A 72,089-nucleotide genomic window follows, 5' to 3' on the forward strand; every position below is an offset into this window, starting at 1 on the left:
TGTGAGACCTGCATCCAGCAGTTATGAACCAGGATTAATTACGCAGTTTGGGTCCTTGAGCATGTGCTTGGAAACACCAAGTCCACAATCTGGACTTAGTGTGCAATGGTGACATACCCTCAGATCTTGTCAGGCGGTGCTCATTTTTTGTTTCTTGGCTGACTTTAGAACTCAGATTACCGGGGAGTGTGCTCCCAGCCACAAAGTAGAATGAGTAGCATAAAAAATAATTTATCTTTGGTTCCACTACTGATAGACTTTGACTGAGTTTGTCCTCTTGTTAATACCTTTTGAGAGATTTGATCAGGCAGAAAGAAGCTCTATGTTTGTGTTGATTTGCAGGAAGGTGACCTTTAGAATCAAGAACAGGGATCTTTGGACATGAATATGTAACTCGTTGATCAGTGTGTGTTATGAATTCCTCTCTGGCCACAGAGGATGTGAGACTGTTACAATCTCAGTTACAGACCTGACTCTTTAGCCCAAATGGTAGACTTATGGTCTCAGTTTTGGAGATCCCTTGCTCACTCCCAGGGCTGCTGACAGGTGGGAGGGGAGCAACTGCCCTGGGGCCTAGCAATAGAAAAGAGCCCTGAGCCTTTGGCCCTTTAAATGGCCACCAGAGCTCCAAGTGGCACTCTCCAGATGGTGTTAAGGGCTGCCTTGTTCCACCCCACCCTTTGATTCTGAGGCACCGCACCATCCAGAGCTTCAGAAAAGATCCCCTCCTCTCCCCTCCCCACCTTGCCCAGGTACCCAACAAGGCTGTTGGCACTGCAGTTCACTGCTTGGTCTTAATCCCAATGGAAGGCATCATATACAGACCTGCCACTGCTATCATATATATGGATGAGATTACTATTTCCAGTAATTTCCTGGGAAGATCTTTTGTGTATTTCAGATTCAATGGCACTAATATTAAAGAAGATATTGATAAGATTTACCTCCAATAAAAAAATTGTGTCTGGTGGTATTGATAACAACTCCAGCTGTATGGCAGATGATGTATGCCATGTCATACTAATCATAGCTAGATATTAACATTTTAAATGTAGATTTTTTTTCTCAGAGAATGAGCTATGTTCCTTTTGTCTAGAATAAATCCAACAGGTATAGTGCAGTTTTGATTCTTCTGAACAATGGTAACCCAAATTCCTTTGCTAACCACTTTTTCATTATAACTCCTTGTGTTGGACAAACTGAAGCACCTCTTTCATAGGGCTTGCCTTCAGGGCTCAGTACTGAATAGCTTCAAAGCAGGACTTCTTCTGTGAGTTTACCTTCAGTCCTGAGGAGCTTATGAATCAGGTTTAGCACAATATTCTGTAAGCTTTTTACTAGAGTTGTTTGTCATCACACTGCCAAAACCAAGCAGCTGTTTCTCAAAGACACCATCTATAGCCATGTTTATTTTTTAACAACCAGGAAGGCACAAAATTAATAGTAAGTGCTTCTCAAGTCTAATTTTTTATATATAGCTTATCAATCACAGGGGGAGGGGCACAAGTGAATTAGATATTTTTTCCTAGAAATATCTAGATTTATTGCAAATGAGCCAGGCACTAAGAATTATGGAAAGGAAAAAAATGGAAATATAGAATAAAGACAAAGATTACTGATTGAAGGGATATTGGTTCAGATGATCTTTTCCTTTTTTTGTAACGTATTGTTGAAAAAGAGTTAATAGCATAAAAGCAAAGCAAAGTGTAATACTTCTATATTAATTGTGAAAGTGAAACTCTAGAAAATGGTCTATGTTAACAGCCATATTTTACAAATTATCTGTAATGATTAATAGTTAATAAATTGAAACATAGTTTTAAAGGTAATTTCTATTCAACAATGTAGGTAATTACATTGGGAAATGACTGATAACATCAGTTGATATTAAATATTATACTACTAATCTCCACGCAATCTTGCATGCAGTTATTCATTAGTTATTTCTTTAATATGAACAGCTGACAATTTACACGGAACATTTTAGTTATACGAATTATCATATCTTTATTCCAAAAGTAAATCCTACACTTCATTAGGCCGGCTTCTTACACATTGCTTTTCCTTCATTTTCCAACAGCAAAGGATTGTGATTTAATCTTTTTATAGTTCTAGTCAGACAAAAGGTTAAGTTCACCTTTGTTGAGTGATACAGGTACAAGACAAAGTTAGATCTGAAATAAGCAAAGTCACATTGTTATACGCTGTTGTGACAATAATAAACATCTGATTATGGTCTCCTCGAGAACTTTTTGCTTTCTTGTCAAATGCTGAAAAATGATGACATGCCCTCAAATATGTTTTTAATGTTGGCTGACAGCTAGAGTGACTGTAGATGTCATTTACTGTAAACTGCTTCACATTTTCATTCAGGGTAGATCATAATGCTTTAATACTTGGACCCATATATGATTCAGATACTAAAATTTGTTGAGTCATGTAAAAAATAGTTTAAAATAAAATTGAGTCAATTGATTTCACTAATGAGAGTGAAATATGGTAGGGAAGACCAATTCAGTATATTCCCTATGAAATATAGAACCATCTGCTATACGGAGTCTAACTAAGGGATGATGTAGTGATACACTAACTATTAAACTTGTGTTTCAATATCTTGTTCTAATGTCTTGGTAAAAATGAATGTATATGTGCATGTATACATATAACTAGCCAGAAGAGGAGACAGGACCGTTAGCAGGGCTGGATTAAGACCTTTAGCGGCCCTAAACACTGAAAAGATTACAGTGCGTCCTCTCCCCCATACGTAATTCAAAATAAAAACAATACTATACCGTAAAATCTCTCTCTTTTTTTTTTTTTTTTGTGCCCCTGCGTTGCTGGTTCCCTAAACACTGCTTAGTCTGCCGATTGGGTAATCCAGCCCTGACCGTTAGCTACTATAGATTATTTGCTGCCCTAAAAAGAAAAGCTAATCAAGAGCTTCCACAGCCCACAGCTCTCTATACAGGCTAGCATTTGTAATAATGCACCATAGAATCATAGAATCATAGAATAATAGGACTGGAAGGGACCTCGAGAGGTCATCGAGTCCAGCCCCCCGCCCTCAAGGCAGGACCAAGCTCCATCTATACCATCCCTGACAGATGTCTATCTAACCTGTTCTTAAATATCTCCAGAGAGGGAGATTCCACCACCTCCCTTGGCAATTTATTCCAATATTTGACCACCCTGACAGTTAGGAATTTTTTCCTAATGTCCACATAAAGCTGAGCAAAGATCGTCTGTTTAGATCTAGAGTTGCCAAGTTCAGTCCTTGCTAATAACTCATCTGGCAGCATTATTATGAAGGTCAGGGAGACTCACAGACTTTCCCCAGTCCCTGCTTCAGGCCCTTACATATGGCAGGGTCTTGGGCAAAAGGGACAGGGCTGGGGCTAGCCTCCCTCAGTCAGCCCTTGAGCACCATCTGGTATGCACTGCCTGGGGCTCTAGCAGCAATGTGAAGGTCCTGTGGCTCCTCCACTGCTGTTGCCTGGGCAGCGGTGTCTGGGAGCTCCAGCTCCTTTTAAATCACCAAGCCTAAGGGCAGCTGAATCATCCCCACCCCATATCTGTCCCCAGCCCCGATGGAGCTGTACTAATGTACAGCAGTTGAAGATGTGATAGTGTTTGCATAATAAAAGCTAAAGTTCTATATTTACTGAGGCAGAGAAACATATGCATAGGCCTCATCCCACAAACTCAAATTTAAGTTATATTTTAGGGCTATTTTGTCATTTAATTAGGGACATAATCATTTATTTCAGCAGCCTAGTCTTGGGGGGAAAAATTGTGTATGAATAAGTGAACCTATTCATTTGTATGTAGGCGGCAATTTAAAACAAGAATTGGCTTTTGGCAGTCTCAGGCAAGTCTCTTTGAAAGGGAAATGTAGAATATTCTATCCATTTTTAATGTTTAAAGTTTGCATGGCTGAGAAAAAAAACAATCCATATGAGAAAGTCTTTAGTCTTTGGCATAAAGAGTAGTTAAGTAGGAAATATCTTAGAAGCCGTTCAAGGGCTGAAGAAGATTGTTTTTATTTTTTTTTAAATCATTAAACGTTTCAAAGACATGCTATCGGACACAATTTTTTTTAACTGATAGCCTGAAATGTACCTTTAAAACATCTTTTCTGAAGTCATGCCAAGGATGAAAACACATGAACTACTGAATCTCCTGAGACTTTGGAAAGGCAACTGTGTCCCAAGACATATGCTATTTCTCTACTATTCTAATTCACTCCCCTCTCATGGGCATGAAATGTATTTAAAACAAAGATGTGGGAGTGAGTAGAAAAACAGCTTTCCTCACAAATAAAAGGAGATAATGGTATATTCCCCATTCCTGAAATTCCTATGGGTATGTCTACACTACAAGTTAATACGAACTAACAGCCGTTAGTTCGAATTAACTTTGACAGGCGCTACACACGTGAACCACTAGTTCGAACTTAATTCGAACTAGCGGAGCGCTTAATTCGAACTAGGTAAACCTCATTCCACGAGGACTAATGCCTAGTTCGAATTAACTAGTTCGAATTAAGGGCTGTGTAGCCACTTAATTCAAACTAGTGGGAGTCTAGCTCTTCCCAGCTTGCCCTGGTGGCCACTCTGGGCACCACCAGGGAAACTCTTCTGCCCCCCTCCCAGCCCCAGAGCCCTTAAAGGGCCACGGTCTGGCTACAGTGTTTGTGCCAGTTGCAAGTCTGCCAGCACCCAGCCAGCAGACCCTGCACCTGCCACCTGATGAACCAGCCACCCGCTGCCCCCCAGCCCTCCCCCTCTTCCCGGGACCAGGCTGGCGGCTCACAGGAGCCTGCCCGGGGCCGCAAGAGGCAGGCACCCGGTTGGTCAAGTGCAGAGATCGTGGACCTCATCGAGGCTTGGGAGAAAGCCTCCAATGTCCATGATCTCCGCACTAGCCACAGGAACGCGGCCGTGTACAGCTGCATGGCTGACAGCCTGGCTGCCAGAGGCCACTAGCAGAGCTGGAATCAGGTCCGCTGTAAAATTAAGGACCTGTGGCAGTCCTACTCCCGGGTCTGCCAGCCAGGGGCCAACCCACTTTGAGGCCCTGGACTATATCCTGGGGGCTCACGCTGTCCATGCCCCCCGGGTGGTGATTGACCCCGGGGCAGAGGGACCCATCCCGGACACGGAAGAGGAGGAGGAGCAGGAGGATGCTGAGAGCCAGGAGCCTGCCGGGAGCCTGCCCAGGACCCAGGACCCCCGAGGCACCCCACAAAGCACAACGCCTGTGTCGTACAAGGCCGGGGAGGCCTCCACATGTAAGTACCATCATGCTCCCCTTATGTGTATGGCGGGTTGTGGGGGGAGAGGGAGCCCAGGGACCGTGCACCTGGGCCTTGCCCATCATGGAGCAGCAGCTGGGTGTCATGCAGGGGCCCTGGCCTTGCAGAGGGGTGCTGGGTTTCACTCACCTTGTCCCTAGGGAGAATTGACCACTGCTCTTGTTTCACCACAGCCGCAGCACCTGGGACTGCAGGGCGCACCACCCCACCTGCAACAGCCACCCGCACCCGGGCCAGCAGGCGTGCCAGGAATGAGGAGGAGTACCAGCGGCGGCACCTGCAGTTCCTGGATCACCAGCTCCGCACCCAGGACCACTGGGTCCGGGAGGACCTTCGGCTGCGCCAGCGGAGCTTGGAGGCGCTGGAGGAGCAGGGCCGTGCCCTCAGAGGCCACCTCCAGACCCTGGTGGACAGTTTCCTGCCTCCTCCTGCTCCGGCTCCTGCGGCTGCTCCAGCTCTCGCTCCTCCTCCCTCTCCTGCTCCTGCTGCGCTGCTCCTCCTGCCCCTGCTTCCCCTCCCACTTCCTTTGCACCCCCCACCCTCTTGCCCCACCCTCCACACCCATTCCCCCCGACACCCCTGCACCCTCAGTGCTGTGAGACAGGAGAGCCAGCCGGACCCCCAAGCCTGAGCTTTCCCTTACCTTCCTCCCTTTCCTCCCCTTCCAGCTCCCTCCTCCCAGGTTTCCCTCTCCCCTCTCCCACCCTCATTCCCCCCACCCCCACCTCCACCCCAGACAGTTATATAAAATAAAAAGAGAATTTTGTTGGCAAAAAAGGTGTCTTTATTTGACATTAGGAAGGGGGGCTAGGGAGGGGAAAAGCGGAGGGTGGAAGAAGGCTCCAGTGGGGCATGCAGGGAGAGTTCAGTCCTCCTCCTCCACATGGAAGCTCTCCCGCAGGGCTTCCCGGATCCGGACGGCCCCCCGCTGGGCTTCCCGGATGGCGGTGGTGCGGGGCTGAGTGTAGTGTCCAGCCATGCGCTCAGCCTCAGCCATCCAGGCTGGCAGGAAAGCCTCCCCCTTCCTTTCGCACAAATTGTGCAGCACACAACATGTTGCCACCACGGGAGAGATATTGTGCTCTGCGAGGTCGAGACAGGTGAGGAGGCATCTAAATCGGGCTTTCAGTCGCCTGAAGGCCCCCTCAATGATGATGCGGGCCCTGGTCAGCCTGGCATTGAAGGCCTGGAGGGATGGATTGAGGTGCCCCGTGTAGGGCTTCATGAGCCAGGGCTGTAGGGGGTAGGCCGCATCTCCCACCAGGCACACGGGCATGTCCACGTCCCTGACCCTGATGTGGCAGTCGGGGAAGAAAGTCCCGGCCTGCAGCCTCTGGCACACGGAGGAGTTCCAGTACTCTCTGGCATCGTGTGCCTTGCCAGACCAGCCCACATTAATGTCCGTGAACTGTCCCCAGTGGTCACACACGGCCTGCAGGAGCATGGAGAAGTACCCCTTGCGGTTCACGTACTGGGAGGCCTGGTGTTCCGGGGCACGGATGGGGATGTGCGTCCCGTCGATGCCACCCCGCCGCAGTTGGGGAAGCCGAGGGCGCAGAACCCCCGGATGATGGCGTCCAGGCCGGCGAGGCAGACCACCCTGTGGAGCAGCACCCGGTTGATGGCCTTGACCACCTGCAAAGAGACACAGCAAAGCGCAAATCACTGGGGCGCCTGGGTGGCTGGGAGTGTTCGTGCCCTGGCAGTGCCCCGCGCCCCACTCCCGGAAGCAACCTCCCCGGGCGGCATGTAGTACGGCCAGGACAGACCGACCCCTCCAGTGCGGGGCACTTTCGCCTCCTCCTCCCCATTCCCCCCTTTTTCCCTGGGGTGGCCCATCCCCTCCTTGCAACCCCCCTCCCTCCCGGCCCAGTGGCCGGCGAGTGCCGTACCTGCATTAGCACTGCTCCGACAGTAGATCTCCCCACGCCGAACTGGTTCCCGATGGATTGGTATCTGTCCGGCATGGAGAGCTTCCAGAGGGTGATGGCCACACACTTCTGGAGGGGGATGGCGGGCCTCATGCGGGTGTCCCTTCTCCACAGAGCAGGGGTGAGCCACTTGCAGAGCTCCAGGAAGGTATCCCTCTTCATCCTGAAGTTCTGGGTCCACTGCCTGTCTCCCCAGCTCTCCAGGACAATGTGGTCCCACCAGTCGGTGCTGGTGTCCAGACGTCAAATGCGACAGCGCACGCCGGCATCCTGGTGCCGCTGTAGCTCCTCCACAGCCCCCAGGGAGGCCAGGTGGAGAGGCAGGGGGCTGATGTGCACCAGGTGGTGCCAGGCAGCCTCCAGCCATTGCTGGCAGGCTTGCATCAGCAAGTCCACAAACTGCACCAGAAACTGCAGGGTGAGCTCTGGCTCCATGTTGCCACCTGCGGTGGCGTCCCCAAAGGGAACCTCTGACACAGATGGGCGCAGAGAAAAACGCTTTTCTGTCCCTTGGCGAGGTAGGCAAGCAAGCGGAAAAGCTGAGAACCGGCTGTCCAGGGGGTTCCCTTTAAGCACGAGCCTCAGATAGCCTCAGACAGCAGCCCTGCCAGAACCGGTTTCAGCTGCCCTTAAGTGTGCCCCAGTGTCCAATCAGTGTGGACGCACTAGTTCGAATTAGCAAAACTCTAATTCAAACTAGTTTTTAAGTCTAGCTGCGCTAATTCGAATTAGCTTAGTTCGAATTAACTAATTAACTAAGTTAGTTTGAATTAGCGCTGTAATGTAGACATACCCTATTTTACTTTTGAATCTGGTTCTTGCTAAACTATTAGGTAATATTGTGTGTCTGTGAGCTTCACCAGGTGTTGTGTATAAAAATAATTTTATTTTATAAAGGACAAGAAATGTAAAACTATTCATTGTTAAATAATTGTGCCCAAAGGTATTTCTAAAGCACTGCATTGCATGATTGAGACCCGCAGCAAGTTCTGACCAAAGTAGGTCTAAAAAATACTTCCAAAGTCTTTATCCTTCTCTTGATCTAGTTATGGGTTGCTATCTTTGGAATATTATTCCACAAGAATATTTTGGGTGCCTCTTTCATTTTCACTTTGAAGATCTTTGTGAAGAAATATATGCGGGAACATTCTCTCAAATGTGACAAGATTGAGCACATACTGGTCTCCACAATTTAGCATCTTCAGCCAGGAGGGCTGTTGATATTCTGACTCTGGGTTATTATCTGACTGCTAATTTAAGGTTTCATGGCAATGCATGGAGGGACAAATGTTTTGTTCCTGAGATAGCAGAGGACAACTCATTACTTTGAAATGACTGCATTCATTAATGGTAATGCATGCATGTTGTGGATTAACCATCTCAGGTCTGTTTCACATTAGGAATTGGGGAGGCACATGGCAGATGAGCTATATTACCTTCAGACTTAGAGTTAATGAATTTTAATAGCCTGGCTCGGAGATGACAAATATGTGAATCATGGAGAAGTCTTTTTTCTATAAGGGGTATGCCTACACTATAGGACAAGGTTGAATTAAAATATGCAACTTCAGCTATGTTAATTGCGTAGCTGAAGTAGCTTAACTAGACTTTTGGCACTATCCACACTGCAGGAAGTTGAAGGCAGAACACTCTTCCTTCAATTTCCCTCACTCCTTGTGTAATCAGGACTACCAGCATCGACTGGAGTAATGCTCTCCATTTGAATTAGCGTGTTTTAACTAGACCTCTATTCAAACCCTGGAAAGTCGACAGTGGCATCTTCAATCTTCTCTGCAGTGTAGATGTATCCCAAGGTAAAAACAAATGTTTCTTGCTGTTTGAAGATGGAAGGACAAGGGTGTGTTTTTTTCTTTTGGATGTTGCTATTTCACTGAATATAGATTGCATGCTAAATGATGCCATACATGGTTCTTGACTGTTTTACCATGCCAAGTGAATGGCGTATACTTGCTGACAATTTACAGATGTTGGATGTCATTTTACATGCCAATGCTCGTGATTCTTATTCAGTGCTTAATTTGTAATGTAAGAGGTGCTGGGGTTCAAACAGTTAGGTGCTGGCATTGTTTGTTTGTTTTCTTTCACAACTGGTGTGGAAAGCTCAGAAGTGGCAGGACTATAAAGTTCAAAGTCTAGAGGTGTCAGGGCTCAACTCTGCCAAGCCCTGGCACAAATTAAACACTGTGCTTGCTACTTTTGGTGCTTCTATTTGAAACAGCCTTCTTAATTCAATATAATTTACTTATTAAAATTCTTTTACATTTCTCAAAAAATGTCAGCCATTTCCACAGCTGAATTAAAGTTAATTGCTGCACAAAAACATGAGGGCCTGAAATACTTACTGTGCATTCCCACAGAACTTGCTGCTGTTGCCCACCTTTGTTACAGATAAAATATATTTTGGCCAAACTATGCTCTCACATAACTGGCTGGATTCTCAGCTGATGTATATTGGCTTTGTTCATGGCTGAATACATGCAGTGAATCTCTATGTTGTCTTAATACTGAGCATATGTGTTGATCTACCATAAGAATATTGTCATGGTTGAGTCATTGGTCACCAGAGCTAGTAATTGCAGCCAGAGTTTGCAGACAGGAGGCAGGAATAAAAAATTAGCCAGGTCTAAAAACCAGGAATTCAGAAGCAGGAAACTAATTAGAAGCCAGGAACTACAAGTCAAATGCTAAGAGTCAAGTAGGGTTAGGATGCCAGGAAGCCAAGCAACAGAGATGGGGGCAGAAAGCAGGTGTGCCATCCGGAGTAGGATAGAGACCCATTGTTTGTATAGCTTCCTGTTCTTGCTACTGGTGTAAGCAACACCAGTGGACCAATCAGCCACTCTGGAACACCCCCTATCAGAGCTCAAGGGTGGAGCATCACACTGGGACTGAGATTTGTGGATTCCAGGTAAGCCATTGTCAGCAGGCTGACAGGTGCACAATTGGAGTGCCGCTGCTCTCATGAGCCTGTGGACCTGGCTTCAAGATCCCTGGGTCATGACATCACCCCTTTGACTAGGGGCACCCTCTGGCTGATGTGTGTTTGGTTTCTCAGGGTGGCCCCTGTGGAAAGTCCAAACCAAGACAGAAGCATTAATTGTTTTTAGCTGTATCCAAAGTGTATTTCTCCGGGCCATAACCTTCTCAGTCAATAAGACTCCATAATATGCCTTTCTTGAACTGAGGATTTTACAAAGAATATATTCCTCCTGTACTTGCATTGGTGATAAGTTGGTTCTATGGGAAAATGTGAACCTATGTATTGTTTTAGAAATTAGATAAAAAAAGGCAGAGTAGATTCTAAAGGATCAAGGGAGCTGAAGCTCAAATGTGATGGAGTTCATTTGTCATTGACTCCACTAGTGACCAAGGAAACAGTAGTTTAGTTTCTGATAGGCTCTGTCTGTGCTGAGATGTTCTGTAGAAATGCATATCTTTTCTCCCATGGAGTATGAGGTGCCCTGTCATTTATGCTTGTACTCTTGCTTTTTGTACTACAGTGACTTTTGAAGGTGTGCCTTTACCTCATCTTGGAAGTGGTGGATGTGTTATCCTATAACTTTGCTTCATGGTTTGAGGTAGGTAGTCGTCAGTTAAATGGGAGTGAAAGACACAGATCACAAAGAAGAGGTTGGGACCTATGGATATGTGATGAGAGCTCAGCATAGTGTAACAGTGAAAACAAGTTCATCGTGGACATGGTTGATGTAGCATCGTAAACACTGTTTGAGGATTTGGCTGATTTTTTTTCATTTGGTGGTTTGGAGGCAAGGAATGTTAGTATGGGCACATTCAGGGCCAATGAACATGGGGAAGCAACAAAGGCCTATATCATGGTGTGACAGATCATCGGGGCCCGGCACTTCCCCGTCACCACCGCCATTGTGCGGAGGAAGGGCGGCGGCGTGGCAGCACCCCAACTGCACATGTGCCAGCGTGCTGAGTCACCGCAGTGGGTCCACGTAGCCCACGCACAGGGGAGGGTGAGAGAAGGAAGAGTGGTGTGCTGCAGGGCATGCTGGGCATCTGGCATGGCGTTGTAGTGCCTCCTTTGAAAAGGACGTGCCACAGACTGTAAGGGAGGAGGGAGAGGCAAGCGTGGTGAGACTGGCCAGAAATGCGCGTCTTGATCTCATGGCGGGTGCGTGGAGACTTGGGATGACTTGGGTGATTGTCCGCAGTATACTTGATCTGTAAGGGGGCCAGTGACCCTAGGGCAGTGGTCTCCAACCTTTTTACACCCAAGATCACTTTTTAAGTCTCAGAACAGGCGAAGATCTACTGCCCCGCCCCTTCCTTGAAGCCCCGCCTACATTACATGAGGAAATCTAATGTAAATGTACTGCGCAGGTGCGCAGTTCAAAGAGGGCTCAAGAGCTACTCTTAGAGCCCCTGAGATCTACCGGTAGATTGTGATCTACTGGTTGGTGACCACGGCCCTAGGGACTAATGGTGTAAGTAGGGGTATGATGAGCCCTCGCAAGATAGGAAGTGCCCCAGGGTAGGGTTCCTGAAGACCCGTGGGTCGACGTGTTACGAGCGGCATCTCCGTCCACCATAAAGAGGTGGAGAGACTGTGATCTCTTACCTCTTAGGTCCCTGTGCTGGGACCTGGTGGAGAGGGCGGGCCTGGATCCCCCTACCTTCCCCTACCCTCCATTGCTGAGAAGCAGAAGGGGAAAGCAATTGGTGCATTGACCAGAGAATTGTGTACCATATTAAAGACTCAGTTTGCTTTCCCCAATGGGATTGTGGATTTTGTTAAAAAGACAACAGGGTGCACAAGGGGATGGGCAAGAGGGTGAACCCAACAGGTGGCTGGGGAAGGAGGCTGAGGAGGTCTGCATCAGGATCTGGTGACACTGTGAGCCTAAATAGGCAACTCCATAGTACTCTAGCGATCCCCCACACACACATACACATACACTTGGGCACATTCAGGGCCAATGAAAAATTTGGGACATTAAGCATTGGGTTTTATATTCTCCAAAGTGTCCTGGTAGGGTGGAGTCATGACACAGTGGCAAACTCTCTTCTCCACATGTCCTGGGGAACACAGATTCCATATGTATGGGATCCCCGCTGGATGTTGTGTGGTTCTTGATTGATACTGTCCAACTCATAGAGTGGAATTCCAGATGCAAAATGGATTAGCATGAGAAGGCCCTGGCAATGAGTCACATTGAGGAAATTATAGGACCTGAGAATATGGGCTGGTTTCAGACTGGAGCTATCTTGTTTTTTTAATCAAAGAAGGAATGGGATACTGGCTGGTGAAGTCACTTCATTATTAGCCCCTGAATTTGGTTCTCTTGAAGACATTCTTGTAACATAGCTAGTTCAGGTTCTGACACTGTGTATATCTGTTTAAATGGAATTTCACTGCTGGCTGAAACTCTTTGGTGAAGTCATAGTCCCAATGTGGGTGGAGGCTTTCTCTGTTCTTCTTCTCAAAGACATGAATGTAGTCACAGTATCTGGAGGGGAGTAGGTGTTTTAATGTGGGCAACTACACGTATCTAAACGTTATTTTGTCTGTCCGCAACATTTACAGTTCCCTGGATATGCCACTGGCAGAATTCTGATAGGAAATGACCTTCTGTTTTGCCGGTGAATGAAGGGATCATGAAGGATTAGCCAGGAACTGCCAAAGTTGAAGAGAAAATGAAGAGAATGGATCATGCAAAATTGTATTATTTCTCTGTGTCCTGGAGTAATGGTCTCCAGAGGGAGAGTGTCCTCCATAACTGGTCCTGAAGATGGCAGGAAATTGTCAGTAGTTTCACTCATGTGAGGCCTGGCTATGTGGAGGGCCTCAGTTGGTCCTGAGCTGCAGTGATGCCCATAAAACTGCCTGCTGCTTCTGAATCAATGAGGCCCTGTTGGAGAGGAATCTTTAAGGGATCCCCCAGGATGTGCAGCTGGATAGATACCTTCAAATGGGAAGTCCTTGGAAGGGGCACAGCGTACATCTCCATGTGGACTAAAATACTGGGAAATTCTCTTCTCTCAAAACCCAGGCTGGTTCCCACTGTTATGTCTGCACAGACTGATTTTCCTGAGCTCCTTGGTGTTCACAATGGGCAGACTGAGAGATGTGACCAAGCATATTGCTGTAGAAACAAAGGTACTTGTTATAATACCTTTTCTTTGGGTGTGAGTCATTGACAAGCTAGATCAATTTGCATCAGTGGGTGATACAAAAGGTACATGGGAAGGGAGACTGCAGAATTTCTCTTCGCCCTTCATTTTCACAGGCCAATGGCAGATGGTAGGATCCACAAGGGTGTAGGCATCTCAGTGGAGGACAATTTGTCTTTGAATTGTTTCTGAAGACCCCACTGAAATTAGCACAGCTTTACTGCTTCATTCCACTCTGTGTGGGCTGTGAGATGGCAGAAATGTCATGCATGGGAGATTTTTATGTCATGCTGCTGCCAGAGTCTCGGCAGAGCATCGCCATTGTTCAAGTTTGATGTGGACCATTCAAGATGGTCAATATGGACTGGAGATAGGTATCCCAGTCCCACAGCACCTACTTATGGCTTTCTAGAAATGATAAAGCTCAGTCCAACACATCTCCTGTCAGTATGCTGATTATCAAAGCCTTGGGCTGATCAGAGACAGACTTTATGGGAAGAATCAGAAACAGGTTGGTATTGGTGCGCAGAGCCCCAGAACTGCCAACAATTGTTGTTAAACTATTCAGGCAAGAGAATCCCAGGCCTCTGTTTGGGGCAAGCATAGTATTCTCAGCGCTGAGCAGCCTCACATGCTCCTGCAGCCACTTGTTGCTCAAGGTCAGCTGAGCATCTTGGACTTACAGTGCTGAATTATCCACCTGGAGGTGGCAGGCCCACTTTGGCAAGTTCAACACTGCAGGTGGCTGTGGTGATAAGGCTGAGTCCCTCCTTCATGCAGTGGGCTCAACCAATAAAATTATTGTGGTCCAAAAAAGATGTCATGGCTGGGTTGTGGGCAGCCAGACCTAATTGTTGGAGGAAGGGTCCACAGTCATGAGAGCGCAATCATAAGAATGACCACAATAGGTCAGACCAATGGTCCACTTAGCCCAACATCCTGTGTTCCTGCTGCACGGTTCAAAGGGAAGTAATAGAACAGGTATCCATCCTAATGCCCATTCCGAGCTGCTGGAAAAATGAGGCTAGGGACAGTTTAGAGCATAGTTTTGCATCCTTAACCATCATGGCAAATAGCCATTGATGGACTTAACTAGTTCTTTTTTTAATCCTGTTATAGTCTTGTCCTTCACAACATCCTCTGGCACAGAGTTCCACAGGTTGACTCTGTGTTGTGTAAAAAACCACTTCCTTTTGTTTGTTTTAAAACTGCTGCCTATTAAATTCATTTGGAGACCCCTACTTCTTGTGTTATGATGAGTAAATAACACTTCCTTAATTACTTGCTCCACACCAGTCAAGATGTTACATACCTCTGTTATATCCCGTCATTCATCTCTTTTCCAAGCTTAAAAGTCCCAGTCAATATCTCTTCATACAGAAGTTGTTCCATACACTTAATCATTTTTGTTGTCCTTTTCTGTATCTTTTCTAATTCCAATATATCTTTCTTAGATGGGATGACCACATCTGCAAGCAGTAATTAAAACATGGGTGCACCCTGGATTTATGATATAATGTGTCTTATTTCTTTCCTAATGTTTCCCAACATTCCATTACATTTTTTAAAACATTGAACAGATGTTTTTCGAGAACTATCTACAATGGCTTGAAGATCTCTTTCTTGACTGGTAAAAGCTAATTTAAATCCCATTATCTGATGTGTATATCTGGGAAGTTTTCCAATGTACAATTTGCATTTATCAACATTACATTTAATCTGCCATTGTGTTGCCTCATCACCCAGTTTTGTGACATCCCCTTTTTAACTTTTCACAATCTGCTTTGAACTAAATTATCTTGAGTTTTTTGTATCATCTGCAAATTTTGCCATTTCACTGTTTGCCCCTTTTTCCTGATCATTTATGAATATGTTGAACAATACTGATCTCAATACAAACCTCTGGGGGAATACCATTGTTCACCTATCTCCATTCAAAAAACTAACTATTTATTCCTACCCTTTGTGTACATCTACACTGCAGCATTTTTCCAGAATAACAAATTTTATTCTGGAAAAACAATACTAGCATCCACACTGCAATTGTGTTATTTCGACAGAAAGTCGAAATAATGAATGGCTTTTTCCAACGGCAGTAAACCTCATTCCACGAGGAATAAGTCTTTTTCCGAAAATCTTTTTTAAGAAAAAAGGGTGTGTGGACATTGAAGAGGGAGTTATTTCGAAAAAAGAAGCCTCCAAGAAACAACTCAGGTGCCCTGCTAGCCACTCCATTCACACTCATCACAACTCTATAGTTTCTTTCTCCCAGGAGCTCTTAAAACTGCAGACACAGACAGGGCTTGTAGCAGGAAGCAGGCCCTGGAAGCTTCCAGAGCCAGTGCAGCAGCCAGTGCCTGATGTGTGGGCAACAATGTCACAGCCACAAGCCTCCACAAGCCCCCAGTTTTGCAGCCACTAGCCCTCCCAGGAAGCATGCACAGGGCTCCCAGGAACCTTCCAGGGGCTAGAAAAGGTGTGCGCCATCCTGGTCTGGGGTAGAGATCCTGGCCCTCCTGGAGGTATGGGGCGACAAGGAGAACCTCCATGATCTCTGCTCCAGATGCCTGACAGCCTAGACACAAGGGTCCAAACCAAGACTCTGGAGCAGTTTCAGAGCATGGATAATGAGCTCCGGCAGGCCTATGTCCGGGTAAGGAAGCACAACTCACGCTCTGGGGCAGGACCCCACTCCTGCCCCTACTATGATGAACTCCACTGCATCCTGGGGGCAGTGCAGCCCCTTCCCCATCTCTGGAAATGCCCATTGTCACCTGCCTGGGGGTCCCAGCCCAGGAGGAGGCGGAGGAAATGGCCAGCATGGTGACCTCCATCACCCTGGAGCTAGTAACCCAGGGCATGAATGTCTCCCAGGCATCCTCTGAGGCTGGAGATGGATCATTAGGTGAGTGCTCTTAGTTTTTCATACACACAGGGTGGAGGCGGTGGGCACTGAGGTGCTGTAGTGTGATCGTAGCTCGGCGTTCATGGCCTGGCCATCACTCTGTAGTCTGTGCACCTGGATGCATGTGCAGCACCAGTCTGCTCCACACAGCCTCAGGAGGCAGCCCCAGCACCCCTGAGCTCCTGATTACAGGCTCTGGGGAGGCCAGACACACTTCTAACCCCCATGAGGGGGCCACCCTCCCACCTCTCACCTCCTACCACCAGTCACTGATGGAAGGAGGCATACAGACTCTGGAGTGCTGCACAGGGCACACGGCATGCCTGCATGCTTGAGGCACCACCTGCCCCCAGGCAGAGCGCTGCCAGGCATAGGTGTGTGTGTGGCACCAATGGAAGCCAAGGCAGCTCAAGGCCCCTCACTCAGCCATTGGATCCCAGTGTGGTTGGACACTTCATTTGTCTACTTGTCTGTGGGATGGGGGAGGGGTGCAGGAAGCATGGTCCCTTGGGAACCTTGGGACCCATGTGAGGTGGGGCCCGCTGTCCAGGCCACACATGGCCTTTCTCCAGGGACATAACCTTCCTCTGCCCCGAGAACTGTTGCTCTCAGCTCACTGATGAGGTCAAGGCCTCAGGGACAGTGTCTGCATGGATGACTGACCTCCTCTCCCTCTTTATTCTCCACAGATGGACCAGCCATGACTGTGGGGCAATCAACACCACCTGAGCTAGCTGGCCAGCCCTGGAAGAACCACAGCTGTTGGAGGATCCAGAAGGATCTGATAAGGGAGCACATGTCCATCCTCCAAGACATGCAGCAGATGCTGGCCCAGAAGATCCAGGATGATGCACAGTGTTGGGCCCAGATATGGACCAAACTGCTGCAGCAGGGCCGCAACATGTGTGTTACTGTCAATATGCACCAGTCCCAGTCCCTGCTATAGTCTCTGCTACAGTACCCACCCTCCCTCCCATGCCATCACCTACCCCTCCATGCCAGCCCCGCTCCCTTCCCATGCATGACCCCACTTCAGCCCCCCTCCTGCCTATCCCCCTGTTCTCCCAGGACCCCCTCCTCCCCACTTCTGAAGTTGCTGAGTTCCCTGGACATGAGGTGGAACAAGCACCCGAACCATGTGCCATTCTCAGCCCCAGCTCTGAGTCTCTCCTCCCACCTCCGAGGTTCTCACCTCCCTCCTCCCCAGTTACTTTTATCCCAAAGGGTACGTTTACACTTGCACCCTAGTACGAACTAGGGATGCAAATGTAGGCGATTGAAATGGCTAATGAAGCGGGCATTTAAATATCCCACGCTTCATTAGCATGATCTCGCTGGCATGTTACTCCACTGAACAGCTGTTTCGAAAGTGAAAGTGCACACCGGGACGCGTTAGTTTGAACCAAACCCCTTGTTTCAAACTAACGTTACTCCTCATTTTTTGCAGCATAGCAGTGTGGGGCCATTGTATGCCCAGAAGCAGCTCCAGCTCCATGGCAAGGAATGCTGTAGTATCCAAAGGCAGGGCAACTACGGCACGAGTGGAAATGCTTTGCTGTCCCTCGGAGAGGTAGGCAAGCAAGCAGAAGAAGCTGAGAAATGGCTGTCTGGAGGGGTCCCTTTAAGCATGTGTCTCAGTTAGCCTTAGGCAGCAGCACCCAGAAGCAACTGCTTACTTACTGCCCTGCCTCAACTGGTTCTATGTGGCCTTAAATGTGAGATAGCATCCAATCAGTGTGGACACTGTCTTTTTAAATAGCACATCGCTATTTCGTGGCGCTTTTTGTGTGTAGACACTCTATTTCAAAATAACTTTTTCCAAAAAATATCTTCCGGAAAAGTTTATTCTGAAAGAAGCTTTCAGTGTAGACATACTCTTAATTTCCTATCTTTACCTCTTATCCCATAACAGCTTACTTAGCCTAAGAACTAGGGTGAGGAACCCTAGCAAGAATCAGCTGGATCAGGATACTGGGAAGTCAAAAGCCAGAGACAAACTGGAGATCATAGAATCATAGAATCATAGGACTGGAAGGGACCTCGAGAGGTCATCAAGTCCAGCCCCCCGCCCTCAAGGCAGAGCCAAGCTCCGACTACACCATCCCTGACAGATGTCTATCTAACCTGTTCTTAAATATCTCCAGAGAGGGAGATTCCACCACCTCCCTTGGCAATTTATTCCAATATTTGACCACCCTGACAGTTAGGAATTTTTTCCTAATGTCCAATCTAAACTTCCCCTGCTGCACTTTAAGCCTCTTTAATGTCCAATCTAAACTTCCCCTGCTGCACTCCTTGTCCTGTCCTCAGAAACCAAGAGGAACAAATTTTCGCCTTCCTCCTTGTGACACCCTTTTGATATTTGAAAACCGCTATCATGTCCCCCCTTAATCTTCTTTTTTCCAAACTAAACAAGCCCAGTTCATGAAGCCTGGCTTCATAGGTCATGTTCTCTAAACCTTTAATCATTCTTGTCGCTCTTCTCTGTACCCTTTCCAATTTCTCCACATCTTTCTTGAAATGTGGCGCCCAGAACTGGACACAGTACTCCAGCTGAGGCCTAACTAGTGCAGAGTAGAGCGGCAGAATGACTTCACGAGTTTTGATTACAACACACCTGTTGATACAACCTAAAATCATATTTGCTTTTTTTGCAACAGCATCACACTGTTGACTCATATTCAACTTGTGGTCCACTATGACCCCTAGATCCCTTTCCGCCATGCTCCTTCCTAGACAGTCGCTTCCCATCTTGTATGTATGGAACTGATTGTTCCTTCCTAAGTGGAGCACTTTGCATTTCTCTTTATTAAACCTCATCCTGTTTACCTCTGACCATTTCTCTAACTTGCTAAGGTCATTTTGAATTATGTCCCTATCCTCCAAAGAAGTTGCAACCCCACCCAGTTTGGTATCATCTGCAAACTTAATAAGCGTACTCTCTATCCCAATATCTACATCATTGATGAAGATATTGAACAGTACGGGTCCCAAAACAGACCCTTGCAGAACTCCACTTGCTATCCCTTTCCAGCAGGATTTAGAACCGTTAACAACAACTCTCTGACTACGGTTATCCAGCCAATTATGCACCCACCTTATCGTGGCCCTATCTAAGTTATATTTGCCTAGTTTATCAATAAGAATATCATGCGAGACCGTATCAAACGCCTTACTAAAGTCTAGGTATATGACATCCACCACTTCTCCCTTATCCACAAGGCTCGTTATCTTATCAAAGAAAGCTATCAGATTAGTTTGGCATGACTTGTTCTTCACAAACCCATGCTGGCTATTCCCTATCACTTTATTACCTTCCAAGTGTTTGCATATGATTTCCTTAATTACCTGTTCCATTATCTTCCCTGGGACAGACGTTAAACTGACCGGTCTGTAGTTTCCTGGGTTGTTCTTATTGCCCTTTTTATAGATGGGCACAATATTTGCCCTTTTCCAGTCTTCTGGAATCTCCCCTGTCTGCCATGATTTTTCAAAGATCATAGCTAAAGGCTCAGATACCTCCTCTATCAGCTCCTTGAGTATCCTGGGATGCATTGCATCAGGACCTGGTGACTTGCTGACATCTAACTTTCCTAAGTGATTTTTAACTTGTTCTTTGTGTATCCTATCTTCTAAACTTACCCTCTCTCTGCTTGTATTCACTACGTTAGGCACACCTCCAGACTTCTCGGTGAAGACCGAAACAAAGAAGTCATTGAGCATCTCCGCCATTTCCAAGTTCCCTGTTACTGCTTCTCCCTCCTCACTAAGCAGTGGGCCTACCCTTTCCTTGGTCTTCCTCTTCCTTTTAATGTATTTATAAAAGGTCTTCTTGTTTCCTTTTATGCCTGTAGCTAGTTTGATCTCATTTTGTGCCTTTGCCTTTCTAATCTTGGCCCTGCATTCCCGTGTTGCTTGCCTATATTCATCCTTTGTTAGTTGTCCTAGTTTCCATTTTTTATGTGACTCCTTTTTTATTTTGAGATCGTGCAAGATCTCCTTGTTAAGCCAAGCTGGTCTTTTGCCATATTTTCTATCTTTCCTACACAGCGGAATTGTTTGCTTTTGGGCCCTTAACAACGTCCCTTTGAAATACTTCCAACTCTCCTCAGTTGTTTTTCCCTTCAGTCTTGCTTCCCATGGGACCTTACCTACAAGTTCTCTGAGCTTATCAAAATCCGCCTTCCTGAAATCCATTACCTCAATTGTGCTGGTCTCCCTTCTACCTTTCCTTAAGATCATGAACTCTATTATTTCGTGATCACTGTCCCCTATACTGTCTTCCACTTTCAAGTTCTCAACTAGTTCCTCCCTATTTGTTAAAACCAAATCCAGAACAGCTTCTCCTCTGGTAGCTTTTTCAACCTTCTGAAACAGAAAGTTGTCTCCAATGCAGTCCAGAAACTTATTGGATAGCCTGTGCCTCGCTGTGTTAGTTTCCCAACATATGTCTGGATAGTTGAAGTCCCCCATCACCACCAAATCTTGGGCTTTGGATAGTTTTGTTAATTGTTTAAAAAAGGCCTCATCCACCTCTTCCACCTGGCTAGGAGGCCTGTAGTAGACTCCTAGCATGATATCACCCTCGTTTTTTACTCCTTTTAGCTTAACCCAGAGACTCTCTACACGGCTATCTCCTACGTTCATCTCCACTTCAGTCCAAGTGTGTACATTTTTAATATACAAGGCAACCCCTCCTCCCTTTTTACCCTGTCTGTCCTTCCTGAGCAAGCCGTACCCTTCCATACCAACATTCCTATCATGCGACCCATCCCACCAGGTTTCTGTAATACCAATGATATCATAGTTGTATTTATTGGTTAGCAATTCCAGTTCTTCCTGCTTATTACCCATACTTCTCGCATTTGAATATAGGCATCTAAGATACTGATTTGATCTTGCCTCCCTGTTGTGCCCTGACCCTCCTTTATTCTTGCCATTATAGGCCGTAGTCCCCCCCATTTCCAACCCATCTCCCAGTCCCGCACATGCAGCACTTACCTGTGGGCTTTGCTCACCTGCCCCTGTCAAACCTAGTTTAAAGCCCTCCTCCCAAGGTTAGCCAGTCTGTGTCCAAACAAGGCCTTCCCGCTCCTGGAAAGGTGAACTCCATCTCCGCCAAGCAGTCCTTCCTGGAAGAGCACCCCGTGATCAAGGAAGCCGAATCCCTCCTGGTGACACCATCGTCGCAGCCAGGCATTCACCTCCAGGATGCACCTCTGTGACGGACCGGGCCGTGTCTGGGCACAGCTAAGGGCATCCGCTCAGGGCGAATTGCTCAAATCCGGGGTTCCTTACAGCCCCCGACTGGTGACCTCTCCACACAGGCCACAAACCAGTCTCACAGAGCGCTTCAGCTGCCTGCCTGAAGTCTCCCGAGCAAAACCCCTCCGACACCCCAGCAATATCCGTGCCCCAGATGGCCCCGGGCCTGTACACAGGTGGGGGGTCCTAGCACCCAATCCCACCTACCCCGAACAAGTTCTGTCCGGTTCCAAGAAACCAGCCACAGATCCCTGGTCAATTTACCCTCTGGACCTTACCCACAAATCACGCTGGGCCAATCCTTTAGAATCTATATCTAAAGGTTTATTATTACAAGAAAGAAAAGCCTGAGAGTAAGGTTATTAAAGTACAGTACGTTACATGCACCGAATCTCCCAGTTCTCGATGCAGGCTCTAGCAGAGATGTTGCAGCTGCTGGTTTAAAAGTTCTTATTGCACATTCTGCAATCAGGATGGGTTCACAGGTCTTCCGGGCTCTTCAATCCCTGCAGTGCTGCCTCTGGGATGAAGTGCTGAGCTGAGAACCAAAATGGCATCGACCACATGGCCTCTTTATACTCCTTCCTGGCCTCTTCTAGTCTGCAGCAAGTCACCTGGTCAGAGGCCAATCTCTATATTTCCTGCTGGCTGCCCTCAGGTGACAAATCCCATTCTTTGGGTGTGTCCATAGCCTATTGAGAGCCATTGTTCCACAGGGCTTTGCTACTCAGCCTGTCCATAGCCATGCTTAACCACATTCACAGAAATATTCAGCTTCCACACAGATTACAGATTCCTACCTACACACACAGACATTATACACTCACATAAATAGCGTACATAAGACCAACAAACAATAATCTCCCATTCAATACCCCACATGGCTCCCCCCACACCAATTTCTGGGGCCAACACCCCCACCTAGGGGTGCAGCAGCGATCTGGCTGCTTCCCTCCAATTCAGCAACGTGACACACCTCTCTCTGCCCGGGCCCCTACCTTTGACAGGAAGGATAGAAGAGAATACCACCTGCGCTCCAAACTCCTTCACCCGTACTCCCAAAGCCCTGTAGTCACACTTGATCCGCTCAGTGTCACACCTGGCAGTATCATTTGTGCCCACGTGGATGAGTAGCATGGGGTAGTAGTCAGAGGGCCGGATAATCCTCGACAATGCCTCCGTAACATCTCGGATACGGGCCCCTGGCAGACAGCATACCTCTCGAGATGAGCTGTCAGGGCGACAGATGGGTGTCTCCGTTCCCCTCAGAAGAGAGTCTCCAACCACCACTACCCTACGTTTCCTCCTCGCAGTGGTGGCAGGAGACTGCTCAACCTTGGTGGTGCAAAGCCTGGTCTCCTCCACTGTGGGGGGTGACTCCTTGTCTCCTGCGGAAAGTAAAGTGTAACGGTTATGTAACAACACAGTGGGAGGGTTAGGAACAGGGGTGGAACACTGCCTGCTGCCGGAAGTAACCAGCTGCCAGTGCTCACCCTGCACCACCGCCTCCTCCATAAGTGGCTGGTCAACAGTCCCACATCCTAGGACAGTGACCTCCGTGGACTCTACAGGAATACTATCCAGGAATTCCTCATGGCTTTGAATGCTCCTCATCCTGGTCACCACCTCCTGTAGCTCTCCCACCTGCTGCCTGATAGATTCCACCAGCAGGCACCTCTCACAATGGTTGTCTCCCCCAGCTTGGAGATCACTCAGTGGGAATTGCAAGCCACAAATACAGCAAGACCACACCAGGACCTGGGTAGAGGCATCCATGCTCAGGTTCTCTGTCTGGATACAGGCACAGGTGGAGGAGACAGGAGAAGTACTGGCACAAGCGCTTCGGGTCTTCATCACCATCAGTCACTCCCTCTTCAACTCCCCTGTCTGCAGTCCCCTGTCCGCTTCGCTCCCCTGGTCGCACTGCTCTGGCTTTTTAAAGCCTGCTTGCCTAGGTCAGGCCTGCCCCCTTCTGAGTCACACAGGGGAAGGCTGAGCCTGAGGCTAATCAGAGGCAATCAAGGGAACAATGGCAGGCTCTCAGTCCCAACTGCCACAGAAGCTGAAACTGAAACTGCTAGCACTCACCTGGAAGCAGACTCTCAATTCACACTTCAAACTGTAATCTGAATAATAAGTTGGAAATAAGAGTCAGGCTAGGTCAAGATACAAGAATTTCAAAGGCAGAAAATAAACTGGAGGCCAGTAACCAAAAATCAGATGTCAGGTGTTAAAACAGATCGGATGCCAGGAAATCAAGAAGCAGAGGCAGAAACAAGCGCAAGAATTTCAAGGAATACAATCTACAGCAGGATGGAGCCCAATTGATCAAATAGCTTCTTATTCCCATTGTACACTTAAATAGAACCAATGAGCCAATCACTCATTCTAGGGCTCTACCAATTGGACCTCAGTGGTGGAGCCTTACAACGTAAGCCATTGTCAGAGTCTCTGAGGTGGCGGATTGTAGTGTGGCTGCGCTATTGAACTCTACAGACCTGGGCTTGAAAAGTGTGGATCATGACACATCGTCTCTTCTGCAGCCAGATGACTGCCTGTGACGGGGCAGGCAGGCCATCTGCCCTACCCTGCACTGGGACGGACACTGAGGCAGGGGGCGAAAGTCCGGAGGAGGGATTAGGCGGCTGGGGGCACGCCGCTGAGAGCCAGGGAACACCGGCCGGGACGCCAAGGGGGGCGGGGCCACAAACACGGAAGTGGCGTCGGCCCAAGACGCCGACCGGCAGGGGATTCAAAAGGGCCGCAGCCACGGCCAGGAAGGGGGCAGTGCTCGGCTCTGGGAGGAACCCCAGGCCTTAGTAGGGAGTTTGGGCCCAGAGAGGGACAGGCCGCTAGAAACCCCCCGGAGTGGAAGACGGAGGGTAAGTTTATCCCCACACCGGGGGAGCCGGTGAAGGACCAACCAGGAAGAAGGGACCCAGGGCGGGGCCGCGAACCCCGCGAGTGGAGGGTTTGGGGGAACTTGACCCCCTCCACTGACAAGGGACACACGTCCCTGTCTTAGGGCCCTGGGTCGGGGCTCGGAGAGAGGGAGGGCCCAAGCCCCCTTCCCAGTCCCCTGGGATCCGCGTAGGCTCGGATCACGCCTAAAGTACGTGAAGTACCCCGTGGCTAGGAGGCCGACCATAGGGTAAACCTCCCATATAGGATGACTATCCCCCCAGACTCAGGGTGGCCTTTAAGGGGGTGGTTACACTGCCTTTTGCATTTTTATATCTTTCCTTATTCTGTGCTCCTTCATGTTGTTCCACGTAGCTCTCTAGTATTGCTAAGTAATGCTGAAGAGATTTAGCCTGAGTAGGTGTGCAAGTCTCTCCAGAGAATTTCTGGCAATTCACCTCAAGCCTGGCCTGTGTCCTTTCTCTCCAGTCTTGAGCCTCTCTAGAGCACAGGCTGCCAGTCTTTCCAAATTGGTTGATGGCGTGAAGAAAATAAAAAGTGAAACGAACTTGAAACCACAAAGCTCATTTTCAAGTTCTCATTTAAACTGAGGTCACAAGAGATGAAAGGTTAATACATCAGCCCACTGAATCAGCAAGCTCCCAGTGCCCAATTTTCTATATTCAGACAAATAAATATTAAACTTATACTATGGATTTCAGTTTTACATTGCTAAAGATTTTATTACTTAGACTTCAGATTTAAGGTTATTGGAGACTGAGAAGTACTTTCTATTAAATAATTGACATATATCGGTATATGAGAAATAGCACATTTTGATTTCATCCCAAGACATCCCCCTATCTGAGTTAAACACAACCTTCACCAGACAAGCAATCCCCTATAAAAAGTGTGCGCTCTCCTTATCTTATCGAGATAGTTTAGTAAGCAGCAACACACTTCTCTGAAATGCTCCTAGCATGCACAGACATAAATGGTAAATGCAGAGATCCAATCCTGCTATTATAGCTCCCCAAACTACCCTTTTCTCCTTTCTCTTCTATTTCTTTCTAACAGAAAATAAATCCTCTAAACATCCTTAAATTGGTCTCTGGTGACACATTTTTTTCTTCATACAAGAGTCTCTCTATTAGCTCACAACAGGAGTCACTGGGCCTGATTCTCCACTGCCAGGTCCCTTGATTTAATAACTTTCAATAAGGGGAAAAGCAGGCATAATGGGAGTAAAGTGCTACCACATAAGTGCATTTTGCATCCATTTTGCCTAAGTGTAACTGACTATGCAAAGTGCAATGCAATGGAGAATTAGGTCCAGTGTTAGATATTCTCCATGAGGGACTGCTGCAGTTTCCCTCATGATTTCACTGTAGTCTACTATAGTACAAAGCATTATTTTGCACAGGCCCTTAGTTGTTGATGTAGCTCTATACCCTTGCAGAGCACATTAAATTACACTTAGAACAGTCATCAAACACTATAATCTTATGCTTCTTTACCGTTTGCACCCATTTCCTCCTACCATCAGAAAGCTTCTGATCTTGTTTATATTAACGTAAATCCCAAGTAATCAGTAAATGAAACTGGAATTCATGTGAGTTGCGTTTCCTTACATTAGGGATGAATTATGCCCAGAGAGGTTAAGTGAGTTTGCAGAAGGGAGGGAAGTATTAGCAGAAATCCAGACATGTTTTCATTGACAGTTCTATTCTCTAATGTGTTTAGCCAAAGTTTTTATATCCTGTACAATTACTAAATCAGAGCTCTAGTTCAATAACTTATCTGCAAATTCCTATGTTCTCACTGGCTATTATTATCTCCTGGGGGTACAGGAGTTTTCATAATAACTGCATAGTTATTCTCTGTAATTCTACATCTGTCGTTAACTACTGCCTTAAGAAACCCTCTTTTAAATGTCTACAATGAAGATGGGACTTGTTACTTTGCTGATGATCCATGTCACTCTCTTCTGAGTTCTGGGGAGAGTATGTATCCCTCAAGTGGTAATATGCTGGAAAGGGCAAACCATGCTAGCTACAGTGTCTGTGAAATAAACCTGCTTAAATTATTCTGACACGATCCTGTTTTCCATCATTTTCTCCTTTTGGATTTCATGCCATATTGCATATGCTACAAATCTGAATCCAAACCCGATGGCTGCCAAAATTTAAACAGTAGTGATGAACTGGAATTACCTTGCACGTAATAAGTAGACACCTCTGTTTGTCTTAATAATACAACAAATGGCCTACTTCAACAAATGTGCCACCACCTGCTGCTTAAACAAACAACCAGTCACACGCTCATCCGAGGCACAAACAATCTCTGTTCATGAGGGCATCCTATTATGAGTAGCTTTCAAATTTGGAATAAGACAGGGAGAATGAGTGTAAAAGCACAAGGGTACACATTTGTCAAATTAAACAAGTTTTTGTCACATATATCATTAAAGAAGGTGAGCAGAATTGGAAAAACTAGATATTAGGCATTAGGTGAAACAAAATCAATAACAAATTAAATTTTCATTTAAAGTGATAAATAATGGTATTATATTTACATGTTTCTTCAAGCTTTCCTTTCCAAATTAAAAACAGTCCCCATTCAACCCCTCCCCCCATAACAGACAAAATAAAATATATTTTAATTTTTCAAATTAATTGTAAAAAAATCACCACCTCAAAAGGAAACTGTAACTGAATTGCTCATCCTATCATGCCAAATGGTCCTGCAATAAGAACAATTTCCTTATATTTTACAAACAGTGGAATTTCTTTAAAATTATATTTTACTGGGTTTGTAACTGGCAAAAGTCCTCTTGCAAAAAACAGATGTAGTATGTGACGCCATCAGTAAGGGCACCCAAAACCATAGAGCGAAATTTTTTACTTTGCCATAACACCCGTGTGTGTTGTCACCCGCCAATGAACTGGAGTTAAAATGGGCATAAGACTCTACCCAATACCAACCAGCTCCTTACTCACTTGTTGTGAGGGGCAATAGCGGTGACAGTGTGTTATGAGATGGCACTCATGAATATGTAGTGCAAGGAGATGGCACTCATGAATATGTAGCATAGCTCCTGGATTTTGTAGGACCAATCAAATGTGTTGTGTACCACAAATGGATTCCTATGCCAGATGTTTACATCAGCACTTACTATACAGAGGCTGCTTACTTCTGCATGTCTAGACTCAAGGTCTGGCTAAAACATATGAGACTACTATTCTCTGTACACCTTACTAAAGCTCATAGCCTCAAATCTTCTCTTTCGTTAGTTTTTTTTATCTTAATGTGGCTTTCTCTGTGTTTTGCTCTCTTCTCAGCAGCCTTCCTCCAACTCTGTTGGTCTGCTGAACAGCTATCTGTCTTTCAAAACATCACTCCTGTGATGGGTGTTCAGAAAGTATTGTTAAAAATGGATCCTCTCCATCACAGTATTTTCTAAGCTGCATGGATGTCACAGTGATGTCTCCTGTCATTGTTTCTTTACCACTGTCATATTCTAGTCCTTGAGGCTTAGCTCCTGTGAACTAAGATTTACCTGGCTAATCCCTACAGTAATCCTCTACCACATTGACTTTGGCCTATTCCCCCCTATCTTTTCTTTTTTATGGATATTTGAAGGGGGGGGAATATAAACTGTCCCACTCATGTTATATTTCTCCATTCCAGTATTCTCTCCTCTAGCCTCTTTCATTGCACCCAAACAATATTAATAATGAAATTAATAATAAGAACAATATTAGAAACATTTATCTTCAAAATACATTTTGAACTGCAGACTTAGTGGCTAACCATTACCTGTAACAGAAGTGGGTGGGGTTTGAACTGTCTACTCCTAATATAAACCTTGGGACCATGCTAAAAACTCTGATGGTTTGTTTCCACTTACTGGCAGATTGACACTGTGGAGATCAATCTCCTGTGCTTTGATTTAGTGGGTCTATTAAGACCTATTAAATAGACCACTGATGGTGCACCCATAGATTCCACTACTGCACTGAGTCATGAGAAGTAATGGAAGTCAACAGGAAAATTTCTCCCATTGACCTGCTGCAATGGGGATGCCGCAGAAACTCAACTAAAGATAAATCAACTCCAGCTGCACTATTTATGTAAGTTGCATATCTTAGGTCGACTTTCACCCTTAATGAAGAACTGTCCTGAATGATGCTTTTAAAGTCGGTAGTAAGTGACTTAGCTGAGTTTTGCTATTTACCAATGTCTTCTAAACATTATCTCTCTTCTAGATTTTCTTCCAAATCAGTACAAATAATGAGAAGTTCTGTGACACCTTAAAAATTAGCAGTTTTACTTGGACATAATCTTTTGGGTAAAAACCAACTTTGTCAACTGCATCTTATGCCCAAAGAAATGCCCACATAAAACTGTTTGTCTTTAAGGTGCCACAGGACTCCTCCTTGTTTTTTGCAGACACAATTTAAAATGGCAACCTTCTGATACTTTTTCCAAATCAGTGTCTTCTCCCATCTTTTCTGTGATCATCCCAAGAGGAGGCAAAATGCAGCCCATGTGGAATTAGGTTCAGCTCACTTTTGGTAGTTAAATTAAGATGCTGAACTTCAACTTCACTTTAGCTCTCTGTGCCCCTACTTTCTGGAGGAAAAGCAGATAGATGAGCAGATAGACTTGCAAAATACTGAGAAACTATTAATTGGCCTTCACTTTCTGATCCAACTCCCTCAATTATTCCCCATCATACTCTCTCAGTTCTTTCTCCTGTATAACTGAATTATTATATTTGAAAACTCAGTGTAAAGAATGTTAAGACCCATGGTGTTGTGCTCATCACATTCACATCTTGACCCTATATTACACTGCAAACTCCCATGTACTTCAAATAGTGTATGTGTGGGCCCTTAATAGATAACATCATTTGAAAGCCTTGGCACATGAACTGCTTGAGTCAGACATGCACCAATGCATGAAGAAAGAAAAAGGCCATTTTGAAATCATGGCATTAGATTTATGAGAAAAATAATATCTTGCTATGTTTAATATCCTAGTTTACTTGTCTAGTCATAAGCAAACCAATCAATATCTGCTCTTGATAGCTTAAAATCCCTAACAAGGGACCCATTTTATTTAAGAGATCCTGTACTTCACACTATGCCATTTTATGGTGCAAGATTGAGTAGCAGTTTACTATACAGGACACCCTCTCTGTAGCACCTTTTATTATTATGAACCTTTGGCTATAATGAGCCCAGTCACTGTATCCCAGCTACAGGTATGGTACAGCCTGGACCCTCCCTCACCACCCAAGGAGAGTGTTAGACCCTGGTGTGGGAGGTCTGGGATTTGAGGCTATAAGAACCCTGCAGCCCTGGGCTGGCATTTTGATTGTCCTTTCATTATCATGGCCCCCTGGGTATAACAAACAAAAGGCTTGGATCCTGACAGGTTCATGATAGTGAAGATTTTCTGTATAGGCTAGAAAAGAAATATTGGGGGTTACAAAAAAGACTATGATGGCTTGTAAAACAGATCAGTTTCCCCAAATATCCATGTGTCTCAGAAGGGCAGCCGTGTTAGTCTGTGGCACCTGAGAGACTAACAAAAATAAGTAAATGGTATCATGAGCTTCCATGTGCAAAACCCACTTCTTCAGATGACCTCAAGACTCTGCCAATGACACCTTGCAGAAACTGGAGTCCCCTGATCTTGAATGGCCATCAGGAAAAGTTCATCTGTCTTATTGGGAGTGGTGAGCACCGTATGCATCAGATATGCAATCTGTTTTGTTGCCTGTTAATTAATAGAGATTAAGTAGGTTATAACTGTTTTAAGACTCTTTCACTGGAAAAAGACCCTGTTAACCAGCAATGGATTAACTACTGAGTCCACAGGGAAAGAGTGTTTGTCTGGAGCCTGTGAAGTGGTAGATCCCTTAGCTCAGGGAGGAGTAGATCCTGGAACCCACAGAGGGGCAAAGAAAGCAGCCTTTTGCATGGAGGCCTTGGAACTGGGATAGGGTAAAAGGTGCATGCATTAAGAAGGTTATATCTTGAGCCCTAGAAGTGGACTAAAGGTGAGTGCTCCAAGAGAGAATTATGCAGGTTGTAGACTAGACACAGTTCACCAGGCTTTTCCCTGTCCTATTCTGGGATAGGTGGGACTTGAACCTACAACTCTGTGCTCTCCAGGTGAGTGCCTGAGCCCCTATGCCATGCAAGAACCCTTCCCACCACCTCACCACAAGGAGGCCCCTTATCCTCCCTGCACCGGTGCTGTCTGGGGTGGCTAGCCATTCCCAGCCATTCCCAGCTAGGATCTGTGGTAAGTGATGTCCATGTCCGCTTTGCTTCCCACAGCTTCCATTGACCAGGAACAGTGATCTGTGGCCAATGGGAGCTGACAGAAACTGTACCTGAGCATATGCAAGTAAATAAAGTGCCAGTGGCCCATCACGGGCTAACCGTGGTGAATTGTGTCCAACCCATGGGTCACTTATTGCCCACTTCTGTCGTAGAGTGTGTTAGTAGCAAAGCATTTTGTGAGGGTAACAAGAGCAGCATGAACTAGAGCACATCCAGGTGCTTTTATATTTTGCTGAAACAAGAATTCAGTTACAAAACTCAAACCATTCTCTTAATAATAATCTTAAAATAATATTTTATTTATATTATTATATAAGGGTCTTTTACAGTTCTTAATTTCTGTCTAACATTGCTAGTTTTAGAATTCTTAAGTCATAGCTGTGTTTCCTCCAATCACAAACAAAAGGGCATGTAGCTGATTATTCTGATTGTTTTTTAAAGAGCACTCCTCCCTTTCTTTCCAATCATCGCGCTGAGCTCCTGCTGTTTCTTCTGCCTTGAAATTATACAGCAAATGCTCCCAAATTCTCTTATACTTAAGTTGCAAAAACTTGTGCGCAGGAAAATAAATAACTCAGATGTAAATGGCAGAAAATGGTTATATATACAATGTAATTCTCTTAAACTGTTACCAAAGGTAGCATTTTTCACTAGAGTCAAACAAGCATCTCCAAACAATTTTCACAAATATCCACTGCAATAAACACGCATACATCAATGAAAATTGTAAGCTTGTTGCACATAATTCACAAAAAGGAACAAGGTAGAATTTTCAGAATATTAGTCGTGATGATTAATTTGCTCAGCTAAATGGAAGTATAACTCTCCTGCAATGCCATTTGATATAAGGAGGTGCACATTTACAACCTAACTTTCAAACCCTTCATGCTATCAAGGGAGGAAGACTGGTCCAGTGCTCAGTAAGATACCCTTGCATATAGGTGATTCAGTTTCAATTTCCCTGCTCTCTCATATACTATCTGTGTGACTGTGATGTAGGTGTTTTTGAAAATCTTCATCTTTAGGACCCTAAACACTTTTAAAATCTGCCCCCTGTGACTCTCTTTTTCATAGTTCCTCATTTGTAAACCAGGTATAATAACACTTCTCTACCCCACAAGGATGTTTTGAAAATAAATACACGGAAAAAACGTGAGATGCTCAGATACCAGGGTAATGAGAAGCCAGATAACCACGTAAGATACAAAATAACACTGCTGAAATACTATTATTTCTCTCAACACCTACACTATGTGGAAGATCAATGCTGCTATGGACCATGTTCTCACTAAATCGAACTCAGAGGGCACCCTTGTCAGTGCAAGTACTCCTCCTCCTCAAGGTGATTAAAGAAAGTAAATGGGAGCATTTGCTCTCATCGGCCCTCCCCCCATTGTGTGGATGGTGCAGAAATGTAATGTAAGATACACTGTCTCCACTTCGGTAATATACATAGGTAGAGTTGTGTGTCTTACTTGGACCTTCCAAGGTTTTGTACACCAGATCTCAGTGATTTAATCCCAGAAAAAAAGATTAGGAGCTCCATGCTAATCACCAGCAGATACCATTAAACACAAAGATGATGAAATTGGGCACGATGTAATTCCTGAACTGAGAGAAAGGACTTGTATTTGAGAAATTTGTTTTCTTTTGATGACAAGTTTTTGTCTGACAAAACTGTCCAAATTGTTTTATTTGATACAATATGAGAGCTAATTAGAGCCCAAGTTCTTTTTACAAATTAAGAAAAAGTCCAAACTGAAAAGAGAATGATTAGATTTATTTGTTATGAGGATTTTGTTGCGGAGGCCTGGACTGGTGCTAGGCACAGCCTACCTCCAGCAGAGAGCCAAACTCCAGAATTATCAACTGAGTCAGATGGATACTCAACTGCTTTACAAGTAACATTTCAAGAAGTAAATAAACAGAGCAGTAGTGTCAGCACGTGATGCAAAACTTAACCTTCTTGCTCCACTTGTAGCGTGAATAACAAATAGTTTTAAGAGACCATTGAGTGAGGCAGAAGATCAGCTGTAGAAATGAGATGAAACCCACATAATTTACTTAAGAGAATGGTAAGGTCCTACAGAACAGTCATGAATGTTAGGGTATGTCTAGACTACAGGGTTTTGTCGACAGAAGTTTTTTTTGTCGACAAAACTTCTGTTGACAAAGAGCATCTAGTCTACATCCAGTTCTGTTGACAAAGCAAGCCGCTTTGTCGACATAACAGTGTGGACGCAAAGGACAGTGTAGATGCAATAACGCCTTCTATCGACAGAACTCTGTCAACAAAAGACGTTATTCCTCGTAGACTGAGGTTTACATACGTCGACAAAACTACTGAGTTTTGTCGATGTTATGTCAACATAACTCAAAGGCAGTGTGGACGCAGGTATAGTTTTGTCGACAAAAGTCCACTTTTGTCGACAAAACCCTGTAGTCTAGACACACCACTAGAGCATAGAATTGAACGGGGAGGTCTATATTGTGACTTCATGCACAGCTCTGAATAAGGGGTGAGATATAAGTTGTGTAACTTCAGGAGTAGCCCTGACAGTCAGTTTACTCCATGTGAGAGAATAATAGCTTGTTGGTCACCTGTATCTGCAACAAATGTTGACAGCTTTCCCATCTCCAGCCCCGCATGTCAGCCTAAATGTACACACCAGCAAGTGGGGAAATGGCCTATGACTATGAACATTCTCATGCCCTTCCTTAATTATTCTCCCTTCACCTATTCCTCATGAGGGGAAGGGTAAACAGAGCCTGTCAGATCAGTTCATACAGAAACGGGGAGTTCTCTTGCATGAGCTCATTACCCAGGTCACTCACTAAACTTTTAAGAATCAAGATCAAACTCCTGAGTTTTCTTACTTCAGGTTAGTAAGCCTATTTGTTAAATTTGTTGAAGTGGACCCATGACAGATGACAGATGCTTGATGGCAGAGCTGGACAAATAAATGATTTTTTTCATTCAATGGCCAAACGGAAAGTCAAATTTTGGGTTGAATGAAATATTTTGTAGGCTCCAAGTGAAATGCTTAATTTCAATTATTTTTTAACTTAAAAATAGAACTGAAATCAACTTAGAAATTAAAAGTCATTTGAAATTGAAAAATCAACAGGTTTTGCTTAGAAAAATGCAAAAACAAAACATTTCTCCATTTTTCATGTTTCTGTTGACCCAAATCTGCATTTTTGGGACAGAAAGTTTTGTCCATCCAGCTGTAATTGTTAAAACGAGGAACTTGTTAAAGCAGAATTTCTGTGGTTTGTGAATCCAAAGAGAAACTCTGCGTAACAAAGCAATATCTGAAACAAATTAATTTTAAAGTTGACACGATACTTTGAAAGTGTCTACACTTCGGGTACGTCTTGACTACACGCCTTTTTCAAAGAAAAAGCCTCTTTCGAAAAAGAGCGTCTAGATTGCACTAAGTAGATCGAAAAAGTGATCTGCTATTTCAAAAAGGAAAAAGGGCACCTGGAAGCACTTCTGCCAGGACGTGGGGGCAACCTTTACTTCTGGGTCCTGCATCATGCTCTTTGCAGCGACGCATGCTTAAAGGGACTCCCCCGAACAGCGGTTCCTCTGCTCCTGCAACTGGATTGCCTACCTCCTAGAGGGACAGCAAAGATTCTGCAGTGCTTGCTTTGAGTGCCCTGCTTTCTGGGACACCACAGCATTTTTTTTCCTGGTTGGTTTTTATGCTTTGAATTGGTTTTTTTGCCATGGAGCCAGAGCTGCCCCATGACAGGCGATGGCCCCACTCTGTAGTGATTCAAGTTCTGCTGCAACTCCATGAGGCCTTCATAGTGTTCATTGCAGGTCTGGATTCTGAACCCAGCTTTCAGCCCCTCCTTTGGGCTGCAGCAACACTGTTCTTGCCACCGAACTTCTTCCATGAGAGGCAATTTTGGAGTCTGGAGACAAGTTCAGACTGCTGGGACCAGCTCGTCATGGAGCAGTGGGACGACCAGGCTTGGCTCCGAAACTTCAGAATGCATAAGGCCATCTTCCAGAAGCTGTGTACCTGGCTCACCCCTGCCCTACAATGACAGGACACCCACCTGTGCCTTGCCAACCCCCTGAAGAAGAGGGTGGCTATTGCCCTCTGGAAGCTGGCCACCCCCAACAGCTACCATTCGGTGGGACACCAGTTTGGTGTGGGGAGATCTATTGTTGTCACCGTGTCAATGGAGGTAAGTCCCTCTGGGGAGACAGTCCATGCTGGGTAGGGAGAGTGTAACAGGAAAGGGCAGGGGGGAACAATGGAGTGGGAGTAGGAGAGGGCTCCTGGCCTTACCCTGCCCTACTGCTGGGAGCGGCTGCCTGGGGGGGGGGCTCCTGAGGTCTTGGGGGGGGGAATGAGAGGGTGCACCTCCCAAGGACTTGGGCAACCTCTCTAACTTCCTATTCTGTGTGTTTGTATGTGTCTATTTCTGCAGGTGGTGAGGGCCATCAACTCGGAGCTGCTGAACGGGATTGTCCACCTCAGAGACCTGGAAACCATCATGGCCGGCTTTGCTGGGCTGGAATTCCCACAGCACGGCCATTCAGTCCAGAGAAGTGTCCAGCCACAGTGGATCACAAGACATGGGGCCTGGAGCAGCTTGGGTCTCCCAGGGCCCCCACCCACACACCCACCACCTACCTGGGACAGCACTGTCTGCAGGAGTGATTGTTGTGTCGCTTGTGCATACATGCCCAAGTGCTAGGTATGACACTTGCAGTAGTCTGTGTGCTGTCGTGTGAGTGTCCTTGTGACCAGACTTTCCCTCAGTTCCTGGCTGGGGGAGGACAGCCCTCCCTAGGGTCAGACATGTGTGGGGCCCTCTCCGAGCTGTGAGCACCTGCCCCTGTGTGCCTTGGGAATGAACATGCTTGCACATGCACAGAGAGGCGCAAGCTGTCCAGGAAGAGCATGACGTGCAGATTCACATCCCCTGTGCTCTCACCTCCCCCCTTCTGTGCATGTGACCCTGACCACACTCACCTGATGTTCCCTCACCAATGTCAGAGGATGCCTGCGAGGTCTCCTGGGTCTGGGGGACTGGTTCCAGGGTCAGGGTGACCAGACTCTGGTTGGGATCCTCCTCCTCCTCTTCATCCTGCAGTTGCTCCTCCGGGTTGTCCTCAGGCCCCTCCTGGCAATGCTGTACCAGTGTCTGCACCCCGGACTGCACAAGTGGTGGGGCAGAGAGGGGTTCCCCACCACCCAGGATTCTGTCCAGCTCCTGGAAATACGCGCAGTGGTGAGGTGCTTCCCCTGAGGTGGAGCTGTGCTAGCAGGCCCCAGCATAGCCCTGCCTCAATTCCTTTACCTTGGCCTGCACCTGGTCCAAGGTTCTGGGGTGGTGTCCTTTTTTGGCCAGTCCCTCAGCCATGCGGCCATAAATGTCTGCATTGCGGCGGCGGGAATGCAGAGCCTGGAGCGATTCCCCCTTTCCTCAAAGTTCTAAGTGTCAGGACCTCTGGCCCTGACCAGGCTGGCGCTTGACTCTTGGTGCTCCTAGAAGCCTCGTGGGCTTGTGCCATGCTTCTTTGGCAAACAGGCAGGGAGAGTCTTGTGGTCAGAGGCTTCCTCTGGCTGCCTTCCTGCTATAATGGCTGCACAGGGTGCCTATGCCTTTAAGTCATGGCTACAGACAGGAAAAATAGAGGTTTTTCCTGAAGATGGAGTGTCCACCAGGGCTTTTCCCTGGTGGTCTGTTTTTTTAAAAAAAAAACCAAACCCGCAGCTACATTTGCCTTTTTTCGACAGATCTCTGTTGAAAAAGATGTTATTCCTTGTAAAATGAGGCTTACCACTGTCGACCAAACTGCCACATTCTTTCGATTTACCGTTGAAAGAATGCAGCAGTAGTCTAGATGCGGGTGAAGTTTTTTTGAAAAAAGGCAACTTTTTTTGAAAAAACAGCGTAGTCTAGACACACCCTTCAAGTATCTACTGGTATAACTATTTAGTGAGGGGTGTGAAAATGTGTGCTCCCTGAGTGATGCAGGTGTACTGACCTAACACCCAGTGTAGACAGCACTTCCATCTTTCTGGGACAGCTGCTGCCTTTTAATGCAGTGGATTAGATATGCCAAAAAGAGAAGTTCTCCCATCAGTGGAGTAGCATTTTCACTTAAACACTATGGCTATGACTACACTACAGAATTTTTTCTGAAAAACAGCTGTTTTTCACACTATTTTCTGAACCTCCCATTGGCTTGGAACAGTGAACTGTTGCTACTGGGAGTTGCGAGCAGCTGTGCCTGGGGACACTCAGATAAACAAACCATCTGGCAGCCCGCCAGAAGATAACCATGTGCAGCCCATAGGCAGGAGGTTCTCCACCCTTGGTCTACAGGGTAAAATTAAAGAGCAATCCCTGATCATGGGACATGGTTAAAAAAATGAACTTGCCTAAGGTATCTTGTATCTCTTCTAAATATTCCCCCTTCCTCAGAAGGTATTATCATTATTTGTATTGTGGTAGCACCTAGCACCAATTGTCCTAGGACCTGTAGAAACAGAACAAAATGAGAGCCTCCACATCAAAGAGCTTATCCCTCATCTTTTCTTTTCCAAGTCATGATTTTACATCATTCCTCCACTACTGATATATATGTATATATAATCTTCTACATTCTTTGATGTGATCTTGGATTTTGGCATCCAAGAGATAATTTGTGGCTAAAGATTAACATTCTCTTGGTTTTTGTTTTGTACATCACCCTAATTAAATCCATCCAAAATCATCCCCTATATTTTTGTCAAGGGTGTTTTGCCCTGAAGGGAGAAAGAAATTACTAGAAATGGGATTAGCTTCTTTTTGTAAATGCTGTCATGTTACCTTTGTAAGCATTTTATTCAGTTCTGAAACTAAATATATATTAAAAAGCAACATTTTTTAAGCCAGGGATTCTTTTTTTTTTGGTGCATTTTATTAGGTTGCTCTCTGAAGCAGTTAAATTAGTTATGGTACTGTTATTGGTGTTGATTATAAGGATGTCTGATTTCATTTAGCATTCATGCTGCACTGTAAGTGTCTTTTATAACTTACTTTCACAGATGATTTATCCCACTGTAAATCATTAAGGACATTCATTAGAATTTGTCACTCTGTTCCAGCCGACCAATACTTTTGAAAATAGAGATTCAATTGTTTGCCTTTAATTTCAGTCATGTTTTCTTTTATGCTTTAAGCCATTCTGTATTTTGACATATTGCTAAGTGGCTCTGCCACTTCTTAATATTATAAGAAATCTTTAGCTATTATTCAGACTGGTCTCTAGAGACAGACTTAGTCCTACCTTAGGCTATGTCTACACTGTAGAGCTATTACGGGGTACTTCTGGTATCCTGAAATAGCTACTCCATGTCTTTTGAGAAAGCCTGTTATTTCAAAATATAACAAGCTCTCTATTCCAAGATCCCTATAAACCTCGTTCTACAAGGAGCAAGGGATTTTTGGAATAGCGCTCTATTTCAAAATTTGGCACTGTGTAAACAAATTTTGAAATAAGTAATTTCAAAATTAATTTGAAATAATGTATGCAATTTGCATAGTTCAAATTGTGTAGCTTATTTTGAGCTCTGGGTGCAAAGTAGATGCATCCACAGTCCCCCTGGTATAGGCAGGTCAACTGTCTGGTTATAAGCCAGATAGTCCTCTTTGCTAAGGGTACGTCTAGACTACAAGCCTCTTTCGAAAGAGGCTTTTTCAAAAGAATCTTTCAAAAAAGCCTCTTTCAAAAGAGAGCATCTAGACTGCAACCTCTTCTTTCGAAAAAGTGAGCTGCTTTTTCGAAAGAGAGCACCCAGGCAGTCTGGATGCTCTCTTTCGAAAAAACCCTGTTTGCATTCAAGAACACCTTTTTTTGAAAGAGCACTTTCGAAAAAAGTCGTTCTTCCTCATGAAAGGAGGAGTACCGCCATCAAAAGAAAAGCCGCGTTCTTTCGATTTAATTTAGAAAGAACGCGGCTGTAGTCTAGACTCAGGAGAAGTTTTTTGGAAAAAAGGCTACTTTTTTCAAAAAAACCCTGCAGTCTAGACACAGCCTACGTTTTTAACTGTGTCCAGTACTGAGACAAAACAGGATTTGGTTTTGCTGGGCAAAATGGGCAGAGGACATCATTTTGAAGAGTATGCTTCTGCACTCCCACCAGTGTGACCTTACATGTACTATGAATACAAGGTCATATTGTCATGGACAGGCCACTCTTAAAATGGCATCTCCTGTGCATTGTGACCTCACAAAAGAAGGAATGGGGGAGATAGAAGACAAGTCTTACACACACAAGATAAAATTTGGCAGGATGGGAACCAAGATCCTGATCAAGAACGCTTTCACTTTATTTGCCTTTGAATAAAGGCCAAAATGCACAGTATTGCCTTGTACTGTAAAAGGGTTCCACAACAGGCTCACCTGTAATCTTTAGCACTCAAGACAACAATATAGTCAAGAAGTGTAGGTGATGTGAATTGCCTTTAGGCAATACCTTTAAATTATATTTTAGGCCCTAACAAACAGCACATTGTATGAAACACAATGTTAAAGCACCTTATAAGATGTGCTCTCTCAGTGCATGTTTCAGAAAGGGGAGGACAAGTAAAGAACATTTTTTTTCTGAAACAACCACAGCTTGTTTTTCACTCATTTATTTATTAAAAGGTCTTCATGATATTTATTTGATCATAGGTGTGTGTCTCCATAGGTATGTTCACTGACATACTGAAGTGTTAACAAAATATCCGTATGCCTCAAATAGACTGGTATGAGATATGGCAAGGAAAAAGTTGCTGCATTTGTGGTTGTAACTGGCAGTTACTATAATATTTCTTTAATGTTTGTTCCAAACATAGAATCATAGAATCATAGAATAATAGGACTGGAAGGGACCTCAAGAGGTCATCGAGTCCAGCCCCCCGCCCTCAAGGCAGGACCAAGCTCGGCCTACACCATCCCTGACAGATGTCTATCTAACCTGTTCTTAAATATCTCCAGAGAGGGAGATTCCACCACCTCCCTTGGCAATTTATTCCAATATTTGACCACCCTGACAGTTAGGAATTTTTTCCTAATGTCCAATCTAAACCTCCCCTGCTGCACTTTAAGCCCATTACTCCTTGTCCTGTCCTCAGAAACCAAGAGGAACACATTTTCTCCTTCCTCCTTGTGACACCCTTTTAGATATTTGAAAACCGCTATCATGTCCCCCCTTAATCTTCTTTTTTCCAAACTAAACACGCCCAGTTCATGAAGCCTGGCTTCATAGGTCATGTTCTCTAAACCTTTAATCATTCTTGTCGCTCTTCTCTGTACCCTTTCCAATTTCTCCACATCTTTCTTGAAATGTGGCGCCCAGAACTGGACACAGTACTCCAGCTGAGGCCTAACTAGTGCAGAGTAGAGTGGCAGAATGACTTCACGAGTTTTGCTTACAACACACCTGTTGATACAACCTAAAATCATATTTGCTTTTTTTGCAACAGCATCACACTGTTGACTCATATTCAACTTGTGGTCCACTATGACCCCTAGATCCCTTTCCGCCATGCTCCTTCCTAGACAGTCGCTTCCCATCTTGTATGTATGGAACTGATTGTTCCTTCCTAAGGCTATGTCTAGACTGCAAGCCTCTTTCGAAAGAGGCTCTTTCGAAAGATACTTTCGAAAGAGCCTCTTTCGAAAGAGAGCGTCTAGACTGCACGCGGAACTTTCGAAAGAGCAAGCCGCTTTTTCGAAAGAAAGCACCCAGTGAGTCTGGATGCTCTCTTTCGAAGAAGCCCTATTTACATTCAAGAACGCCTTCTTTCGAAAGAAGCACTTTCGAAAGAAGGCGTTCTTCCTCGTGAAATGAGGTTTACCACCGTCGAAAGAAAAGCCGCGTTCTTTCGATTTAATTTCGAAAGAACGCGGCTGCAGTCTAGACGCAGGTGAAGTTTTTTCGGAAAAAGGCTACTTTTCCCGAAAAAACCCCTGAGTCTGGACACAGCCTAAGTGGAGCACTTTGCATTTCTCTTTATTAAACCTCATCCTGTTTACCTCTGACCATTTCTCTAACTTGCTAAGGTCATTTTGAATTATGTCCCTATCCTCCAAAGAAGTCGCAACCCCACCCAGTTTGGTATCATCTGCAAACTTAATAAGCGTACTCTCTATCCCAATATCTACATCATTGATGAAGATATTGAACAGTACGGGTCCCAAAACAGACCCTTGAGGAACTCCACTTGTTATCCCTTCCCAGCAGGATTTAGAACCGTTAACAACAACTCTCTGACTATGGTTATCCAGCCAATTATGCACCCACCTTATCGTGGCCCTATCTAAGTTATATTTGCCTAGTTTATCAATAAGAATATCATGTGAGACCGTATCAAATGCCTTACTAAAGTCTAGGTATATGACATCCACCGCTTCTCCCTTATCCACAAGGCTCGTTATCTTCTCAAAGAAAGCTATCAGATTAGTTTGGCATGACTTGTTCTTCATAAACCCATGCTGGCTATTCCCTATCACTTTATTACCTTCCATCCACTAGTCCATGAAGTTTCCACCAATATCAGTATTGCCTTCATTTCACCAGGGATGTATTTATTATTCAAACACATTTACAGTTCAAAACGGTTTAAAACAGGACTTGGTTTACCTATGCAGTAGGGATATCCCAGCCAAATGTCTACCTCACTTGATAAACAATAGTCCCAATTGTACCTCAGAGACTAATAAAAATATGTAGAATCGTGAGCTTTCATGGATAAAACCCACTTCATTAGATGAACCGGAGTGGAAATAACAGAAACCAATTTACATATATAAAATACCTGACAATTTTAGACCTGTGCTAATGAGGCTAATTAAGTGGGATGGATGTGTTTCATACATAGCTTTTGATGTGGAAATGCAGGTGAGAGAGATTGGCTTTGTAATGCATCAACCAGTCAATGTCTTTATTCAAGCTCAGGGTAATGGTATCAAATCTGTAGTTGTTGTGAGGAGTCCCTATCTGGTCCTTTATTAATGCAGGATCCCCTGCAAAAAATGCCACCTGCTAATCACTAGTGAGTTGCTTGTTGGCCTTTTATCATATCAGTTGGGATGCAGCTGATTAATCACAGGGCGGGGCTTAACCCAATTCTTCTAAAGGGCAAACTGACCCTTTAACAGCCACATATCTTAGCATTAGAATGATTTGAATACATCCATAGGTGTTTTTACCGGTATTGTGAGATAAAGGTGCACATGCAACCTGTGGAGGCTGAAAATTTGTCTCATATTCTCAGGATGTTTTCTCATTCGAAATATATATGCATAGGTCATATTATTTCATGATAGATAGATAGATAGATAGATAGATAGATAGATAGATAGATAGATAGATAGATAGATAGATAGATTTTTGTCATTAAAATAGATTAATTTGTTACTTCTCCCCTCACCTTGTCATGAATAATATTTTCCCACCAATGCCTTCCCATCCAATGTTGGCCTGTATTAAAGAAAGTTCATTATTCAATCTTTTATTTTTATCTTTGTTGCAGCAAATTATTTTCACCCTTAAAATCTCAGTAAAGGGAAGGTCTTTCTTCATTTCTGATTAATGAAAACTTGCTGGGGTTTCATGGGGTCTTGCTGAAGCCAGACCAAGCCTTCCTTCACTCCCCCTCCTCCAGTTGGATAGTAAACCCCTTGGATTTCAACTTTAGTGTTGGGGCTCGAGTATTGGCTTTGGGCCCTCTACCCAGCATGCATGGGTTCAGATGGGCTTAGGCATTGGTTTTCGGTCTGTGGTTCATGTTGTAATTTTTGTTGTCAGAAGGTGTTGCAATATAATGACATTTGAGAAATGTGCCTCACTTCAACTTTTATCTATAGGGATTTTCCATAAGAAGAAAAAATATGTTAATTGGCTAATCACAATTTCTGAGTCCATCTTAACTTCTCTTTGTATTTTAAAATACTGTAGCTTGTATTTTATCAGCCCTTCATCTTACTATTACACCTAATAATACAAATATCAGATTAATATTGGGGTTATTTGATTAAGAAATAATCTCATTCCTTCCTTCCATACTAAAACATTATTGTACACACACGCACACACACACACACACACACACACACACACACACACACACACACACACACACACACTGTAGAATTGAAGGAACCCTACATTGTTAAGTGAGAGCCTCACTAGCTTATCCTGATCCCATATAAAGTATAATTCTGTGACTCTAAGAGGAACAGCACAGAAATCACAGCTCAGGGAGGAGGAGAGGTTAAAGTGGCTTTAAACCATATTGATACCCTCCTGATTCTGATTTATTCCAAAAATTGAAGTGGCCTCTGGGCATAATTCAGATCTGGGAGGGAGGGGGCTCTCTCCTGGGACTACCCTATGAACTCTAGCACTGCTCAAAATCTCTTCTGTGTTCTACTGTTCTGTGACCTGCTGCCCCATTCCAAGCATGTCCTCAATGCCCGGGCTTGTAAAAGGGTCCTTGGAAAATAGCCTGGAGCTTTCTTCCTCATTTTCAGTATCAGGGGAATCTTCTGTGGCTGGCTCCATGTTTATACTGTTCCTTACCTCTTTACCTGGCCTTACGGGACCGGGGCATGGGCAAAAACCTCACCCATAGTCTCTTTCTAATATCCCCATACACATATTTGCATATAAAAGAGCAATCTCAATATTCATTATTCTGATGCAAGTTTGTAAAGAGAAGTTTTGCAATTTCTTTTATTATTTCAATATCAGTTCTACTACGGGTAATAAATTAGCAGTTTTGTCATACTCTAACTCTCAAAGAAAATGCTACTCAGTCTACAAACCATCCTGATTTATTTGAAGTAAAATAGGCTTTAACATTAGCTTTATTTTCTAGTATTCATGCTCACATGACATGTGTTAAATTAATAAATGTACCCCACTACAAACACTTCCTAAGGAGCAATAAATAACATGTCAACACACACTACCCTTAGAGGCTTGGGAACAAATCTATTTTAAACACACACACACAATTTCCCCCCTTCCACCTTCCTCCATAGGTTAGCCAGGAGCAGGCAACACTAACTGGTGTGCCTCGCTGCATCATGTTGACAGTAAAGGAGAACCTGAGTATCCCAGTGGCAATGTTGGATAGGTGGGAATCTTCTCTCCAACCCCCTGCTGCAGTCCTTTTATTCAACCTGAATTTCAAAATAACTACTTCCCAGAGTAATTTGAAGTAATTACACTCCAGTGCTTCCTGGGCCTCTAAGTCAAGGTAGAACATCCACAATAATGGAGCCTTCCTTGGACTAATTTCAAGGCTCCCCTGTAGTGGGGACATGCTATTTCAATGTTGTTATTTCAGGAGTTATTATTTCAAAATAACTTATTTTGACATTATTTCCTAGTGCAGACATGAAAAAGGAGTGCCAGCCATCAGCAGAGGTGCCCTCTGAGTTTGATTTAGCGATTCTTAACTAGACTCACTAAATCAAACTCCAGAAGATAGATCACAGCAGTGATGATTTTCCTTTTAGTGTAGACAAGCCCACAGTGACTTCTCTTGGGAGCAGCCAGGAACAAACCTGAACTAATACCTGCAGTCTAACTCAAAAATACCAATGATGATCAATATGCACTTTGGTTAGCATTAACACTCCTTTACTTAACACTTTAATTAAACATGATATAATATTTATAGTTTGTAAAGTTTATCTCATCCCTCAAGGGTAATGCTAAAAGTTATCCAGTAGAGGACTTATTTAAATGTCACAACCAATTTAAATCAGCAGGGGGCACTTCAGTAAATTAATTAATAAATGTAGCTTGCAGTAGTAAATAAAACAACCAACTAGCATTTACACTGCCACCATTTACGCTATCTCCAAGTGTACACTCCTTTGAATTTGTGAGTTCTTCTGTCTGCAGAATTGAAGATCTTGAAGCTGGGAACAGCATTTTGTTGGTCCAGTAAAACAGTCCAGCCAATGCAGCACAGAGCAGAGCAATTCTAACTTGGGATCATTCCATGCTCCATAGCCCATTGGAAGATGGGAATTGTTCTAACCAGAAGCCATTAACCCTGGATTCTGACAATCACATCACTTTTTCTCTTCTCAGATTTAGGCAACTCCTTAAATGCCCTGTTATATCCTCTTTCCTTTTCAGATCCTTTCCCAAACTACAAAGGTGTTGGTTGCTCAATACTGTCTGCACTACAGACCCTCATCAGTCAATTGTAGGCACAGCAACAGTCTCAGCCCATGCTCCAGTGAAGCCCACCAAGAGCCTGAGGCTTCTTGCTTGCTCAAAACCCCAGCAGATTCTCAGCAGCTCTTATGGTTTTCTTGCAGCCGCTCCTGGTTTGAACAGAGCTCCTCACTAGCTCAGCTCAGCTCTCCTGATCTTGACCTTGGCTTCCGTCCTGCTGCATGCTCCCCCTTTATTTCCTGGAATTAGATTCACTTCTCCAAGGCATCACTGGAGTTGTAGTCACCAACACTATATTGAAGCACACAGGATCTTCCCAACTAGAACACTCCTAGTTAAATTCAGAGGCCCCTTTTGAAGAGGGTGCCTAGGGCCTATACATATTTACCAAGAGTTAAATAATAAGAAGTGTCCTTAAAGGAGTTGAAATGAAAACATTATGAGGTGTACAATAAAGATGAATACCTTGGGAATGTACTGCAGTCATACTTCCTCTCCCCTCTAAAAGTCCATAGTTATTATCCTGAGTCTTGAGAGCCTCATCTGGTTCAAAATATTTCCTTTGACATCAACTGATTTACATCTCAGAGTGCCTAGAACCTATATCTTTTTCACTTCAGTGCACATTCCTTCTCTATTTTCTATCTGGCCTGGAACAGAATAACTGTTTTTTTTTTCTTTTCAGTTTTGTACAGTATATTTCATCCTGTAATGGTAATGCTAAAAGTTATCCACGATGGGAAATAAAGGAAGCATAAGAGGAAATACTCCATCAGTTTTCATTAGTGAGATCACCACAAGCAATAAGACAGCATCCTTTTGAACATGATGCTTTAGACAAGGACAAATCAAAATGATGAAAAAGGGAAATGACAAGGCAGGTTTACCAAATGTTATCCCATATTGATCTCGCAAAGCCCTCCACATAGCAGAAGAATGCAAAGCGTTGACAGGAAAACATTTTCAATGAGTAAACAGTCAACAGAAAGCCAACAAAGTGACCGTGGCAGCACATTTCCAGCATTGGAGAAAACTGACCTCATCAGCAAAGAGATGGCTGCAACTCTGGGGGAGGATGCCACTATATCACAAGACAGCCCATTCAGCAGAGTCAATCCGAAAGTGAAAGATCACTGGTCTCAAAGGTTCACAGCATGAATAGTCCTGCTTGAAGGGAGGAAATTGTGAAGAATTTCAATGTATATGCAGGTGGATGGAGACAGGTATCTTGAAATAAAAAAAAGAAAAGAAAAAATGGAAAAGACATCAGGATTTACAGTAGAATTGAAGTTATCTTTATGAGTGTTTGGGGCCAAAAGTCTCTGGTCAGATCTGCAACAGATGGAAATCAGCATAACTTCACAGAAGCCAGTGGAACTACTAATTATCTCAAAATAAAATAAAGATTTAAAATTTGTGAGAAAGTTTTGAACCTCATGGGAACTTTCTGATTGCTTTGCTAATGGATAATGCAATTAAAGACATTGCTTGAAGTCCCTATTTTGCTCCCACTGAAACCAATGGAAGTTTTGAGTTGACTTTAGCGGGGACTGGACTCAAAGAGATTACCTTAATCCAGTACTGAAAAAAATAGAGCATATATCTTGCTTTAATGAAGGCTAATAAAATTGTTATTAGTGAGTTTTTAGGAATGTTGGATGATGCTGACAAGTCTGAGGTTTGCTAGGGTTGCTAGAGTTATTGAATGGGTGACCTCTACAAGAATGAAGTACCAAACTGAGATTTATAGAAGCATTTCTACTGGAATAAGCAGAAGATTAAAAAGATCTGCCAGAGAACTGAGACAATTCCAGCTAAAAATGGTTCCATGCTGTCTGGGGCAAGATTTTTATTTGTTATGATTCATGCTCAAAAGCATTTTAAAACATCACTTTCAGAGAATATCTAAAAGTGGTTCATATTAATTGTATCATGATCCAAGATTACATTACAGTAGTATTGTTATTATTGCTGTCTGCAGAATATTTTAAAATGTAAAACCTGGCCTAATAAAAAGCTCATTAACATAGTGAACATCTGACTTTTTTGACAGGCAATATGGGGTTCTTTAATTTATTTTCATTATTGATGGAGCGTCAGAATTAACTTTTTATTGAATTTCATTTGCCTTAGACTTAAATAAGCAAAAACACAAAGTATAATTGGTTGTTTTGTATGGAACAGAATGCAATAGGCGGGTATCTACAAACCATCAACTTGTTTAGGGAAACATATTTCATTTGCTGACATTTTTCAAATTTCACATGCATAAAAGAGATTTGCTGAGGACTTTGTATTGAAAGTTTGCCATGTTTATCAGGAAATTTGACAGCAATGCATCCTGCATGAATACATAAAATATCAATTGACTGGCTATTGTGACATTATATATATTTTTCCACATTCAATAAGTATTAAATCAAACACCCAAAACAATAATGTCTGTGATTTTTGTAACACTTCTTTTGAAACAATACTTTGTTCCTGGAGGACATTAAAAAGCCTAGTGTCTTAAAAATCCTGTTTATATTTAGAATAATTGACAGATTTCTTCAACTGGCAAACAGTAATGTGGAAATGATTATAATTTATTCTTTGCTATTCTTATCTATTTCAGTCACAAAAGTTTTTGTGTGTACATGCATGCTTGCTTGCAAACATCAACAGACTGAATGACCTTACTAACAAACAATTTTGCTGACTCTTGTACAGGAAAATTCTTCAGCATCTTCAGTCTTCTTCTGGAATATCTCCCTAACAGATGGCAGCTTGTCATTGCCAATGGTTTGCCAACCTGGAAAGCCAAAAGGATCCATGCAGAGCTTGACACTTTTACTCCTCTTCCCATGTCACCTCACAGAAGAAGCCAGTAATGACCTCTTTCATTTCACAGATGAGTCCACCTTATGTCAGCTGATTTCTTCCAAATCACATTGTGCCCATTCTATTGTAAGGGTGCCAATAGGCCTTACATTAGTTGACAGCAAAGCTATACACTAACTAGCTGCCTTTGGTGAAAGCAAAATGCAAAAGGCAAATTTCTGTAGCTGCCAGTACTGCTATTGGTCGTCTCCCCAAGCAACATCACTTCTTTTCTGATCATTCTATCAGCTTTCTGAACATTATTTTAGACATATGACTAGACACAGCAAGCAAATGGCTTTGAACCACTTTGAAAGTAATTAAGCATGAAGCATAGCTGTAGACTTTATTTGATTCAGACTGGTCATTCTATTAGTAATAAGCTCCAGAGTCTTTATGCCGTTATATTTTACTGGGATTGATTTTTCAAGCTCCATCCTAAATACCCAGATTTCACAGCATTCTATTTAAGATTCAATTAGAAAGGAGTAATTGTGATTTATTGAAAATATTTTAATGGAGATAGATAGATAGATAGATAGATAGATAGATAGATAGATAGATAGATAGATAGATAGATAGATAGATAGATAGATAGATAGATATGTTCTGTAGTATATGTGTGGAGTTTTAACAAAGCAGTCCACTGAATATTGAGGAACTCACTTCAATATCTCTTATATCTGAAGTAGGAAAGAAAAATTAACACCAAGGTAAATAAGGTGAATCTCAGGTCAGTCATCCTCTACCTGTCAAGACGATGGATCTAAAGACTCCAGAAATCTTCTTTGTAGTCAATGGAACCAAAGCAGCCATGCGAAAGACTTTCATCACAGTAGTGATAAAATAGGATTTCTCTTTTAAACTCTTGAACCATGTCCAGCCTATTTGCAAAGATTTACCTGTAAGTTTAACACTTGACAGAACAGGTGTTCATTAAGATATACAACATTATGAAAAAGATATTTTAAGGTTATTTTTATTGCATCTCATAGTATCGGGGTCTAATTCCTTCTTTCTACAATACGAGCTATTAAGGAGTAAATTGTCAGTTTGAAATTTAGTGCATTGATATTCACAGAAAATCCCATATTCTCTCTAGTACAATTTGGAAATGTTATGCTATAAATCACCTTTACAGCTAAATGAAAGCATCATATCATGTTAGGGTCACAGAACATATATTTTATTAATTTGTTATTCAATAAACCATACACTCACCATATAGGTATTTCTAACCCGTATTACCTTACAAAAATGCTTTCCTAAATAGACTACTGGTGTAATTTGAGAGGTTGATTCTGATCTCACTTATACTGGTGGAAAACATGAGAAATTCCATTTAGGCCAAAGGAGCTACAATAGTGAAAAAAAGCACTGCAAGTCTGATCAGTATTAAGCCATAGTATAGTCAGCTGGCCAGACTGCACAAGAGCATAATCATTAATTGCTATAGTATAGTTCCTCAAAATAAAGGCCCTTTTGGGGATAGGGTTTGATAGACCAATGTAAATTATTTAGCAGTTGTGTGCCATTGCTCTGTACCAATTAGTAGACCATAATAGAATCTGACTACCTCTTCACACCAGCTCTTTTCAGATTTTAAACTTCTGCTAGGATCCGTTGATGCTGAATGATTTCAAGAATGTTGCAGGTGGATAGACAAAAGACAAATTACACTCTCAGTTCAAAAGTATAAATCTGTAATAACTGCATCAGCAACATTAATTGAATGTAGAATTTGTATAATTAAGAGCCCTTACTTACCACAAATATTGCTTTACCAGGAGTATTTTCTATGCCTCCAAAAGCCCATAAAGTAGTTCATTACCAACGCCCCAGTACAGGAAGGCACTGCAGCACATGCTTAATTTTAACCATGTGATTATTTGTATCTCTGAGTCAGGACTCAAATGCTGAAGAAATTAACTTGTTACTAGAGCTCTGCAACCTGATCAAGTCAAATCACACAAGTACTTAAAATTTGCTTTGGTTCAAGTTTGAACTGCATTTATAAAGGGAAAGGAGTGAGGCCCCTTTTTAAGCCTAAGGGCATGTCTACACCAGGAAATTATTTCAAAATAACTAAATTCAAAATAATTCCTGAAATAACAACATTGAAATAGCTCATCCCCACTACAGGGGAGCCTTGAAATTAGTCCAAGGCAGGCTCTGTTCTTCTGGACGCGCTACCTCAATTTAGAGCCCCAGGAAGTACTGTGGAGTAATTACTTCAAATTACTGTGTGGAGTAGTTTTTCAAAATAGCAGCAGCACAGTGTCCACACTACTGCTATTTTGAAATAACTATTTCAAAATAAGCATTATTCCCCGAGGAAAGCAGGAGTACAGATTTCGAAATAACCAGCCTGTTGGCAGTATGGATGCTCCACTTATTATTTTGAAATAAGGGGGATTATTTTGAAATAACTCCCTAGTGTACACCAGGGCTAATACATCAGTGGAAGTTATTTATTTTTGCTGCATCATGACAACCCGAAGCTCTTTCATCAACCTGCTTGTAGCCTTGATTCATTGGGACAGTTCAGACAAAAAGTTGCATTCTATTTCTTATGCATATATAAGTGGCTGAGCCTGTTCCATTTGGTTAGGTGTGTTTTTTTTTGTTTGTTTTGGCCGTGTAAACTAGTAATTTGACACTGAACAAAGTGACATCAATCACTTCCCTCCCATTTTCTTCAATAAGTAAGGGAGAAGCAGGTGCACACTCTACTTATTTCTGCAAAACAAGATCTCATGTTCAGATAGTCCATGGAGGAGCGTAAGGGAAATTTTTAATCTCTTGCATTTCCACACTGGCACCTGACCCAGATTACTAGCCCATTGAGTGCAATGGGATTGATTTGAATTATGGTGCTACTCCATGTTATTAGTGAATGAGAATACTGAAAATACATATGTACTGAAACAAAAGTTTCCAATTTAAAAATAAGTGACAAATTGATCAAACAAAGCTATTTATTTTTATAATTTAATATATACAACACCAGCGATGGGCAAAACTGGGATAAGTTATGTTTTGCTAAGGATCTTATTTTGCAAAGTCAAATGTTGAACAGAGTTAAATTGCATTCTGAGGAATGAGAAATATGGAACTCTATGGTTAGGCAAATATCTACTAGAAGCTTAACTATGGGGGTATGTCTACACTACAAAGTTAGTTCGAACTAACGGACGTTAGTTTGAACTAACTTTCATAGGTGCTACACTAGCGCTCCGTTAGTTCGAATTTAATTCGAACTAACGGAGCGCTTAGTTCGAACTAGGAAAACCTCATTTTACGAGGATTAAGCCTAGTTCGAATTTACTAGTTCGAATTAAGGGCTGTGTAGCCCCTTAATTCGAACTAGTGGGAGGCTAGCCCTCCCCAGGTTTCCCTGGTGGCCACTCTGGCCAACACCAGGGAAAATCATCTGCCCCCCTCCCGGCCCCGGACCCTTTAAAGGGGCACGGGCTGGCTACGGTGCCCGTGCCAGGTGCAAGCATGCCAGCACCCAGCCAGCAGACCCTGCACCTGGCACGGATCGAGCCACCCACCCGATGCCCCCCAGCCCTCCCCCTCTTCCCGGGACCAGGCTGGCGGCTCCCGGGAGCTTGCCCGGGACCGCAAGAGGCGGGCACCCGCCTGGGCTAGTGCGGACATTGTGGACCTCGTCCACGACCTCCGCACTAGGCACAGGAAAGTGGCCAGCTAGGGCAGGAGAGCTGCCAGCCTGGCCACCCAGGAGCAGGTGTGCATGAAAATCAAGGTGGTCCACTGAGACCCCCAACCCTGAGCTTACAATGGCCATACTGGGTGAGACCAAAGGTCCATCTAGCCTAGTAGCCTGTCTGCCAACAGCGGCCAACCCTAGGGACCCTGAAGGGGATGGACCGAAGACAGTGACCAAGCCATTTGTCTCGTGCCATCCCTCTCCAGCCTTCCACAAACCTTGGGCAGGGACACCATTCCTACCCCCTGGCTAATAGCACTCTATGGACCCAACCTCCATGACTTGATCTCACTTCCCTTTAAACTCTGTTCTAGTTGTAGCCTTCACAGCCTCCTGCAGCAAGGAGTTCCACAGGTTGACTCTTTGCTTTGTGAAGAAGAACTTTCTGTTACTAGTTTGAAGCCTGCTACCCATTCCTTTCCTTTGGTGTCCTCTAGTCCTTCTTTATGGGAACTAATGAAGAACTTTTCTGTATGCACCCTCTCTACCCCACTCATGCTTTTAGAGACCTCTATCCTGTCCCCCCTCAGTCTCCTCTTTTCTAAGCTGAAAAGTCCCAGTCTCGTTAGCCTCTCTTCATATGGGACCTGTTCCCAACCCCTGATCATTTTAGTTGCCCTCCCCTCTCCCAGCCTCTCTCTTCCCCTCTCCCACCTCCTTTTCCCAGTCTCCCCCAGTTTTGTTCAATAAAGACAGATTCAATTTTTGAACACAATTGTCCTTTATTTTGTACATCAAGAAGAGGGGCTAGGGAAGGGTAAGTGGAAGGAGGTGAGGGAGGAATGGGGTACGCGCCCCTGATGGGGAGGACTGGGCAGGCTCTGCGGGCTTTTGGGGTGGAAGCTCTCCTGAAGCCCCCCAATTGCCCCCTCTCCCCAGATGGCAGCCTGCGGCAAGTGCAGCCAGTCTGATGGCTGAGTGCTGTGATGTGCCCAGTGTGGGTACTCCGGGCACTCCAAGCCAGGACTGCTTTGCAAGCGGGGCACCCCTGAGAACTGTCTGTCCGGGGTGGGGGTCGGGACCCTTTAAGCACAGTCCTCGGCTAACCTGACACAGCATCTCCACGCTCTATGTCCTCCTCTGATGCCCTGCCGGCACTGCTTCCGGCCATCCTTAAGCCTGGTTCAGGGTCCACTTAATGTGGACATGCTAGTTCGAATTAGCAAAATGCTAATTCGAACTAGTTTTTTAGTTCTAGACGCGTTAGTTTGAATTAGCTTAGTTCGAATTAACTAATTCGAACTAAGTTAGTTCGAATTAACGTTGTAGTGTAGACGTACCCTAGGTTAGTTAGGCAGCTTCTTGCACTGGGGTAGTTGAATTTTTATGAAGTGAGGAATTCCATACTGTGGCTATTGGACACATAAAGTTGTTCAGCTTTTTATTTTCTTCTTTGTGGTTTGTATTATGCACAAGCTGCTAGACATTTATTTTAAAAGCCCACAATGCTTCATTGCATATCTTCGGCAAAATGAAGTCCCTGTCATATTATAATGTCTTAGATTATGCCATGTTATGTGATCTGACCTAACTCACAGCAATATGAAATCTCTAACACAAAATAACAAATGGCCAGTACTTTTTGTTTCCCTCAGAAAGCACGGAAATGGATAATTATCCAGGAACAGTGGGTGAAAGCAGCTAATGGGCATTTTGCTGCTGGCACGTCTTTGATGAAAATACTGTGAAGCAAAGCCCAACATGGGGAAATCATTATTTAACCTGATGTGATTGTATACAGTTTGACAGATATCATTCAGCTACTGACCTGTAATGCAAATGTGAAAAATCCATTGTCAAAGCAAGGTTAATTTTTTGCAAAACCTGTAAAAATAAAGCGGATGCTCTTTGTGCACCACTGTTATTTAAAATACAGTGCTTTCAGACCTTCACATGGTGCATTGGTGGCTCTCTCCCACACTATTAAGTGCTATTTTATTTCCCTTTTATTTAAAGGACCCTTAGGGAATAAGCTGAGCATCTGGGCAGTAAAAGAGGCTTCCTAGCTTGCATTTATGAAGGAGAAACATAGCACAAAAGCTTTTTTTTTTTGATAGCAGAAGACCTTTATAAGTGTGAATAAACAAAAATATTTATCTAATTGGCCATACTTTAAAAGCTATTTGACCATGACAGGTGACAGCTACAATGCTCATAAACAGCCCTACACTCAAAACATTTTGGTGTGGGACTGAAACACAGTCCAAACGGAATATATAAACAGCATCACAGCATCACATCTCAGAGTGACATATTGATTAGAGCTGAACTGAGCAGTTTGAATTAGATTTGGGCCAGACAAGGCCAGAGATCTAAAAACTCTCTAGATGACATTTTGAAATATGTCGGAATGAATGGAAAGGCTAGTTGCAGCTTCTCTCTAATGACTCCCTCCCCCTCACCCTTTTGCCCCAGTAAAACTCAAGACACTTGGATGTAAGACAAATAGCTCCTTTCAACATGCCCTTGTATAGTTTCACATTTCATTGTGCAGTAATGTCATTAAACTGATACAAAATATGTAGAATATACTAGCTTGAGGTTGTACATCATTTTCTACAATCGCAGCTGGAGGCGCAGGCATTCAAAACTGACACAGCTTGAATATTGATAAGATGCAATTAAAAATTGACTAACAGAATTGAAAAAATAGCAATCATTATAATTAATAATAGCACGAATAATTCTAAAGGCTCTCTGACCCTTAACTAAGCCGTTTAAGAAATTTTGCAACACAAAATGCAGTAAAGGCAGATTTTCACTTGAATGGTTTATTGAAGATGGGACCACTACTCATAAGCCAGCAACAAAGTGTGATTTAACATATATCTGCACTCCTGGCACTCGACTGGTCTTTGAGATATGAACACTTACTTAACATCATTTTCTCCCAAAATAGTGGGGTTCTCAATATTTTGTGGCCACCGGAAAAACAAAGAAGAACCTCACATCTGGCTTCATAAGAGCAGATACAGATGGTTTTATAATATCCCCTCCATCCCACTTTTCTTGCTCTCTCTTAGGCCTTAAGAGAAAGAAAAATGGCCAATAATAGATATATATATATTGGAGCCTTAGAAGGCTCATAGTCATTGAGCTCTCCCTCAGAATGAGCTATAAGGAAAAGATTTAAACTTTCCCTCTGAAAATCCAAGTAACTTTCCCTCTGAAAATCCCCCTTTAGGTGTCACAAATTTAAACATTAAGGTACCTACATCTGCTGGTTACTTTTGAAAGATCTAGTCTTGAATTACAGCCAAGGCCACAGGGTAGATTAGAACCTGGAGCCTTTGGAGTTTAATATACAAACTGCTATAGCTTGAGTTATAAAGCCAGCTGCCTCTCAGCTTAGGCATCCCTTGTTCTTATCTCTCCCTGTAAGTGGTCTAAGTGCCACTACATAGCTCAGTGAACCACAATAGGGCTATGTCTACACTCGTGGCTTCTTGCGCAAGAATGGCCGTTCTTGCGCAAGAATTTTCAGAGCGTCCACAATGCCCGCCCGCTCTTGTGCAAGGAAATTTACAGTACAGCATGGTAAGAGAGGGCTTCTTATGGAAGAGCTACACTCTTTTTTAACAGGTGTAAGCCCTCTTGTGCAGGGGCTCTTGTGCAAGCGGGCAGTGTGGACGCTCTGCAGGGCTTTCTTGCGCAAGAAAGCCCTATGGCTCTCTTGCTCAAAAGCACAGCTTGCACATGGCAGTATGGACGATTTCTTGCACAAGAACCCTTGCGCAATATGTTCTTGCACAAAAAGCCATGAGTGTAGACATAGCCTAGGTGTGTGGGTTACACCTGCACCATTAAAATCTTTATAAATTGAGAGCAAATATAAAGCACAGAGGGTGAGCATAATATGATAATTATTATTCAAATACTTGCTCAAGCGATAAGATGCAGTGATTCATTGCAGGTAGCCTTCCTCGATGAGACTTCAATATGTAAGCCTTCATGCCACCAGGTTATGAATTGTTATCATATCATCATCACTAAAGAATAAGGGTGCTGGCATATCACTATTTCCATTACAAAGATGGAGAAAAAAAGGTAGGAACCTTTTTTTCAGTCAGGCCTCACTGACACACAGAAATACTGATTGGGATCCACACACAGAGGAAAACAAAAGGTGAAACAAAAAAGAAAAACTAACCTTCTCCCAATGGTCCCTGCTGGGAAGCAAAAACAAACAAAAACCCCACTCACACTTAACTGCACACAAGTCAGGCTAAATTAAGCCAGAGACGGGATCCAGCTTGTGAGCCAAAAGTGCTCCTCCCCTGATGTAGAGAAAGGAATTGGCTTCTTCAAGGTCAACCGTCAGGCCAGTGGCATACCCAGGAATGGATGTCTGATGGTTAAGCCATGATCAAATCTTCTACTTAAAATTAAGAGAATATCTCAATATCTTTCTTGCTCATGCCCAATAACCCAAACTTCCATTAACCTGTCTTTTGCCACACAATTACTCTGCAACCTCCTGTCTATTTTACTCTTTACTATGATCCCTAGGCCTGTTTCAGCAGTACTGCTTTCAAAATTTCTCCCATGTATTAAGCATCAGTATTTAGATTATTTCATCTTTTATTTATTAGCTTGCATTTTCCAAAGTCAGATTTAGTTAGTTTCTGGCCAGCAATAACCTCTGTTTGTCTCTTCGTATTATTTCTCTGACCTCATTGCTGTTTACAACCATCACCCAATTTAATGTCATCTGTGGATTTCATTATCTCATTAACTTGTGTTTACTGCCTCCTTTTGTTAATTAATTAAGTTGTTAAATAAAACTAAAACTAATACTTGCCGCATTAGACACTGTACCCATTGCAGTTTATCATTTCCCTGCTGTTACGAGCATTCTGTCCATAAACGTGTTGCTATCCAGACAAATCTGAAATAGGTTTGTAGCAAAGAGTTTGTAAGATAGGTTCAAATGCTTTCCCTCCTGCCCCCCATCCTACAGCATGAGCTGACCCAGGAAGGGGCTGTCTCCTCCCCTCCACGCATTTTGCTTGGTACATGAAGAGGGTCCTGAATTTCAGTTGCTGATTTCCCCCCAAAAAACAAAAAGTGGATTGTCAAAACAGTGAAACCCTTACAAGAAAATGTTAGGAATGAGGGTACAATATAACTTCTTTACCTGCCTAGAAGACAGTTAATCATAAGTGATTTACAAAAGCCATGAAGGAAAAGTGGCAGGAGCAAAAGATTTAGGGAGGTTAGGATGAGGTGAAGTTCTGCACATAAAATTGTTGCTTGGGCAGAAGTCTGTCTCCTCTAGTTTCCTGTCCCATGTGTTTTTTCTTATATAGAGTTTTGCTCCCCAAAATAGTTGCAAGGGAAATAGCCACAAAGGGGTCCATTTAGACACATCTCCCAACTCCTACAGAGATGTACATGGGAATCCTCCCCTTCATCAGCTGAATGAAAGACTACAAGGCAGCCATGCAGTCACTAGTACCATTCTATAAGAGGGGGCATGGCTTATGGGAGTGCTGAGCCTTGGACGGTGGGGGAGGTGTGAAAAGAAAGGCCAAGCATTCAAAGTAAAACAGGATAACACAACACTGGGGTTCCTGCAAAACACAACTCCATCCAGATCTTTGGGTTTCTGCGTATAGCTGGAAAGCCACACATTTTATCTGAGCCACTCATATTCAGAAGGTTTCAGATAAATAGGTGTCATAGGCGTCTGGTAGCCTAGGCAGAGGAAGGCTTTGCTGTCCCAAAACACCAGACACAGCCAAGCCCACACTTCACCCACAGAACACGTGTTGTAGGCATTCTGGGGTCAGAGTGTTGCTTCCCACAGTGCCTGCCCTCCCCATGCTCCTGGCTGGAGAGGCTGGAACCCTGCAGCCTCTTCCCTCCCCCCGTTCTCCGAGGAGGAGGGAACCCACCACATGACCTCCTCCCTCCCCCCCGATGCTCCAAGGGCTGAGTACGCTGGGGCATGTGCATGTACTTCCTCATGTATCTTCACCTCCTTGTGGGGAGGAAGCATATGCTCCGTGCACAGCCCCACCACCTTCCCTCCCTGTGAGGGCCTCAGCTGAGGGGGTATGGTGATAAGGAGGGCTGGGGCCTACTTCCCCTAGCCCCAGCTGCAACAACCACCCATGATAGGTGTCATTTGAGCTGCACATCACAACCAGATCACATCTGGGCTGTGGTTGTCTAGTCCCATAAATTTCACTTCTGCGTGTGGAAGACCATACATTAATGCCAAATCGGTGCCATTTCACTGGAGTTACAAAGTCCATGCATTCTTTCATCATCTTTCCTCCCTTGACCAGAATTCAAAAAACGGGCAACGACTGGTAATTCCCAGTCATCTTTCTCAGCTGTAGAAGCATACCCAGACATATTCAGTTATATCCCAGGATAGAATTTCCCCTATATTTTAATTGATTTCCTTCTGATGTTTTTTTTTCTTTTGGCTTATTATTATAGATAACCATCTTGCAGTAGAAGAAAGACCCTTTAGTTTATCTAGATTAGATCAGCTCTGCTAAAGACTGATATTATATATGGCTATTATACTATATTTTCCATAGTACACTGTACAGTTGTCTTCTGCTAATTGAGTGCAGAAATACAAATTTCTGAGGAATGGACTAACACAGACTAGAAATTTTAACACTTAATTCCCCCATGTAAACAGACAGAGAAGAAATAGGGCACAATTAGAGTTCCCAGCCATTGGAATGGATTTGCTGTTTACAGATGGCTCAGTGGTAGAAAAAGCACTAACCTTGGAAGGACTTTTTTTTTTAATAAGAAAAGGCAACTAAACTTTCAGAAGAGACAAAAATGCAGTCTGTACAAAACACAGAAAAGTTTTTTATCTTAGCATTTGCCTCCTTTCCCATCTGGTGAAGGATAAAGAATATAGTTATTTATATAGCATTATATGATAATACGTCTACAGGTCATCCTGTTGTATTTTGCATTCTGCAGCTTAGATTCCATGACTGTCTCTTTTCCTTTCAGAATTATTTATTCAGTCTGTTTAGTTTGCTTTACAGGCTGTGGCAGCATTCATAGGGTAGACCTATTGAACCAAGCTGTAATAGATGTAATACATCAATACATTTGAGCTGAACAGCTTTAATTAGGCCTTCCCGGTCATTTCATCAATTCAGTGGAGTACCATTGGGATTTGGATAACACCATACCTCCTGTAGTGCATGAGAATTACAGCACTCAAGCCGTGCTCTGCCAGTCACATCACAAGGTTAGACAATCAGCGTTAATTCATATAGTTAAGTGTCTGGATTCCAGCACATAAATTTAGCCTTAAAGTAATATCTTTGAGATCCTAAAACCTTTTAAACCCTAATGTCAATTTGAAATGTAAACTATCCTGAAATCTCTTACTGTAACATTCTGCTGTTACTTGGCAGCAAATTAAAGGTGTACTTAACCTGAAGATTTATGGATCTCAAATATAATGAATGCATCTGCTGCATTCCTGTGGCAGAGAAGATCTACTAGAACTTATAGAAATTACTTTAAGTTCAAAATTCTATTTGTACCCATCTGCTATACACACTTGGTTGTTCTTTCTTTGCTATCTGTTTATCATATAGCACAGTATAAATACATTAATATTTCAGGAACAAACCTTTACATTTAGAAAACATTAAGCAATTTTACTGCAAGGTGGGAATTTTGTGGGTTTTAATTTGCTTCCCATGTACTAACCACTGAAGCAACAATCATAGCCCATTTCTGAAATAATAGTAATCCCAATTAAATTAACATTATGTTAACATTTAAACTCTTTTATTCTTTTGTTTGCAAAATCTCAAAATATATTTTCCATTACGAGATAGGATATATCATTGCACATTTCAGAACTTATTGACCACTCTAAACTAAGTCAACATTTATATCACTTATATATGGCTTATATATTTACTTATATATTACTAGCCAGTATATGATCCATTAAATACACTTAAACATTTACTATCTTATATTGGGTAAATTAATCTAATCACTGTTTTACTTCCTTACACGTAGGCAGGCTTTTATTCAAAATAAAACAAAAAACACCCCTGTTTAGGACAATAGATAACTACATACTTAACTTTTAAGATTATGAGTAGATCCCACTGATTACCGTTGGAATTTAAAAAGAATACTGTTATTTTCAAGACGCTGGACACATCCAATTCATTATAAAATGAAATAATAATTTGGTACGTACACATATGATTTCATGAATCATATTTTTGTTCTCTGTTTGTATAGCTCTTGGTATAATGCAGTCCTGATATTATTATTATTATTATTAGTAGTAGTAGTAGTATAATAACAATAATTTCCAAATTGTTTAACCTCATAAAAGAATACAAATTGATATTATTTGTACTGACAATATCATATATCATATATATATACACACACATAAAAAGAGAGAGAGAGTAAATGAAATAAAGTAAGAGCTGATAAGAAAGTATTAAAGGAAATAGGATGATCTGGATTAACATACTAAGATGAAGGTTGTTGATAATTTAATAGTAGGTTTTGATTTGTAGGTTTAATAATGTTTTTCCATTAGAAACCATGGTGATGAAAAATATTTACTGAATTTGTCTACAGTTTATGTTTTTTTTTCTGAAATGCATGTTGCTGAAAATGCAATTAATTGATTTTTTTTTTACTTTTTCTTTGGGGATCAGGGGAGTGAAAATTTCAAAATGTAACCTAAATACAAAGTACATTTTAATGGAACAGGATCATATGATAAATACCATATTGTAAACACGTATCTCTTGCAATGTATGACTTTGCTACTTTTTATATCTAGATGCATTATCTTAGTTAAGAAATATTTAAAATATATGGCATATCTGTAGATTTTAATTAATAATCAGCTAGCCAGAAAAACACCTTAAGAAAAAGAGAAATTAAAAAAGAAATCATCAGTGAGGCATATAGCAAGATAATCTCTGACATCTTTGAAAAGAGGGAAGAATCAAACAAATCTGAATTTACCATAAAGACTTCAGCACCATATTAGTTAATGAAAACATAGAGGTGGAGCCTGATAATGTTTGAAATTGAGATATAAATATAGATATGGAAATAACAGTAACTCCCAAAGGCCCAAATCAGTATTTTTTGCAATAGAGCCATAGATGTAGCTATAAAGAACCATATAAGCAGAGCAAGCAATTTCTATCCAAGAGTTTATATTTTAAGGACTTGATCCAATGCTCACTGGCATCAATGAAAAACTCCTGATTTACATCAACAAGAAATCAAGAATCAGGTTTGAAGCATCCCTAATATTCAAAATATGGGACTGAGCGTATGGATCTCTAATTTTTTAATCTCAGCACTTTCACCTGCTAACTGTATCATTTTAGGTATGACACTTAACTTGCACATGTCTCTGTTTCCACATTTATATAAAAGATAGGTAGGGAAATATTTCCATCACTGAGGTTTGATCAGGATTCATTAATGTCATCCATGTAGGTAAAATACCTTATTAGTTCTAAGTCATTAATGGGCAAAACTCTGTAATTCTTACTCCTATTAATTCCAAGGTGTTTTTTTTTGATGGATCACAAATTGAAAGATTTAGTAAATTTAATCATGAAATTAGCTGATCTCTCATTTCCCAACTATACTACATATAATTTTTTTAAGATGAAGAAACTGAAACCCCCAAAAAGGTCATAGGGCTAGATCCACAAATGGGACTTAGATTTAGCATTGTGATACCTAACATATAGATGTCCTTCTGACTCGTTGAATGCATAGCCCTGAGATCAGTGCCATGGCTCTCACCAATAACAGAAGTCAGCTGGCTGAGCAGTTATCTGCCTTAACTAGCCAGCAGCAAATGCTGGGAGGAGTGTTGTGCCCTGAGTCTGGTCCTTTGCTTGTGACTCACAGCTTTCCTTACAACAAAACCACAGCAGTATCCTGGATGGTAACTAAATGTTTAGCACACTTCTCCAAGACATAGGAGTTAGGGGTTCAATTTGCCTCTCTGAGTGCTATGAAGGAATTTGACTATAGGGGGCCCTTTGGAGGAGTGTTATTAGGTTTTCTGGGTCAAGGCACTCCTGAGCACATCTTTGGAAGCTGTTCTGCGGTGCGCATATCATGAAATATGCTATGGGTCAGACAGACATCAGGAGAGTGAATCTTTAGCCCAGTGGTTAGGGTGCACTCATGAAAACATCTAGGTTCAAATTCCCCTGCTACAATGCATATTTCATTATTTATTCACAGTGGTAAAACTTCAACAAATGAGCAAGAAAAAACCTGACCCCATAGACGAGTGATCAGGGTTCTCTCTATGGAGGAAGATGACCAAGTTCATGGTCCCTTCTTCACGTCAGGCAGAGGAAAGGACTAATACAGATTTCCCAGATCCAAGCTAAATATTTTAACAACTGAGCTAAAAGTTTTACGAGCACTTCCTCCTCCTAATCAGGTGGATGGCTTCTGAGAATACCTACTGGATCAAGCCCAGCTCCTAAAGGCCAGGTGGGCAAGACACTGTCTGGTTTGGGGATCCTGCTGAAACTTAGGCATGCCTGAGGAGCCAGGGTAATTAGACTGATACACCTGTGATGAATGCTCACTGGCACAGTTTTAGACACCTAGGGGACTTTACCAGCAGAAATGTGTGCACCTGGGAAGTTCAGGCACTGATAGTTAAGCAGTAGCTGAGTCTAGGTTTTGAATATCTACATTTTGGATTGAGGAACCTAAAATGGCAGTTAAGCACCTACATCCCTTTGTGAATGTACCCTGTAATCTCTTTCCACAACATTCATGGTATCCTGGACAGGTAATAGGAAATAATCAGACGTATGGTAAATTCAGTATTCCCTGTGCACGTTCTGTAGAAAAATACAATTTTCCAAGACCTTGTCCTAGTTTAAGTGGAATAGCACACATTCAGATTGATATCAGCTAAACTCCAGGTTAATCACACTTTTAGCTAGCATAGTGCGATGGCATGCAAAAGCTGAAGTGAGACTTTGCATTTAATGGATGAAATTCTATTTGCTACAACCTGATAGCAGGTTTGGCAGCTGAATGATGTATTTCCGGAAATGGGAAGATGTCCTAGAAGTAACTTGTGGCTGCTTCTAAAGATTTATTAAAACTAAGTTGACACTTGCATCGCTGATAGAGGTAATTTCAGTGCTCTTGAAATTCTACTGACCCTAAGATAATGAAACTACCACCTCATGCACATTTGTATTCTGTGGCATGTAGCCTGGCTCATGGACTGGAATGTGAAACACTATCATTATGTGCTGGAAGAATTCACATTGGTGACTGAGGGCATACACATGGAAATGGAGATATTGCAAGGAAAGGTAGATACTGTAGTCAGAACCAGATGAGTAGCTTGGTGCATAAACAACAATGATAACAGGTTATTTAGACACTTAATAAAACTTGGGTTTGCAAAATGAGTGCAGATTTGTGAATAGACCAGGTTTCTTGAAAGCACTTTTTTATCCTATATCACAGCAAAGAATTTATATTATGCCCTAAAACAAATCAAATCCAGTGCATATGAAAAGTGCCATGAAATGTGCTTAGAAAAGTCTTGCTGAAGCAGAGATATGTGCATATTTATGACATAGACAGCCATAGGCTGTACAAATGAAAGCTTTGCTTATAATCCAAGTAACATTTTTAACAGTATTTTCAGATAAGAAGGATGTATGTTAAACTCTGATCAAAAGTATCTTTAGGCTCATTCAAAATGCGGATTGCCTGTACAAAATATGATGATTCCTTTACACTAAAATGCACCAGGAATATTAATGAAAATCTAATGATATTATTGCATCATTCACTGCTTTCACAGATTTTGTGAAAAAAGGTGTTTGGAAGATGTCTGAAGCTTCATAAGGATTAGAGGAAGAAAGCTAAATCAGTAAATGATCCTAATTAAATCGATCACCATTTGATAAAACTGTGAAATGGTAAAAGGAGGTGGGAAATATGGTTACAGATATTACTATGTTGATTTCGGAGTGACTCGGGGATCTGGCATCTTTTAGTCTTGATCATATCTAGCTCATATCAATATAGACTGTCTTCTCTAAAGAGGGTCCTATGAGGTAAGGGTTAAGATACACTGGAAAATTTTTCACACCCCTGAATGATGTACCTAGTTCAATCTAAAGTTCAAAAGGAGAGTAGACCTAGAGCACTTTTTCATTGCTAGGGGTAAATCCTGGTTCTGTTGAAGTCAATGGTGGTCTAAAGAGGTATTAGTGTAAATGAGAATGAGATTCTTCAACTTCACATCTTTAAATTTAAGCATAAGCTTAAGGGGAACTAAGTATATGTGCTTGATGTGCTATGATTACAGTTTATCAAGAAGTCAATAGTTTTCACTTGTGGTATCTCAACTTTCCATAAATTGACTATACTAAAGGGGAACAATAAAACACTTTTTGTTCCCTTTTCCGTTCTTTATGATATACAAAAAAGGCATGCATTTTTATGCTTCATATTTTTATCTTAAAAATAATAGGAATGTCAAGTCCAAGCTCTTGTCTAACCAACAAAATGGCACTAGTTGTACTAACGATATAATTTTAAAATGTTCTAATGGAACCAGAGCAAAAGGCTGTGTGAATACTTTTATTTCCATTTAATCCAGGCTTTTTTCAGTCTTGTTTCACTCAATTTGAAATCAGTTTCAGCTACATTAAAATACATCATTCTTAAACTGAAATAAGAGTACCCACACAGGTGTTTGCCTTTCCTATAACTAAATTAGGTTTTAAAAAATATATTTTAAGTTAAATTGGTGCAACTTTCTAATGTACACATGGCCTAAATTTCTTTAGAAGCCAATTTAGCTAAATAAACACAATAAAACCCTTTATGCTTAATTCATTTGGCGTAGACATTCTACCAGTCAATAAGAAATAGTTCAGTCTTTTCTCGTTTTACTGGATAGTTTCTTGGGAGTATCAGGATAAAATAAACTTACTTTAAAGTGAAATATAAGCCTGTTGAAATGGCTTAATTAATTTGGTTTAAAAAATGACATTTTTATACTATGTTATTACGGATTACGTGTCATGGTATTTACCCTGAGATGTAAACTCCTAGTGGAGACAAGATGCTGTATTTATCTTGATGTGACTAGTTGAGGTAAACCTCAGGGAATACAGGGTGACTTATAGCTACAGCAAGGTAAAACTACCTGTGCCTTGTTCCCATTAAGACTGTACATAGCAATAGTGATCTCAAAATAAATTGTGTGTGTGTGTGTGTGTATGCGCATGTGTGTGTGTGTGTGTGTAAAACCCTACTTTAACCAGTGCCCTTTTTAATATACAAAATGCCTCAAAGGATTTTATTGTGAGTTCTTATGTCTACTAAAGTGCTAGTTGAATTACATCTTTAACAAAGACATCATTTTCCCAAGCACCAATTAGGAATTGGATTTAAATAGCTAACAGAAATTAAACAACAACAACAACAACAAAGGACCACATCTTCCACTGGAGTAATCTGGGATAGATCCATTGAAGTCCCTGGAGTTACTTTGAATTACACGATGGGAGGATTTGTCCCTCTGTATCTTGTGAAAACATAATTTCATTAGTTCTTCAGTCACTATAGAGTGATTATCTCTTTTTTAAATAGAGCCAGATCCTGAACTGGCAGAAGTCACCATATCCCCATTGATCATTTGACTATTTGCATCTCTTCTGACTTACATTAACCTAAGATATTACCTCTAGACTATTGTATATCATTTGGAAATCAGAAATTTCAGCATATGAGAACTGATGAGATGTTTGAATACATTTTGCCCAGTTTCTTCTATAAATCAGTGCAAAAGCATAATTTGTCGTGCACAAAACTTTATGAGTCCTTTTCCTCTTTACTCGAATATAATTTTTATGCTATATAGTACATAAGGAAAATCAAGGAGTAAAGTGCAGAACTAATTTCTCATTGCATTTCCAACAAGTGATATTCTGATGAGGAAGGTAGGATTATTTGCTAAAAAATGCATTAACTTTGGCATAACCTTGATATGTTTACCAAAATTCATTTAAAATTTATATTAGAACTATGAAAGCTTTAAAACTGCTGCCTAACAAATTATTCACGGAGCTATTCAAAGTGGTTCACTTCTATGTTCTTACCTGAAGGTCTATTCTAGGAAAAGCTTAGTTGGAGTCAAATCACAGCTTATGACAAATGGGACGCACCTGATGGCATCCTTAAGAAAAGAATTCAGGTCACTGATGACAGATGATTTGTGAGTATGGATGTATATGATGCACAAGAGCTTTTTAATAAATATGAAGCAATAATATCAGTCACATAAAAGTCCATATAAACAGTCATACATCTGAGCTGTGTTTATCTGTGTGTCTGTTTGTTCAAGAAGTCTTCCTAAACGATAAGATCTAGAACCACCAAATTCAGTATGCAGCTTCCTCTTGCCATAACTTAAGGCACCAAAAGGTTTTGGTTATGCCAAGAAAATGGGATGTGTCTAGAATGAGATTAAGTATCAGAGGGGTAGCCGTGTTAGGCTGGATCTGCAAAAGCGACAAGGAATCTTGTGGCACCTTATAGACTAACAAATGTATTGGAGCATAAGCTTTCATGGGTATCTGACGCAGTGGGTCTTTGCCAACAAAATCTTATGCTCCAATACATCTGTTAGTCTATAAGGTGCCACATGACTCCTTGTCTCTTCTAGAATGGGATTGCTTCCCATAAAATGGAAAGGAAGGGCTCTTCTATATAATGACCACATGAGGGTAGCAGGGGATATTGGGTGGAAAGCAGGGACAGTTATACTATATAAAGACCAAAGGGACAGGCAGCAAGTGGCCAGAGATGGGGACTGGGACAGTTATAACCCCACGGGAACAGCAAGGCTAAGTTGTGGAGGAAAGGACAATCGCCTATTATGTATTGAGAGTGTTTGTTTGTGTGTGTGTCTGTTCAAGAACTCTCCTAAACACTAAGAACTAGGATCACCAAATTCATAGAATCATAGAATCATAGATCTGGAAGAGACCTCAGGAAGTCATCAAGTCCAGCTCCCTGCCCAAGGCAGGACCAATTCCAACTAAATCAACCCAGCCAGGGCTTTGTCAAGCTGAGATTTAAAAATCTCTAAGGACGGAGATTCCACCACCTCCCTAGGTAACCCATTCCAGTGCTTCACCACCCTCCTGGTGAAATAGTTTTTCCTAATATCCAACCTAGACCTCTCCCACTGTAACTTGAGACCATTGCTCCTTGTTCTGCCATCTGTCATTACTGTGAACAGCCTTTCTCCAGCCTCTTTGGAACCTCCCTTCAGGAAGTTGAAGGCTGCTATCAAATCCTCCCTCACTTTTCTCTTCTGTAGACTAAACAAACCCAAATCCCTCAGTCTCTCCTCATAGGTCATATGCTCCAGTCCCCTAATCATTTTGGTTGCCCTCTGCTGGACCTTCTCCAATGCATCCACAACCTTTCTATAGTGGGGAGCCCAGAATTGGACACAATACTCCAGATGTGGCCTCACAAGAGCTGAATAAAGGGGAATAACCATTTCTCTGGATCTGCTGGCAATGCTCCTTCTATTGCACCCTAATATGCCATTTGCCTTCTTGGCTACAAGAGCACAATGTTGACTCATATCCAGCTTCTCATCCACTGTAACCCCCAGGTCCTTTTCTGAAGAACTGCTACTTAGCCATTCTGTCCCCAGACTGTAACAATGCTTGGGATTCTTCCGTCCCAAGTGCAGGACTCTACACTTGTCCTTGTTGAATCTCATCAGATTTCTTTTGGCCCAATCCTCTAATCTGTCCAGGTCACTTTCGACCCTATCCCTGCCCTCTGGCGTATCTACCTCTCCCCCTAGCTTAGTGTCATCTGCAAACTTGCTAAGGGTGTAATCCATCCCCTCACCCAGGTCATCAATAAAGATGTTGAACAAAACCGGTCCTAGAACAGATCCTTGGGACACTCCGCTAGAAACCGACCGCCAACCTGATATCGAGCCATTGATCACTATCCATTGGGCCCAACAGTCTAGACAGCTGTACAGAGTACAGCTTCAGAGTATAGCTTCCTCTTATCATAACTGAAAGCTCCAAAAGCGTTTGGTTGTGGCAGGAAAATGAAATGTGCCTGGAATTGGATTATATCTCATAAAACCATACAGAAAAAAGACAGAATCACCAAATCAAATACAGTCCTCAAAATTAACATAACTGAGTGAATGTTGAAAGAGGCCCAGGATGGGCTCAGGGTGACCTGGGCTTAGAACAGGCACACAAAATGCCACCTCTGCCTGCCAGCACCAGCACAGACCTGCCATAGCAGTTCTGTTCTGGGCTTGTAGGGGGCTGTGCCTCCACTAGCTGTGGCATTACTGTACTGGAGCCATGGCACCACCCCCTCAGCCATAGTGCCTTACTCAAAGCTGTTCTAGAGCTTTGGCTGCCAGGGCACAGATAGTCCTTATGTGGCTCCCACTAAGCCTATCCTGGAGCTGACCCAGCCAGGGGACATGCAGCCCCTCCCCTGGCTGTGCCCAGTGGAGCTGAAGCAGCCACAGAGAGGCGTTTCTTACCTGGCACCAATCTGCTGTGGTGAGAGAGGACTGGAGTAGTCCTTTCTCCCCAGGGCAGCCTGCACACTGACCCTCTCATCCCCAGCCCCACCTCAGAACAATGATTTAAGTGAAGCATGTACAGTTTCATTTTATTTCCCTGCAAAACAAAAATTAATTGAAGACCCGAGCAACACCAGATAAATCTTCTAACACACACACACACACACACACACACACACACACACACACACACACACGCATATTCATGCAGTTATGATATTTATAAAATAACCTCAAAGAATAACATTTAGGTTTGAGCTTCCTGCAAAGCTGCACGCTCTCTAGTTCTGTGCACTGAATTGACATCCTTAATTCAAAGTCTTTTTTTTCATGAGTAGGTTTTTTCAAGAAAGGATCTAACACACCAAACATGTTCAATATACTTACAAAATGCATCAACAATAACAAATATTATCAATGCTCACTTACAACTTTTCTTGAAAGCTGTTCTCCTAAAAAAAGAAACACCAAAATGTATTTCTAGTACTTCCAGAACTCTCTCAACACCAAAAAAAAAAAAAAAAAAAAAAAAAAAAATCAGAATATTCCAGCATGACTCAAGCCCTGATGTTGGTGTAAATTGGCATCCTCTGAAATCAGTAAAGCACCCAGTTCTTTTTTTCTTACTTTGATATCCTGTGCCTACATGTTAAATTAGAGAGCAATACAGTATATATGATCGTAAGTATGTTTTACATGTCATCTTTACATTTAATTTCTCTAGTTTTGTTTTTTAAATTAAAAAGGTCAGACACAAAACCCAAAATCAGTTCCAAAATTTGAAAAAGCATAAAAAAAATAATGATATTGTGAAAAAATCCACAACAATGTGAAAAATAACTCAGAAAAAATTTTGGGCTCTACTGTCTTACACAGTATTGCATGTACGATCAAATTAGTGTAGGTCTATTGTGCATTGGAGGTGTGATTTTAGCTCACATATCCCTACCCAGGTTCACTATCATTTAATTAGCATAGGTCCAAAAGGCAATGGGGATGCGATGGCATGGACTTCAGTGATTTCTATACAAAGCCATCCAGGAACATACCAGGTACATTTTTGCATTGCTAGCCTGCACTTAGCTCTGTGCCTCTGTCTTCACTAATAGGCTATGTCTGGAAAAGCTTTGAAGCATCCAAGGAACGCATCTGCTTCTCCAAAAAAAAAAAAAAAAAAAAAAAAAATTGGCATCCCTGTAAACCTGGTTCTATGAGGAAGTAGGAATGTCCCGAAAGAGGATTTTTTTCCCAACATTTGGCCCAGTGTACACATTGGCTATGTCAAGACTGTCATGAATTTCTGCAAATGCTTTTAACGGAAACGTTTTCCATTAAAACCATTTGCGGAAAAGAGTGTCTGGATTGGCACGGACACTTTTCCGCAAAAGCACTTTTTGCGGAAAAGCGTCCGTGTCCAATCTAGACGCGCTTTTCCGCAAAAAAGCCCCGATCGCCATTTTCGCGATTGGGGCTTCTTTGCGCAAAACAAATCTCAGCTGTCTACACTGGCCCTTTTGCACAAAAGTTTTACATAACTGAGTGAAGCCCAAACGGGAGCAGCATAGTATTTCCGCAAAAAGCACTGATTTCTTACAGTAGGAAGTCAGTGCTTTCTTGGACATTCAAGCAGTCAGTGTAGACAGCTGGCAAGTTTTTCCGGAAAAGCGGCTGATTTTCCGGAAAAACTGGCCAGTCTAGACACAGCCATTTGGTCTTCTTTCAGAAGAAAAGCAGAAAAAGAAACACAATTGTGATTCACAATCTGCGTATCTTTTTCTGACTTTTCTTTGTAGTCTAGACACATTCATAGTTTTACATGTGCCAGTTAGATATACAGCCAGTGCAATAAGCCTACCATAGTTCTGATCAGAACTCTTATTGCAATGTTATATATATCATTATAGTGGCAGTATTTTACTCTCACTTTTCACTTGTTTATATGACTACATCACAGGCAATGCATTGGAGAATCAGGCTTATCTTATTAAGATCCGCTAGCAATTATTCAGATAACAAACAGCTTGAAGCATACACACACAAATTCCGTTTATGTCTCCAAGTATAAAGTAATATACTAAAACTGTCATTAAAAATTCATATGATTTCATATTTTCATTTTATGTCTTGATTTTTTTTTATTATGATACATTGGGAAAGAGGTAGCTTTGTAATTCTTTTGCCCAACCAAGTATTTTAGAGGTATCATATATATAGTAGCCCAGTGTCTGAGAGTCTGTAATGCTGAAATGCTGGCTGTTCCCTCGGGGCAGCACTGTTGCCTGAAATGCTGGCTGTTCCCTCTGGGTGGCACTGTTGCTGAAATGTTGGCTGTTCCCTCTGGGCAGTACTGTTTCCTGAAATGCCGGCTGTTCCCTCTGGGTGGCGCTGTTGCTAAAATGCTGGCTGCTCCCTCTGGGCAGCCCATGCTCCATGGGGAGTGCGGGGCCCAAATGGCTGCTTGTGCCGCTTGCTCTCCCTTGGCGGCCCGGCTGAGCAGCACAGAAGTCAGCTGAGCGCCACGGCAGGAGGGGAAGCGGGGCGGGGTGGTGATGTACATGCCCAGGGGGTGGGGCCTGACCATGTAAGTCACTGCCCCACCCCCCCTTCGCCTCCCACCGTGGCACTCAGCTGACTTCTGCGCCACTCAGCTGGGCCGCCATGAGGAAGCCCAAACGACCTCTTGTTCCCCCGTGGCGGCCCAGCTGAGTGGCGCAGAAGTCAGCCAAGTGCCACGGCAGGAGACAAAGGGGGGAGGGACAGTGACGTGTAGCGTGACAGCAGCTCCAGGCCACGCCCCCTGGCCATGAACGTCACTGCTCCCCTTCGCCTCCCGCTGTGGTGCTCGACTTCTGCACCGCTCAGCCAGGCTGCCGCATGGAAGCAAATGGCGCAAGTGACCATTTGGGCTGTGCGGTCCCCCAAACGAGAGGCAGGAGGGGGAGGAGAAGAGAAAGAGAGAGACAGAGAGAGAGGAAGGAAGCAGAGGAGAGCTGAGAGAGAGGGGGGGAGGCAGTAGGAGGAGGAGGAGGGAGAGGAAGAGAGAGATGGAACGAGAGACCGGAGGCTCATAAGAGAAAACTGACGTGGAGGAGAGACCTGAAAATCCCGTCTTATGGTACGCTAATTGGCTAGTTCTTTAATATCTGTATAATACATTAGCATAATTACCTGGTGTTGCTCTGGGCCATACATCAGTGATATTTTTTGAAAATAAAAGGAAAATGTACATACTCTATTCAAATGATTGTATTTTTCAATAATACAGTGTTATGTCCATAAAGTTAATTTTTATTTTGTATTTCTTAAAAAGGGAATTGTTGACATTTTTCCACTGATTTTTTCCAGTAATATTTTTAAATGGGAATTCCTTCAAATGTATTTTTTTCTTCACCCATGTACACTCTTATAATTCACTATGTTTTAACAAATAATAGCTATATTCAATATAGTTTCCAATAACATTTTCTTCTAGTTTTAAAATACTAAGCATTGATTTAGTTGTGGCAAAATAGAGCACTACAAAGTGAATCTCTGTTAACTGGAACTCCCTGGTCCTGTAACATCTGTGGTCCAGCAGGACCACTGATGATCCAGGACTAGAAAGCTCTGATGAAGGACTGGTGGCTGGCGTGTGATAGCAAAGTTGCCCGGCAGGGCCAGAAACTTGGTGTATTGCATCAGGGCTGCCCAGTATGAAAAGGAGCCAGCACAATGCAGCACGATTGCTCAGTGCAGCCAGGAACCCAGCATGCAGAAAGCTGGGTTGTAGCTGGGATGGTCCGTGTAGCAAGGAAGGGGG

The 72,089-nt window shown here is 43.0% G+C and overlaps 1 long non-coding RNA gene across 1 annotated transcript; it reads left to right on the forward strand.

Annotated features, from left to right (window-relative positions):
- Window positions 1-24,313: 24,313 nt before the first annotated feature.
- Window positions 24,314-47,045, forward strand: LOC142826476 (uncharacterized). The gene is made up of 4 exons (XR_012900636.2): window positions 24,314-24,459; window positions 34,670-35,043; window positions 35,290-35,559; window positions 45,730-47,045. It is a non-coding gene; the product is annotated as an uncharacterized LOC142826476 (long non-coding RNA).
- The last annotated feature ends 25,044 nt before the right edge of the window (window positions 47,046-72,089 follow it).

The sequence above is a fragment of the Pelodiscus sinensis genome, chromosome 1, assembly GCF_052426305.1.
Source record: "Pelodiscus sinensis isolate ZL-2025 chromosome 1, ASM5242630v1, whole genome shotgun sequence".
NCBI lineage: Eukaryota > Metazoa > Chordata > Testudines > Trionychidae > Pelodiscus > Pelodiscus sinensis.